The sequence below is a fragment of the Rhinoderma darwinii genome, chromosome 2 (assembly GCF_050947455.1).
Source record: "Rhinoderma darwinii isolate aRhiDar2 chromosome 2, aRhiDar2.hap1, whole genome shotgun sequence".
In the NCBI taxonomy this organism is placed as follows: Eukaryota; Metazoa; Chordata; class Amphibia; order Anura; family Rhinodermatidae; genus Rhinoderma; species Rhinoderma darwinii.
This window is the reverse complement of record NC_134688.1, coordinates 216,882,985-216,955,073: the sequence shown is the minus strand read 5'-3', so window position 1 is coordinate 216,955,073 and position 72,089 is coordinate 216,882,985. Positions and strand designations below refer to the sequence as shown.

At 42.9% G+C, this 72,089-nt stretch overlaps 1 protein-coding gene across 1 annotated transcript; it reads right to left on the bottom strand.

Moving 5' to 3' along the window:
- Nucleotides 1–18,976: 18,976 nt before the first annotated feature.
- Nucleotides 18,977–51,213, bottom strand: LOC142742747 (galectin-9B-like). Its single transcript, XM_075852834.1, has 10 exons — nucleotides 51,086–51,213; nucleotides 41,043–41,131; nucleotides 36,281–36,482; nucleotides 29,762–29,881; nucleotides 29,296–29,340; nucleotides 28,534–28,614; nucleotides 25,519–25,560; nucleotides 24,123–24,214; nucleotides 19,464–19,629; nucleotides 18,977–19,355 (listed from the first exon to the last, which is right to left on the bottom strand). The coding sequence occupies exons 1-10, from the start codon at nucleotides 51,110–51,112 to the stop codon at nucleotides 19,209–19,211; spliced, it is 1,011 nt and encodes a 336-aa protein (XP_075708949.1). The 5' UTR covers nucleotides 51,113–51,213; the 3' UTR covers nucleotides 18,977–19,208.
- Between the last annotated feature and the right edge of the window lie 20,876 nt (nucleotides 51,214–72,089).

The following is a 72,089-nucleotide window of genomic DNA, read 5'->3' as shown; positions in this document are numbered from 1 at the left end:
AGCTGTGTTCCTCAGTGAACTGGATAAGAAAATGATTTTATGATGAGTACTTAGAAAATCCTGTTTTCTTGTTCGTCACATTGGGGGACACAGACCGTGGGACGTCCTAGAGCAGAACCCAGTTCCCTAGAGCAGAACACAGGACACAGCTATTTCCCAAATGCCTGCAATACCTTGCGACCCAGGGAAGCGTCTGCAGAGGCGAAGATATGCTGGCAGAGTTTGACAAAGGTGTATCGGGAAGACCATGTGGCCGCCTTGCACAATTGAAGGGCAGAGGACTGAGGGCGCATAGCCCAGGAATCCCCAACCACTCTAGTAGAGTGGGCCGTGTGATAAGCCTCGCGGATAATCATTTTAATCCACAGAGAAATGGTGGCCTTAGAGGCCGCCACACCCTTCTTGGGACCCTCTGGGAGGATGAAGAGGGAATCTGTGATAGAAAGGTAAATCAGCAGAGCATGGACAACATCAAAGTTGGGGAGGGAACGCTCCCTCGAAGGACTGAGAAAAGAAAAAAACGGCATCAAGACTATATCCTCATTTATGTAGAAGGCCAAAACAACTTTACACAAAAAGGTAGGGCACCGCGCGAAAACCCGCATTGTCTAAGTGAAGAACCGGAAATGAAGAACAACAAGAAAGAACGGCCAGCTCTGAGACCCTCCAGATGGAGGTAACCGCAACCAGAAAAAAACACCTTCAAGGACACAAAACAAACAGAGATTTATCTCAAGGTTTCTATTTGTGTCGACTGTAAGACCAAATTCAAATCCCATTGGGGAATCGGAGGATGATAAGTGGGTACAGCATGATTCACCCCCTGCAAAAAAATCGTAATGTCAGCTTTAGACACCAACGGGCGACCAAGCAAGATGGAAAGAACAGATTCCAGCCCCTTCAGGGACCTGAGAACTATACCGTGATCGAAACCCCTCTTTAAAAAGGATAGAATCCTGGACAAGTTAAAATATGCAAGGGGGGATGCTTGCGATCCTGACACCAACCAAGGTAAGCCTTCCAAGTACGATGGAAAATGCGGACCTTAGAAGACTTTCTAGCCTTAAGCACAGCGAGGAGAATACTCTCCGAAAAGCCACGAGCATTCAGAAAGTTGACTTCAAAAGCCATGCTTAAATTCTGGTGGAAGAGAGGTCCCTGAGAGAGAAGGTCGGGACAGAGAGGTAAGGGCCACGGGATGTCTGCCAACAGAAACACAAGGTCCGTGTACCAACAGCGGCGCAGCCAATTCTGCGCTACCAGAATGGCAGGAATCTCTTCTGCTTTGAGTCACCAGAGGAGCTGCAGCATGAGAGACATAGGTGGGAAGACATACAGGAGACTGAATTCTGATCATGACGCCACAAGAGCGTCCACGGCGCAGGCCTCTGGATCCCGAGCTTGGGAGATGAAGCAGGGGACCTGTTTATTGAACCTTGAGGCCATCAAGTCCACGTCCGGACGACCCCACCTGAGACAAATTTGGTCAAAGATAACTTGGTGAAGAGACCACTCCCCTGGATCTAACATTCATGACTCTGCCGCTATGAGAGCAGGAAAGTGAGCTTCCATGCAGACCAGGATTTTGGAAGCCTCGGCCATCACTGCGGCACTGCGAGTGCTGCCCTGGTGATTTAGAGAAGTCACAGCCATGGCATTGTGCATTTGAACTCTCATGGAGTGTCCGGACAGAGACTGAGTCCAGTTAAAGAGGCACAGAAAAATGTCTCTCAATTCCAGAAGATTGATGGGAAGGAAAGACTCCTGTGAAGACCACGGTCCCTGAGCCGTGAGATTCGGAACGGTACCCCTTCATCCCTTGAGACTGATATCCATGGAGAGGATTAGCTAGTTCAGCAGGAGGAAGGAGCGTCCCCGGGGAACGTTCGGAGAACTGATCCACCACTAAAGTGAGCGACGGACTGAGGGAAAGGATGAACTTCAGATCCAGCGATTGTAAGGATCTGTCCCACTGAGAGAGGGTCGCCCGCTGTAGAGAGCACGTGTGGAACTGCACAAATGGAATAGTATTGATCGAGGCCACCATGGTCCTGAGGACCCGCATGCAGAGGCAGAGTGAGGTCCACACAGGCGTCTGTAGGGAACGGATCCCGTCCTGAAGAATGAAGACGATTCAGAGGAAGGGAAACCTTTGCCGAGCGAGTGTCGAAGGCGACCCCCAAAAACCTATCTGCTGTGAAGGAGATAGGTAAGACTTGGACTGGTTGATGATCCATCCAAACCGACTCAGAGTGTCCAGAGTGATCATGAGAGCCATCCCTGGATGGAGACTTGATTAGAATGCCATTCAGGTACAGGTTGACTGACACCCCCTGGTGCAAAGGAGTGTCATCACGACAGAGAAACCCTTTGTAAACACGCTCTGGGAAGTGGCTAGGCCGAAAGGAAGGGCCACAAATTGGTAATGAACAGACAGTACCGAAAGCGCAGGAAGCGCTGGCGGGTAGTGCAGATATGGATGTGTAAATGTGCGCTCTTGATGTCCACAGAAGAAATTTGAAAATGGCGGACCCGACCATGTCCGTTGAGGCGCTTGTGATCCAGGATGGGCTGAACCTAGCCATCCTTTTCGGGGATGACAAAAACCCAGGCATCCGACATGTGAGAGAGCCAGACGTCCTTGAAATGCAGAAGCCTGCCCCCCCACCCGAGGCAAATCAAGTGGGAATGCACCTCCAGGTGGAAGTGGCCTTGCCGGTTCCAACGTTTGCAGGTCGAGGTCGGGGAAAACCAGGAAGGCCGAGTCTTGAATGAAGGTTTGGCCTTCTGATTCTGGTGAGTCTGCGGCCTGGAGGAAGTGGTGTTGGAGAAACCACGAAAGGAACGAATACACGGACCCACCTTTTTGACTGGGGTAGCGCGCTTAGGTCTATTCTGAGGAAGATGGGTGCTTTTACCACCCGTGGCTTCCAAGATAATCTCGTCCAACCTAGGCCCAAAGAGAAGAGACCCTGAAAAAAGGAGAACAGTCAGTGAGTTCTTTGAGGCTAAATCAGCAGACCAAGCCTTGAGGAGGACCTGAGAGCAGGCCATGAAGGAGTTTGTGAGCCCATTAGCTCTGCTAACCCAGACAGATGAAAACAATTGCGTGAAGAGAATAGCCCGAGGCCTCAAAAATACTTTTAGCAAAGGAGTCCACACAGCGATCCAAGGAATCCTTGAAGGAAGTGGAATCCGCCATCAGCAAGGTAGTGGCCTTGGCTAAGTGAGAAACCGTAGGATCGACAGCCAGTTTCCGCAACCATGCTGAAGAATTGCCCTCTTTAAAGGGGTAGAATACATAAAGACGGATAGAGTGGGAAAACTTCTTGTCCGAGTGCTTCCATTCTTCATAGACAATACCCTCTAGTTCTGAGTGGGCTGGAAAAACCGCCTGAGAATGTTGGCGCTGAAGGAAAAAAATGGAGTCAGTGGAAGGTGCAGAAACAGTGACCTGACGTGTCATGGACAGCTCTAATTAGCACCTCCGCCATGGTGGTAATAGGGGTAGAACCCTTACAAATTGAATTGGAATCAGATAATTTACCATCAGACAAAATCTCTCTAGACGGCACCAGACCTGACCTTAGTACCAGAAATAACCTGCCCCCATGGGGGAGGTGAAACAGAAGAGGACGGTGAAAATTATGGCAAGCGAGGAGTTCAGGTCCACTTGAGGGGCAGACATGGACGGGTAGTCCATAAGAGGACGGGCAGAGCAAGAGTCTGGCAGGTGGGCAGACATGCTGCCTAGAATGGCCTGATTAATGTTCGCTATGTCACGATCATGGACCCACTAGGCCGAGGCCGCTCTGCCATAGCGGAGAGGCAGCTGACCTAGTCACAGTCTATACAAAAGTCTATAGCAGTTCGTAACACACTGTTACCTGATCTAGTCCAGACAGTGGCTGTGTCTTCAGCACGGATGGAGATAGGTGCAGCAGGTTGTGCCAGACATGGCGGACAGTACTAGACGTGGCAGACGACACTGGATGTGGCAGAAGACACTGGACGTGGCAGACGGCACTGGACGTGGCAGATGGCACTGGACGTGGCAAACTACACTGGACGTGGCAAACGACAGCAGGTGCAGTAGGGCACAACTCCTACACTAAGAGGCTCAGAAACGAGAACACAGCACGGGATACAGGATACGGGTAACAGGGCACAGGTAACAACTGGAATGGGAAAACACTAAGGGACCATTTGCAGGACAGACTTGGGATACACTAACAACGCTCAAGCAAGGATCAGAAGTGCAGGACCCTCCTTATAGTCCAGGAATCATGTGTAGTTGACCCTCACATTCTTGTCAGCGGACGGTAGTAGAGCACGAATTGGAAACGGGTGAAGAACAGTGACCACCTGGCTTGATGGGGATTTAGTTGTTGAGCAGACTGGAGATAGGTGAGGCTCTTGTGGTTGGTATAAATCAAGATGGGGTGAGCTGCGTCCTCTAGAATATTTCTCCACTCCTCCAGAGCCAATTTGATGGCCAGTAGTCCCCTATCCCCAATAGAGTAATTGCGCTCTGCAGAAGAAAAATGTCTAGAGTAATAGCCACATGCTACTGCCTTTCCTTTGGAGCTCCTCTGGAACAGAAGTGCACCTGCACCAACAGAAGAAGCGTCCACCCCCAATGAAAACTGCCGAGATACGTCTGGATGATGGAGAATCGAGGCTGAAGTAAAGCCTTTCTTGAGGCTAAAAAATGCGGACTCTGCCTCTGAAGTCCACACCTTGGCGTTCAGACCCTTCTTGGTAAGGGTAGAGATGGGAGCCGTCAAAGATGAGACGTTTGGAATAAACTGCCGGTAGAAATTGGCGCATCCCAGGAAACGCTGTATGGCACTCAGGCCTTGAGGACGTCGCCATTCCAGGACAGACTTTAGTTTCTCAGGATCGCAGTAGAACCTGACGGACATGCCTCCGATGGGTCATCAGATCTTGGGAGAAAATCAAAATATCATCGAGATAGACTACAACACAGATATAGAGGAGATCTCGGAAATTATCATTGATGAATTCCTGAAAGATGGCGGGAGCGTTACAAATTCCGAAGGGCATCACCAGGTATTCGTAGTGCCCGTCTCGGGTATTGAACGCCGTCTTCCACTCGTCCCCTTGACGGATTCGAATCAAATTATAAGCCCCACGCAAGTCTAATTTTGAAAAAATTCTGGCTTCACGTATATGGTCAAACAGCTCGGATATAAGTGAAATATCTTGACCGTGATCTGGTTGAGACCACGGTAGTCAATGCAGCGTCGAAGAGATCTGTCTCTCTTCTTAACAAAGAAGAACCCGTCCCCGGCTGGGGAGGAAGATTTTTTCATAAAACCCCTCTCCAAATTCTCCTTGATATAGGCTGACATGGATAAAGTCTCTTGCAAGGAGAGAGGATATACCCGTCCATGGGGAAGAGAAGCATTTGAAACCAGTTCAATGGGACAGTCAAAATTCCGATGTGGAGGCAACGTCTCAGTCCCTCGCTTGCTGAAGACATCCGCAAAACTGGCATACTGAGATGGTACTGAGAGTGACTGAGGCAGAGGGGGCATAACAGGAGGAACTTGTGACAGGCAATGGCTATGGCATCTGGGACCCCATTGAATAATTTCTCCGGAACTCCAGTCAAGAACCGGGGAGTGTAGGCGAAGCCATGGCAGACCCAGCAGGATATGATTGATAGCCTTGGGTAGCACAAGGAAGGCGATCTGCTCCGAGTGAAGAGCTCCAACCCGTTGTGTCTATGGCTCCATGATGAACACAATCGGATCGGTCAATGGTAGACCATTCACAGTTGCAACAGCCAGGGGTCTCTCCAGAAGAACTTTGGGTAGATGTAAACGATCCACTAGATCCTGCTGGATGAAATTAGCAGCTGCTCTGGGTCAAGATAGGCAGAGGAGGGATGTGACGTCTCTCCGGAGACGATGGCCACAGGAATCGATAACTTGGAAGAGGCTTTAACGTTTATAAACGTCCCACCTAGAGTTGCCTCTCCAACCAACCCTAGGTACTGGAGTTTCCCAGATTCTGTGGGCATTGGCGCACAAAATGACCCTTAAGGCCACAATACATACATAGTCCAGAGGAGCATCTGCGCTGCTTCTCTTGTTCAGACAACCGGACTCGGTCTACCTGCATGGGTTCTTCAGGTAGCGCACTAGGGAAGGCAATAGTAGTCTCTGGACTGAGGGTGCTGGTCTGTGGCCCCGGCTCTCCTGTAGAACCTCTTGAGTGCGCTCCCGGATTCTCATTTCAACCCGAGTGGCTAACAGGATGAGGGAATCCAAAGTAGAAGGAAGGTCGCGGGCCGCCAGTTTGTCCTTGATGTCAGAGGACAGTCCCTGCCAGAAGGTCGCCACCAGTGCCTCATTGTTCCATGCCAGCTCTGCTGCCAGGGTACAGAAGGAGATAGCATACTGTGGAACCCTATACTGTGGAACCCTATTGCTTGAGGGTCAACAGAGTGGCTGCGGCAGAGGATGTTCGACCCGGCTCCTCAAAAATGGCACGAAAGGACTGCAGGAACAAGGCTAGGTCCGAGGATACAGGTCCTTGTTGCTCCAAGACTGGGTTCGCCCATGTGAGGGCCTGCCAGCAAGAAAGGAGAGGACAAATGCTACTTTGGCCTCTTCGGTGGGGAAGAGATGAGCCTAAAATTAACCGTGCATTGGTTAATAAATCCTCTACATGCTCTGGGATCACCGTCATAGCGAGGAGGAAGAGGCAGAGGAGCTGTGGATCCGGAACAAACAGGAGGAGCAACGGGCAGTGGCACAGCAACAGCCTCTGGAGGAAGAACCGGAGGTGGAACAGTGAGTTGATCCAGACGGACCATGATAGAATTTACAGCCTCAAGGAGTTGATCCTGACGTGTGTGTGTGTGTGTGTGTGTGTGTGTGTGTGTGTGTGTGTGTGTGTGCATGACTCACGTCAGCCTCAAGGAGTTGATCCTGACGTGTGCGTAGGTCATGCATCTCCGTCTATATCTTCTGGACTGCGGTCTTGGGCTGGCCAGCGGGTTCCATGGCCTGAGCATACTGTCACTGTCACAGCGTATGTGGACCCGCTAGGCCGCTCCGCCGTAGCGGAGAGGCAGCTGACCAGGTCTCAGTCTATACAAATGTCTATAGCAGTTCGTAACACTCGGGTACCTGAACTAGTCCAGACAGAGGTCGGTGCAGCAGGTTGCGCCAGATGTGGCGGACAGTACAAGATGTGGCAGAAGACACTGGACGTGGCAGAAGACACTGGACGTGGCAGAAGACACTGGACGTGGCAGAAGACACTGGACGTGGCAGAAGATACTGGACGTGGCAGAAGACACTGGACGTGGCAGACGACACTGGACGTGGCAGATGACAGCAGGTGCAGTACGGCACGACTCCAACACTAAGAGGCTCAGAAATTAGAACACAGCACGTGATACGGGTAATAGGGCACGGGTAACAACTGGAACGGGAAAGCACTAAGGGACCATTTGTAAGACAGACTTGGGGTACACTAACAACGCTCAGGCAAGGATCAGAAATGCAGGGCCGTTCTTATAGTCCAGGAATCATGTGTAGTTGATAATGATGATTGTTTCAAAGCGGAAGTGAGCTCTGGCATCTCCTAGGAAGGAGATGCGAGCCAGCGCTCACTGATCCATGGCTGCGGGCGTCGGGAGGTGAGTAAACCCGACGGCCTGCGGCCATGGATGCTACACGGTAGGTTATCAACCATCCGGAAAAGGGAATTAACCCATTCCGGATCCACACCCATAATACCATTGGTGAGCAACAATGGAGGTGGAAGAGGTGCAGAGACCACAGGCAAACTTAACCTAACACTGACATAGAAGAGAAGGAAGAAACAAAAAAAAAACAAAAAAAACACTTAAACTGGGTAGCAAGGAGAACACCTATACAGGTAGTAATGGCTGCTTTACCTAAGGCTGCTAGAGAAGAGTACGGTCTGAAATCTAGCAAAGTAAGAGAAGAGTATGTTCCCTTAGGAACCCAACACGGTGCACGTAAGCTAGGGCGCCTGTAGGGGAGTAGAAGAAGCAAGGACTAATCCTACCCGCTTTCAAAATGTCAGAAATCCTTCCTGAGGCAAGAAGCAGTAGATCTGTTCAGGAGGTCCTGAGTTTCCAGCAGCATCTATTCAAATGGAGGAGATCAGAGGGGAACACTGAAGCTCCACCCATGGAGCACTGAGATTGGCGGTCATGTGAGGGGACTGGCTAATCAGGAGAGAGACATGATTCCCCATGAGGGGATCGGGAAAAAAAAGCACGCTGGAGCGCTATTGGCTCATGCTATAGCAAAGCTCCCCCGGCCTGTGCAGTGAAGCGCAAAATGGCGCCGGCAATGCTGTTGGCCCAAAAGTGCCAGGGATCGCGGAGTAGGCTAAGAAAAAGCCCCAGAGAATAGGCTAGTCCAGCGGAGCACTAGAGTGCACAAGCGAGACTGGTGGCCCCGTTTGGGGGGGAATTAGACTTCAGGGGCTCCTCCAACAGAGGAATCCCTGGCGGTGACGTCAGGGGATCCGGTCCAGAAGGATCCCCTGACGTCACTGTCCATATATGGACAGTAACTTCAGGGGCTCCTCCAGCAGAGGAATCCCCGGCAGTGATGTCAGTGGATCCAGTCCAGAAGGATCCCTTGACGACACTGTCCATATATGGATAGTGACGTCAGGGGCTCCTCCAGCAGAGGAATCCCCGGCCAGAGAGTGGGCATCTACAGAGGGCACTATGGCCTTAAACTGGATTGTTAAAATAAGCACATGGAGTAAACTCGCAAATTTCCGGTAAGTTTAAACCTAGCGGTATTATAGTAACATAGTATTGTTATAGTAGTTCAAACAACTAATTTGTGTTGTATCAAATTTTAAACTAATGCGGCCTGGCGACTTTACATTTTTTCTATGTGCGGCCCATTTACCTGGCAGAGTTTGAGACTCCTGCTGTATATCCTGTAGGAGTCACTTTTTTATTTTATAGCGTCAAGCCTCGTATTGGCAACAGCATGTACCACGGTCTGTCTCTCCCAATGTAACGAACAAGAGAAAGTGAAGTCTATAAGGGTAGGTTCACACGTGGCAGAAATTTCTGCGACTGAATATCAGTTCCTTTAATTTGTATGAAACCTGCATAAATCCAGGCACCTGCTGCAGAAACAACTCTAATTCCAGAAACTACTGCAATAAAATCTGCCACAGCGGACCTTAAGGCCGTGTACATATGGGACGGAAATGCTGCAGGGAAAAAAAACAAAAAAAAACGATACAAACCCTAATATATATATATATATATATATATATATATATATATATATATATATATATACACACACGCACACACGCACACACACACACACACACAATTATTAGGAAGGTGAGTATTTGGACCCTATCATAATTTTTATGTATATTTTCCAACTCCAAGCTGTATAAACTTGACTGCTTATTGAATTGAAGTATACCAGGTGATGTGTATTTGGGTAATGAGGGAGTGTGTGGCCTAAGGAGATTAAGATGCTATATCAAGGTGTGCATAATTATTAGGCAGCTTATTTTCCGCTGGCAAAATGGGCCAAAAAAAGAGATTTTACTGACTCTAAAAAGTAAAAATTGTTCAAAGTCTTTCAGAGGGATGCAGCACTCTTGAAATGTCTAAGATATTGGGGCGTTATCACAACATCAAACACTTTGTTGCAAATAGCCAACAGGGTGGCAAGAAACGTGTTGAGAAAAAAAAAGACCACCAAGGATTTGAGAAGAATCAGATGTGAAGCAACCAGGAACCCATTATCCTCCAGTGCTGTCATATTCCAGAACTGCAACCTCTCTGGAGTGTCCAGAAGTACAAGGTGTTCAGTGAACAGAAACACGGCCAAGATAAGGAAGCCTGAAACCCGATCACCACTGAACAAGACACAAGTTGAAACGTCAAGACTGGGCCAAGAAATATCTGAAGACAGATATTTTTTAAAGGTTTTATGGACTGATGAGGAGAATGACTCTTGAGGGACGAGATGGATGGGCCCGTGACTGGATCAGTAACGGGCACAGAGCTCCACTTTGACTCAGACGCCAGAAAGGTGGAGGTGGGGTACTGCTATGTGCTGGAATTATTAAAGATGAGCTAGTTGGACCTTTTCCCAAACCAACTCCCAAACCTAGGGGCGTAACTAGGAAAGACTGGGCCCCATAGCAAACTCTTGACCGGGGGCCCCCCAATCAAGATAAAACAGTGATTAAGACAAGATACAATATAAAACAAGCTGCACAAAGAAAAAATGCAATGTGAAGGTACAGACATTGATACCAGTGATAATATAAACATACATAATGGTGATTAAGGGACTGGTACAGAAAAAGACAGTCCTAGTCTCAAAATAGTGTTAATAACATAATGACTCACCCAGTTGTATATAATAAAATCATTCCAAATGATCATTTACAGAAACCGGAAGGGCGAATTCCTCATGGTCTCAGATGTTCATGTGTGTATACTACGCATATCACACATGTGTGATAGAACTGTAATCACTGCCTGCGATATATTGTGAAATCACGCAAGATCACAAGTTGTTATACCCGCGCATGCGCACTAGATTGCACACAGCGCGGCGGCCATATTGGCACAATCTACTATATTAGTTCCGTGCATGCGCAGTGTGTGATTCACTGTGCGGTGGCCATCTTACAACCTGGAAAGAGATCTATCTCACAGGAGAAAGATCTATAGGGGCAACTAGTCGGCAAAAATTGATCATCGGGAAGAGGAACACCTAAAAACCCCATGTAATAGCCGAGAACAATGTGTAAGGGTGGTCAACACCCTTTGTGTTCTTACCTGTCCGGAGTCGCGCAGGAACACGGGCAGTCGTTTGTAACTCGGGAGTTCGGCCCCCGAGCACAGGAGCAGGGTGTTGCCATGGCATCGGCGGCCTTGGCGGCTGTGATGCGCTCGCGCATGTGCTGGAAGAGAAGTAAAGCCTCCGGGAGCAAGGAGGAGGGGGAAGGAAGTGACGCGCGACCCGGAAGTGGTCGGAAGGGCACGAAGAGCAGCGGCAGGAAAGGAAGACAGAGCCGTGTGAGTGCGTGTGGGAGGAAAAAGGAAGATACATGCGGCATTGGAGAGGGGAAGAAAGAGGAGAGACACAGCGGGAGGAGAAGACGCGTGCAGGACGAGTTTGTCCAGGGAAGAGGCCGCATTGAGTACACAGCCCCAACCCAGCAGCAACCAGCACTAACAACCCAGCAGCCACCAGGACTAACCGCCCAGCAGCCATGCTGAGGTCCAGCCGTGCGGTGTCCAGCGGTCCAGCCATGCTGAGGTCCAGCCGTGCAGAGGCCCAGCCGTGCAGAGGCCCAGCCGTGCAGAGGCCCAGCCGTGCAGAGGTCCAGCCGTGCAGAGGTCCAGCCGTGCAGAGGTCCAGCCGTGCAGAGGTCCAGCCGTGCAGAGGTCCAGCCGTGCGAGGTCCAGCCGTGCAGATGTCCAGCCGTGCGGTGTCCAGCGGTCCATCCGTGCAGAGGTCCAGCTGTGTGGTGTCCAGCAGTCCAGCCGTGCAGAGGTCCAGCCGTGGGGTGTCCAGCGGTGCAGAGGTCCAGCGGTGCAGAGGTCCAGCGGTGCAGAGGTCCAGCCGTGCAGAGTTCCAGACGTGCAGAGGTCCAGCTGTGCCAAGGTCCAGCGGTTCTGCCGTGCCGAGGTCCGGCCGTGCAGAAGCCGGACTTTGGACGCAGCCCCAAGGACGAGGGAGGCAACGCTGAGGAACACAGGTACTGGACTTGTTTTTCACCTGATCGAGGACAAGGAAGCCTAAATCCCGTAGTCGTGCACCAGAGACCTTCACACACGGGGAAGACGAAACAGACATTGAGCCGCGCACTTCCACGTCCCAACCTCCCACCCGTGGCTACCTCATGCCCGGGTTCCGGCACCCATTTATGAAGACATTTGTTATCTGAATTTCAATGTTGTATCACAAGGAAGAGATCCGATTCTGATTGTCTACAGTAAAAAAAAGTTAACCCAACATCGGTGTCGTATCTATTGTCCATTACAACAGCACTCACCTGCAAATGTATAATAGATCTATATATATATATATATATATATATATATATATATATATACATATACATATGTAGTAATCATCCTACAATATGGATAGAAATTATATACCTGCCTAGATGTATGAACATCCAAGGCAGTGTGTCATAAATTATGCATAAATAAGACCCATTGATAATAGTGTCCCTATTCATGAAAAAATACTACAATTGATCGCCCTGTAAATAATGATGTGTCCCAGCTAATGCAAGTGCTGGCATCTTGATGAAATTAACAGATATCCCATACTGTAATGCCCCCTTTAGCCACAGGGTGTCAATGTTAGACCAAAAATTATATTGAGTAAAAGTACAAGTGAATAATTAGAACAGTTCTATAAGGACTCCAGAAACCAGAGGAAACAGATCTCTTTCCAGGTTGTAAGATGGCCGCCGCACAGTGAATCACACACTGCACATGCACGGAACTAATAGAGTAGATTGTGGCAAGATGGCCGCCGCGCTGTGTGCAAGCTAGTGCGCACGCGCAGGAATAACAACTTGCGATCTCGCGTGATTTCGCGATGTATCGCAGGCGGTGATTGCAGTTCTATCACATGTGTGATATACGTAGTATACACACATGGACATCTGAGACCATGAGGAATTCGTCCTTCCGGTTTCTGTAAATGATAATTTGGTATGATTTTATTATATACAACTGAGTCATTATGTTATTAACACTCTTTTGAGACTAGGACTGTCTTTTTCAGTACCAGTCCCTTAATCACCATTATGTATGTTTATATTATCACTGGTATCAATGTCTGTACCTTCACATTGCATTTTTTCTTTGTGCAGCTTGTTTTATATTGTATCTTGTCTTAATCACTGTTTTATCTTGATTGGGCTTTGAGAGCCTTTATATACCTATGACCTGATGTGTGTTTTTATGCTTGAAAAAAGTCCTGCTGGACTGAAACATTGCACATGTGAATAAACTGCTGATGCCTTTTGGAAGTGCTGCCTCTGTCCATTTTTTGTCAGCCTGATATTGAGGACCGTGGACCAGGTCCTATTGAGGCGTGCACCCAGTTGCAGTCCAGTGCAGTGGAAACTATTTGTTTTGTGCCCTACATGTAGCCACCCTGTTGATAGTGCCCCACAGGTAACCCAACCCTGTATATAGAGTCCCACATATAGCCCACCCCTATAGAAAGTACCCTAAAAAATAGCTCCCCTATAGATAGTGCTTTACATATAGCCCACCCCTGTATAGTGTCTCACATATAGTGCCCCACATATAGACCCCCCTGTAGATAGTGCCCCACATATAGACCCCCCCCTGTATATAGTGGCCCACATAGAGATCCCCCTGTAGATTGTGCCCCACATATAGACCCCCCCCTGTATATAGTGGCCCACATACAGACCACCCCTGTAGCTAGACCCCCCCTGTATATAGTGGCCCACATATAGACGACCCCCCTGTAGATAGAGCCCCCACTATAGATAATGCCACTCAGTTTTATAAGGAAAAAAACTTTACATACTCACATGATCCTGCTCCCACGGTGTTCACTGGCGATGCAGATCTGCTCTCTTCTGAGCAGGTCTGCTGGAGCTGAATGAGCGTCGTCCAATGACGCTGATTGGCGTGGCAGAATGACTTGCCCCGTCAAGAAGTGCCTTTCAAGCATGGAAGCGGCACGATGATGTCATCGCGCAGCTAGCCAATCAGCGTCATTGTAAGGCGCTGGATGGTCGGGCATGGCCCATACTTGTTGGAGGCTCGGCAGCGCGGGCCCCATAGTTGCAGCGCTACCGCTGTAGCAGCCATAATGGCTGCTAGCGGCGCCACCGGGCATATGGGGGGGGCGTGTCGGCTGGTGGCACGGGCCCCCTCAAGCCGTGGGCCCCGTAGCAGCCGCTATGGCTGCTACCGCGGTAGTTACGCCACTGCCCGAACCTACTACCAGTATTTAGAAGACACTTTCATCAAGTAGTGGTACAGAAAAAGTCTGCATCTTTCAAGAAAACCATGATTTTTTTTTTTTTTTATGCAGGACAATGCTCCATCGAAGTACTCAATTGCATGGCTAACCCGTAAAGGCCTTAATGATGAAAGAATAATGACATGGCCCCTTCCTCACCTGACCTAAACCCTATTGTGAACTTGTGGGCCTTTCTTCAATGGCAGATTTTGGGTATGTTCACATGTAAAATCAAAAACGGCTGACAATGGCTAAGCGGTTTTCAAGAGAACACCGCCTCTGATCTTCGGCAGTTTTTGTAGCCGAAAACATTTGGAGCGGTTTTTCAATTGACCCTATGGAAAAAAACAAACAAAAAAAAAACGCTCAAGAAGCTCCTTTTTACAGGTTTTTTTTGTTTTGTTTTTTTTAAACAGTGGCATAAAAAAACTCCCCATCTGAACTAAACGCAGTTTTTTTTTCATTGAATTTAATGGGCACACCGAAGTACGCCTGAAAACACTGCATGTGAACATACCCTCACGATGCAGGAAAACCGTACATCTCCATAAACAGTGCCTGGGAAGCTATGGTTGCTGATGCACAAAAAGTTGATAGTCAGATTACAAGAAACTGACATACTCCATGAATCGAAGGCTTATGACTAAGGCTGGGTTCACACACACTATTTACGGACGTCATTCGGGCGTTTTAGCCCCGAAATGCGTCCGAAAATGCGGCTCAAAAGCGTCGGCAAACATCTGCCCATTCATTTGAATGGGCTTTACGATGTTCTGTGCCAACGGTCATATTTTTTTTTTATGCGCCGCTGTCAAAAGGCGGCGAGTAAAAAAAAAAAAAAAAAAAAAAAAAAAAAAAAAAAGACGCCCGCGTCAAAGAAGTGCCTGTCACTTCTTCAGACGTAAATGGAGCCATTTTCCCTTGACTCCATGGAAAAACTGCTCCAATTACGTCCGTAATGGACGCAGCGAAAGACGCCTGCACATGCCATTACGGCTAAAATTACGGAGGTTTTCTCCTGAAAACAGCACCGTAATTTCAGCCGTAACGGACGCTGCCGTGTGAACATACCCTTAGGGTATGTTCACACGGAGTGTTTTCAGCAATTTTTCGGGCCATAAACGTCCCTAAAAACAGCTGAAAATCGGAAGCAGAACGCCTCCAAACATCTGCTCATTGAGTTCAATGGGAAAGCCGTTCTGTTCCGACGGGCCTTTTTTTTTTTTTGCAGCGTAAAAAAATGGCCGCGAAAAAGAAGCGCATGTCCCTTCTTCAGCCGTTTATGGAGCCGTTTTTCATAGACGCTATAGAAAACCAGCTCCAAAACCGGCCGTAGAAAATCACGAGTGTGCACATAAGGGTGGCTATATTGGTCACGGATAATTTTTTTTGCAAAGGTCATGTGTTTATTTGTAAAACTTTGTTTGTTTATTATTCTCACTTTAACCCATTTAGGACGCAGCCTGTTTTGGCCTTATGGACACAGATGATTTTTTTTAAATCTGATGTCCGCTTTATGTGGTAATAACTTTGGAATGCTTTAGCCTAGCCAAGCAATTCGGAGATTATTGTCTTGTGACATTGTACTTTGTTAGTGAAAAAACGGTCGATAGATTAAATATTTGTGAAAAACTTCACATTTTAGAGAAAATTTGCAAAAATTTGGATTTTTCTAAATGTATCTACCTTATAAAACAAATGGTAATACCACACTAAAAAGTTACTAGTTAACATTTCCCATGTCTACTATGTTTGCATAGTTGTTTTTTTTCCCTAGGACTTTAAAAGGCTTAGAACTTTAGCAGTAATTGCTCGCATTTTCAAGAAAACTTCAAAAAGGCTATTTTTTCCAGGGACCAGTTCAGTTATGAAGTGGCTTTGAGGGCCTTATATATTAGAAACCCCCCAAAATTGACCCCATTTTGGAAACTACAACCCTCAAGGCATTTTTATAGCGGTATAGGTTAACATTTTGACCCCACAGTTTGTTTTTTTGCTGAATTTAGTGGGGGTTAGACTGAAGATGAAAATCTTTTTTTTCTGCTAAAACATGGAATTTTTTAAATTTTTACAAGGAATAAAAAGGAGAATAAGCACCCCAACACTTGTAAAGCAATTTCTCCTGATTACAGCAATACCCCATATGTGGTCACAAACTGATGTTTGGACCCACAGCAGGGCTCTGAAGGGAAGGAGCGCCTTTTGGAGCGCAAATTTTGCTGGAATGGTTTTCGGGGCCATGTCGCGTTTGCAACGCCCTGGAGGGATCAAAACAGTGGAAATCCCTCACAAGTGACCCCAGTTTGGAAACTACACCGCTCAAGGAATTTTTTTTAGGGGTATCGTTAGCATTTTGACCCCACAGGTTTTTTTTGTGGAATTAGGCCGTGAAACCATTAATATCAAAATTTGTGTCCACTAAAACGTGGAATTTTCTCATTTTCACAAGGGAGACGAGAAAAAGAATACCAACATTTGAAAAGCACTTTCTCCCAAGTACAGCAACACCCCACATGTAGTAAATGTTTGTTTATTAGAAATTAACCCTTTCAGGACTGATCCTTTAATTTTCTTTTTTCACTCCCACTTTCCAAGAGCCCTAACTTTTTTTATTTTTCCGTCAATAGAGCGGTGTGAGGGCTTATTTTTTGCGGGAGGAGTCGTAGTTTTGTATTGACACCATTTAAAGTACCATATAATGTACTGAGAAACTAAAAAAAATAAAAAAAAATTGCGGGCTGAAATTGGAAAAAAACAAACGATTCTTCCATTGTTTTTGGGGTTTTGTTTTTGAGTCTCACCGTGCGGTAAAAACTACAACTTTATTTTATTCTGTGTCTCTATAGGATTACGGTGATACCAAATTTATATAGGTTTTTTTTATATATTTTACAAAGAAAAGACGATTTGTTAAAAATAATTAAAATTGTTTTCTATCACCACATAACTTTTTTATTTTTTGGTCAATTGAGGGGTGTGAGGGCTTATTTTTGGCAGGACGAGCTGTAGTTTATTGGTACCATTTTATGATACATACAACTTCACATGTTTTTTTTTTTAGAGCTAAATGGACCACAAAAAAAAAAAAAAGCCATTTTGGCGTTTTCAATTCTTAATTTATTGCGCACGGTGAACGCCGTAAGAAATAATGTTTTACTTTATTCTCTAAGTCTATACGATTACGGCAATACCATATGTATATAGTGTCCATGTTTTGCACAATAAGGCTGGGTTCACACGACCAGGTTACGTCCGTAATGGACGGAACGTATTTCGGACGGAAGTCCCGGACTGAACACCGTGCAGGGAGCGGGGCTCCTAGCATCATAGTGATGTACGATGCTAGGAGTCCCTGCCTCTCCGTGGAACTACTGTCCCGTACTGAAAACATAATTACAGTACGGGACAGTTGTCCTGCAGCGAGGCAGGGACTCCTAGCATCGTACATAGCTATGATGCTAGGAGCCCGGCTACCTGCACTGTGTTCAGTCCGGGACTTCCGGCCGAAATACGTTTCGTCCATTACGGACGTAACATGGTCGTGTGAATCCAGCCTAAAAATCAAATTTTTATAAAAATAATTGTGTTGACTTTATTTTGACCAAATTTTTGGGGACCAAAAAAAAAAAAACCATGCTGGCATAGGTTCATTTTTTATTTATTTTTTTGGCGGTGTTCACCGTGCAGGAAAAATAACGTTGTAGTTTGGGTCGTTATGAACGCGATGGATACCAAATAGGTGTACTTAACATTCATTTCTTTCCTACAAAAGACATAGGAAAAAACAAAAAACATTTTTTTGCTATTATAAACTATTTTTTTTTACTTTACACTTTTTTTTTTTTTTACCTGCAGCACTGATCGCTGCTAGAATACATTACACTACCTAGGTGGTGTAATGTATGCCAAATGTCAGTGTGACAACAGTGTCACTGACAGCAAGCCTATGATGACCAGCCAGAGGCTGGTCCTCATAGGCTTCCATACATGGCAGACCCAGAGGCCGTTGTCCGGCCTCCGGTTGCCATGGCAACCCCAATGATTGCATGGGGCTGCTGATGTGCTACAAGTCCCCTAAGTGCAGCGATCGCAATAGATTGTCGCATTTAAGGGGTTAATTGCCTTAATCAGTGGCGATGAGGCGCTAATCGGCAATACTGGAGTGTCAGCTGACCTCCCGGTTCCAGATGCACACTGTCGCTGACAGTGTGCAATCAGGAATGACAGCGACTTCCTGTCACTGACTGGAAGCCTATCAGGATCAGCAATAGGCTGGTCCTGATGGGCTTCCATCCATTGTTTAGCATGCTAACCATCGGCAAATACAGCTATTTCAGACCTGGGTCTGCCGATGTACTAGAAACCCCTAAAATGCGGCAATCACAGCAGAGGGGTTAATTGGCGAAATCAGCGGCAAAGGAACACTGGCCGGCAAGAGTGGAGTGTCAGCTGACCTCCCGGTTCCCAGTGCACTTTGTCGCCGACCGTGTGCACCAGGAACGACTCTAACTATACGTCCTCGTGCAGGAAGTAACCTCCCACGACGACTTATAGTTACTGGTTAGTGCGGGTAGGGGTTAACAGATGAAACCAAAAGTGAAAATTTGCCTTATTTAGTTACATAATAATTTTGCACACTAATATTTGCCCAATAATTATGCATATAGATATCCTAAGAAAGCCAAAACCTCACTTTACTTTCTTAAATATTCAGGTTCGAGGTTTAACTACAGTGCTGTCTGTCAATCCAAAAAGTTAATATTCAGTCAAATTAATCCTCAAAAATAAAACTTGCCTAATAATGGTGCACACATATTTGTGTAGGCCAATGAATCTCAGAGGACTACTATGATTGTCATTTGAGAATTCAGACTATATACTACTGAATAAGCCAATTTTAAATATAAAATAAGAAAAAAGGCAAACAATTTAACATTTGCAATTTAATTCAAAATTTTAGGTTCAAATTTATTTTATTTCCATGTTATAAAATATATTTACCTTTTAATTATGCATATCATATTTCATATAAAGCCATGATATACTGTAAATAATTAATTTTTCCATATTATGCAAAATGTGCTAAATAGATAGATGTAGCAAAGTGGTAACCACAGAGAACAGTTGTAATTGCGGGGAGCACAATAATCAAATTGTTGTCTAAATTTGAACGTGCTGCAGCACAACATCGCCTTCAACTTGCAGGGTGTCTATTTGCTGGAGATGTGGCACACGGTGATTGAAGTTGCACACGTGGTTCCCATTCACATTCACTCTAAAATGCTGGTGCTCACAAACTATTTCCATCTGTAAAAAAAAATAAAAAAATAAAAATATTGCATATATTGTAGATGAAATGATACTCAAATGCTACAGTGATCATTCCATTGCACAACCATTTCTGACTACACTTACCACAAAGCTCTGTCCAGGTGCAAAGCTCATTCCACAGCTGGGCATTTGCCGTTCCTCTTTTCCCCAACTGTTATTCAGAAAACTGTTTCGGACTATAGTGTGTTCATCAAATCTTGGATTGAAATGAAAGGCAATTCCTCCGGAGAATTTCAGGTTGACATGAAATCTGGCGAGAAGTTTTTAAAAAAGTACGTTAATACAATTATTCTCCATTCAAAGTAGATCTATAAACGGGTCAGAGCTGTTTTTTTTTTCCTGTAATAGAGCTTCAAATGCCCCGCTTCCCTTTACACAGCTAAAACTCTAGCTTCCTGCAGCCACCAATAGGGGAAGCTCAGGAGTTAAAGGATTCTGGATTATTGAATTCAATAAAAGCTGTAAAAATATATATGTCTATTGTAAATTCCCACAAGTAGTAGCTGCTAGAGTTAGAACCACAAATATACTATACATGCTCTGTACAAGTATACAGTACAAGCCCTGCAGACTGGCCTCCTGGAATGACGTTTCATCCCATGTGACCGATGCAGCCTGCGAGTGGCTGCAGTGGTCACATGGGATGAAAGGTCATCTCAGGAGGCCGGCCTGGACGAAGAAGCACGGAATTCTGGGTAATTATACTTTTTTCTGAGTTGCAGTTTTTCGGTGGAATTGCAGTTTAGGCCACAAAAAAAATAAAATAAAAATAAAAATAAATTGCAACATCTGCTATTTGTTGCAGGATTTACCTCCTCATTGAATTAAATGGAGAAAACTCGGAAAAAAAAACAAAAACAAAAAAAAAAAAACGCATAGACTACACAAATACAATGGACATGTACATACTGTAGGCAAGTTTTTCCACTTACCATTTACACAGCAAGTGGATGAGATTTGTTCAAATCTTATCAGCTCTGTTGCTACAGTATTATGCTGCGATTTTCCCCAACAAGATCCGTTGCGGAAAATTTGCAGTATTTACGCTACATGTGAACCAGACCTAAGATAGCTGTGACTACCAGCCTAGCTGCTGGGTTTGCTCAGTCCTTCCTGGTTTGTGATGCAGAGCCAATCCTATCTCTTTCTGCATCAAACCCTGGTTCTGGGCAGAATATTTAGCTCTGGCTTGGTCTCTGTTTTGCCTGGAATTTTCATGTGTATGCATGTATCTGTCCTAGCTCTGATTACTCCCTGAACCATACCTGCTTCATAATTCTTGGACTTGGTAAGCAGAGGGTTAAACTAGAGGAAAGACTGACTTGGACTTCCATCGTCTCTCCTTGTTACTAGACTGCTTATATGACGTCTCCCTTGGTCTGCCAGGGTTTTCTGTTCTAGTATAGCCTGCATGTGCACCTCTTGTCTAATTTCTTGCTCTGCAGCAGCAACCTGGGTCGCAAGCAGCCAAATCCAACCTGCCTTGCAGCAGGTAAAAACCTTGGGGGTGCCTTAGTCTCTGCCAACCAGAGTGGCGACAGATTCGAGGCTGCTTATTTATTTGTGCGCCTGATCCAGACAGTTTCCTGCATTAGGGAATCGTTCTTATACTAATTCCATAGGCATACGTTCTGGGGAATTGCTCAAGTAGCTATTCCTTGATAGTGAGGGACTTTACTGGCAACAGCAGAATACACCCCTGAACAAAGACGTTTAGGACCATTCTGATGTTGGGAAGGCGAGCCAGGGCCACACAGTGGTAAAAGTTCTGCCAGGCAGGAAGTATGTGCTATGCCTCGAAAAGGAGCATCTACAAGTCCTTCTCAATGAATTAGAATATCAAAAAGTTAATTTCAGTAATTCAATTCAAAAAGTAACTCATTTTATATAGATTTATTACAGAGTAATTTCCAGCATTTTTTTCTTTTAATGTTGAGTATGGCGAACAGTTAACGAAAACCCAAAATTTAGTGTCTCAGAAAATTAGATTATATAAGCCCAATTTCAAAAAGGATTTTTAATACCGAAATGTTGGCCTACTGAAAAGTATGTCCAGTATATGCCCTCAATACTTGGTCGGGGCTCCTTTTGCATGAATTACTGCATCAATGTGGCGTGGCATGGAGGAGATCAGACTGTGGCACTGCTGAGGTGTTATGGAAGCCCAGGTTGCTTTTATAGTGGCCTTCAGCTCGTCTGCATTGTTGCGTCTGGTGTCTCATCTTCCTCTTGACAATACCCTATAGATTCTCTATGGGGTTTAGGTCAGGCGAGTTTGCTGGCCAATCAAGCACGGTGATACTGTGGCTATTAAACCAGGTATTGGTACTTTTGGCAGTGTGGGCAGGTGCCAAGTCCTGCTGGAAAATGAAATCAGCATCTCCATAAAGCTTGTCAGCAGGGGGAAGCATGAAGTGCTCTAAAATTTCCTGGTAGATGGCTGTGTTGACTCTGGACTTAGAGGCTCTGTCACCACATTATAGGCGCTGTAATGTAGAGAACAGCAGTGGTTTATATTTTGAAAAACAATAATTTTTGAGCAATTTAAGACCAACTGGGCGTGTTTTTACTTCTCATTGTTCCAGCCCGGCTTCTTTCACTGCACAATCTCACTGTGCTGTGGATCATGCTGGGCTGGAACAATGAGAAGTATAGGACACTGATTAGTCACGGATTGGTCGGCCTCATACACTTCTTTACAACACCCACTTGGTCAAAAGTAAAAACAAGCCCAGTTGGGCATTAAGAAACTAAATCTAAAATGGCTCATAACTTGCTCAAAAATTATAGTTTTTCAAAATAAAAACCACTGCTGTCATCTACATTACAGCGCCGATCAGATAGGAGATAGGGCACTTATAATCTGGTGACAGAGCCTCTTTAATATAAAATACAGTGGACCAACACCAGCAGATGACACGGCTCCCCAAACCATCACTGACACTGGAAACTTCACACTGGACCGCAAGCAACTTGGATTGACGCCTCTCCACTCTTCCTCCAGACTCTGGGACCTTGATTTCCCAATGAAATGCAAAACTTACTTCATCTGAAAACAGGACTTTGGACCGCTGAGCAACAGTGTTGGTCCACTGCATTATATCATGTCCAGAGTCAATGCAGCCATCTACCAGGAAATTTCAGACCAAGTATTGAGTGCATATACTTTTCAGTAGGCCTACATTTTGGTATTAAAAGTAATTTTTGAAATTTGGCCTAGAAATTTTGGGTTTTCATTAACCATTAGCCATACTCATCAAGATTAAAATAAAAAAATAAAAGCTGGAAGTAGATCACTCTGTGTGTATATGAATCTATATAATAGAAGTTCTAAGAATCCTATGGGTAATACAATGTCATGGGATGCAAAAAGGTTATGAATATAGTCAAAAATTATGCAACCACTCATTAAAGCATTGCTTAAAGAGGCTCTGTCACCAGATTTTGCAACCCCTATCTGCTATTGCAGCAGATTGGCACTGCAATGTAGATTACAGTAACGTTTTTATTTTTAAAAACCGAGCATTTTTGGCCAAGTTATGACCATTTTTGTATTTATGCAAATGAGGCTTGCTAAAGTCCAACTGGGCGTGTTTAAAGTAAAAGTCCAACTGGGCGTGTATTATGTGCGTACATCGGGGCGTTTTTACTACATTTACTAGCTGGGCGTTCTGAAGGGAAGTATGATCCACTTCCCTACACAACGCCCAGCTTCTGGCAGAGCAGACACAGCGTGTTCTCAAGAGATCACACTGTGTCGTCACTCACTTCCGGCCCCAGATCCTGCATCGTGTCGGACGAGCGAGGACACATCGGCACCAGAGGCTACAGTTGATTCTGCAGCAGCATCGGCGTTTGCAGGTAAGTCGATGTAGCTACTTACCTGCAAACGCTGATGCTGCTGCAGAATCAACTGTAGCCTCTGGTGCCGACACGATGCAGGACGTGAGTGACGTCACAGCGTGATCTCTCGAGAACACGCTGTGTCTGCACTGCCAGAAGCTGGGTGTTAACGAACAGAAGTGGATGATGCTGATTCGTCAGCATCATACACTCCCATTCCTAACGCCCAGCTAGTAAAAGAAGTAAAAACACCCCGATTTACACAAATACACGCCCAGTTGTACTTTTGCAAGCCTCATTTGCATAAATACAAAAATGGTCATAACTTGCCCAAAAATGCTCGTTTTTTAAAAATAAAAACGTTACTGTAATCTACATTGCAATGCCTATCTGCTGCAATAGCAGATAGGGGTTGCAAAATCTGGTGACAGAGCCTCTTTAAAACAGTACTAATGGGTAGATCTAAGGAGAGACATTTAGCAACGATGATAATTTTATCTAGACCTACATACTTTGATTGCACATCTGACAATTAACTTTTGCTTGAATATCCTTCAAGAACATCCCGTCTTCCACATTTCAATGAGAATCTCCTATTACATAACCAATGTTAGCACAGTGGCTCAACGGTTAACACTTGGAGTGGTAGATTGCAATCTGACTAACAGCATCTTCATGGAGTCTGTACGTTCTCTCAGTGTTTGCGTGGGTTTCCTCTGAGTAATCCGGTTTTCTCCCAAACCCCAAAAACATACTGATCGGATTTCTAGTAAAATGACCATAGTGCATGTGCCATACTAAAATAGTTAGTGAGCCACATAGAGCACAGAGACGGATGTGAGTGATCAACTCTGTATAGCACTGATGAATAGGTTGGTGGTGTTTAAGCTAAATAAATACCTTTTAGGGTGGTGTGCACCAACAGCTCCTCTGATGACAATCACCTTGGAGGGAAACAAGCCTCCATAGATGTTAGATTTGTATGGGATTGTCTGCATGAACAACAAAGTAGGGTTAATTATTAGGTCCTATACCACATGGTAAACTCAGCTGTCCTCCATAGTCCATTATTGTATTATGCCACAACTTGTTTTTGATAAGTCATATTGAATGAACTGGCTAAGCCATAAAGAGTTGTAACAGGGATCTCGGGCAGTGAATACACAGAACACACGGCAGTCCCACCAGTGGGAGTGCTAGGTACCTCTTTTAAAGCAACAGAACATGGTTAGCTGCTCTAACTGGCTTAGATAGTATCTACCTGTGCCCTACTCTTTAACCCGAAATCCAGAACTGTAGCATGTACTCAACTCTGCAACATTGCTGTTGTTGAAGCCTGGATTGTCGGACTACCCTCTTGAACTATACAGAGAACCAGACTCTGCTACATCCCTGTTGCGGATCCCTTATTATGCAAGTCCTTCTCTCCCCTCAAAATAGTTTTGTTTTTTTACAGTTGGCTGTTCTCCTTAGCAAAAGTATCTCCAATCCAATCTACCAATCATTTGTAGTTACCATCCCGATAATGTTATGCATATAGTCAACCACTCTGCTAGCTAGGGGCACTGAAGTCTTGGGGCCAGCCAAGAACCTTCAACCCCAAATCGAAGAAGTCACGGGAAGGTGGGCACTATAGGTGAATTGTGCCCGGTTAGTACTTTCTCTAGGCATTGGAAGAAGAATAAGGTGGATGTGGCTCAATAATTAACCAATATATATTTTAAGCCTAAAATCTAGAATTCCAAGGTATGCCCACTTTTACACAAAAAAGTATTTGTCAGCGTTTTGAATCAGTATTTGAAAGCCAAAACACGGAAGAGGTGCAAATATAGTTCAATTATCATTTTTCTATTTATGTTCCCCTTCTTGTTTTGGCTTTCAAATTCGGATACCAAATACGGACCTAAGTACTAGTGCGAAAGAGGCCTATATCTTTAGGATAGGCCATCAAAGTCCTGGAGAACCCCTTGTTACATTTGTTGGAAGCATAAATGTGACTTTGTGGATTGGTACTAAAGAGAAAATTTTATTTCTACACGAAGTTCTAGTATTTGTTGTAACATTACCTGGGTTATGTCCTTTTTAGTAAAAATGTGTATTTCCCATGAAACAACGCTGGAGCATCGTTTCTTAGAACTGTACAATGTGCAATGTTCCTCTGTTATTCCATCTAAGAAAAGATGCTTCAGGATTATTATTTCATGGGGAGTACACATTTATTAAAGCGACACTTCAGGAGACGCGACACATTTATATACAGACACAGTGTACATTGTTCTCTACATTGTGTACTTACATAATTTGCTGGGGGACACATGCCAGGATTAAATGGAGCAGGCTGCAAAGGAAACACATCTGTAAATTTTCTGAAAGAAGTTAGAAAAAAAAAAAAAAAAACGACAAATCTAATTACTTATTTTATTGAAAGTAAGGCTACATTCAAACGAGCGTATAAGATTCACGCACGTGAAAACAGTGTGTAAATCTAGTCCTTGTGTGCTGCGTTATGCATCAGTGTGTTTGCGAGTGGCACGTGTTTCACGCACTTTCAAAACACATCAAAGTGCATCCGGCTTTCACGCACCCATTGACTTAAATGGGCACGTAGGCGCGTGAAGAAAAAAAATACAAAAAAAAATAAAAAAATGCACCAATATAGGACATGCAGTGAGTTTCACGCAACAGACACTCGCTGCGTGAAAACTCCTGCATGTGTGAATGGCTCCTTTGAAATCAATGGGTCAGTGTGCGGTGTGTGATTTTCATGCACAGCACAGACGAGTTTTACGCTGGTCTGAATGAGCCCTAATGTGTATTTATTTTATTTTACAAAATAAAATATATGGCCAAAAGTATGTGGAGGGCCTCCTAATTATTAGGTTCAGGTGTTTTAGCCACACCAATTGAAAACAGGTAAAGGAATCAAGCACACAGACATGCAATCTCCATAAACAAACATTGGTAGTAAACCAAAAAGACTAAAAAAAAAAGCAACGTATTATACTTTGGGGGGGGGCAACCTAGAGCTGAAGTGAATGGGACAAATACTCTGGTACTCGGAAGGGAGTGATCCAACAAACTGCTCAAACTATGCAGTTCTGATGTCTTATCGCAATGCTACTATAGACACCACCAGACTCAAAAGGTTTGCTCTCACATCACTGTAGCATCTGCATCTTGAATGCCTCAGGAGCAGAGAAGGTGAATCCCAGAGTTGGGCAGAAATGAGGCGTGTCGCATTTTATCATTATACATGCTTGTTTTATATTGGATACTTTGAGATTACAATAAAGCTGGATTTCCTTTATAAGTGGTTACAGTATCACACTACGTGCAGTCGTCTTTGCCTTATCTAGTATCCGTGAAAGGGAAGATACTTTGTCTTATCCTGGGGTGTCTTCAACTTGGAGAACTAGAGGAACCAATGGGCAGAGGAAGTGCAACACAGTAGTGTGACAGGAAACCTTTTAAGTCTACCCCGTGGTGTATTCAGTGGCATCTCGATAAGATAGCATCAGTTTTTTGTTTTTTTTTAAGAGCATTGAGCGGTGAGGTGCAATTGCATTGCATTTTATTTTTGTCTTTAACAGAATAATCCAGCACTCTATGCCTTTCCTATACCTGCTCTGAAGCTCAAAAACACAAAAGGGACCGTTGTTATCAAACATATTGTTTAGAGTACCAAACTGCCTCTAAAAGTGATATCTGCAGAAGAACGGTGCTTCATTAAATGGGTGTCCATGGTCGACAAGCTGCACACAAGCCTATGATTACCACGTGCAATGCCAAGCGTCGGCTGAAGTGGTATAAAGCATGCTGCCACTAGACTCTGGAGCATTGGTAACGTGATCTTGGGAGTGATGAATCACGTCTTACTATTTGGCAGTCTGTTGGAGGATAATGGTTTTTGTAGATGCCAGGCGAACGCTCCCTATAGTCCGGTTTAGCGGATAATGGGCTGGGGCTTTTTTTCCAGTGTTTGGGCTAGGCCACTTATTTCCAGTGAAGGGTAATATTAAGGCTAGACAATTGTATCCTGCCAACAGTTTGGGGGGGGGGGGGGGGAAGGCCTTTTCCTGTATAAACATGACTGTGCCCCTTTGCACAAAGGTGAATAAGACATTGTTTGGTGTGGAAGAACTAGTGTCCTCCATAAAGCCCTGACCTCAACCCCATCCAACACCTTGGGTTGAATTGGAATGCCTATTGCATATCGGTGTTTTGTTTGACATGGGACAACGAATAAATGTATTTGTAAAGGATATCACCTTCATTGGAGTGCTGACCCCTTCTTTGACCTTGGTTCATAAGTTTTGGCGGCTAGGAGGTTCGTTCATTTGGGCTAGATTCACACAGGACGGAAATTCTGCATATTTTCCGCAGGGTTTCACACGCACTGTTTTCAGATGTAATTTGGGCGTTTTTACGTCTCGAATTACGCCTGAAAAAAACGGCTCCATTACGCCTACAAACATCTGCCCATTGCTTTCAACGGGTTTTACGATGTTCTGTTCCTACGAGGTGTAATTTTACGAGTCACTGTCAAAAGATGCCCGCGTCAAAGAAGTGCAGGTTACTTCTTGGGATGTTTTGAGCAGTTTCATTGACTACATTGAAAAACAGCTCCAATAACGTCCGTAAAATACGACGCGAAAAACGAGAGTTGCTACAAAAACGTCTGAAAATCAGGAGCTGTTTACGCCTGAACACAGCTCCGTATTTTCAGACGTATTTTGCTAAGCCGTGTGAACATACCCTTATGTGCGTATTTTTCTAGGAATTTTACCCTTTTTACAGTCCGCAGTGAACATCCAAAACAGAATGAGCATGCTGCAGATTTTAAAATCTGCAAGTTCAAATCTCCATGTGGGTGGGAGTATAGTCTGCTGTGAATTTGCTACACAGAAAATTTGCAGCATGTTCATTCCATGTAAATTTAGCTTTAAACCGCAAGTCAATCATTGGGGAGAGTGCTGCCTCGATCACTTTTGGATCCAAATTCAGTGCCCTCCCAACAACTCTTCAGTTTTTCCCAGAACAGCAACCCACCCTATTTAATTTGGGGCTGTGCGGTAATTCCCTGGTAGGTTAAAAACAAAAAATAAAAATTAAATTCTCAGGATTTGCAGGGCTCAAGACTGTCTGATCCTATGCCGTCACTTTCTGCAATGGGGAAAACCTTTTCAATTACTTCCAGTTATTGATCTTTAGAGAATATATGACATACATACCACACTATATAAGAAAAAGACAAAGATCGTTATTGGTATTATTATTCAGAGGAAAAAATGGTCTTCTACTCAAAGCTTACATTGCATCCAGCACTGGGAGGAAACTGCTGCGGTGGGAACCCTGGTTGTGGTGGGAACCCTGGCTGTGGTGGATATGCTGGCTAAAAGGATCAGAAGATGAAAGTAAATATCATGGCTGAATTTAAATGAAATTTCTCCAAGGTCAAACCGTTAACAAGATCTGATCAATTATTCTATAGATACAGTACCCAAGTTATTGCACAGTCACTGAGCAACATGATGAACATTGATGTGGTGATTCACATTCTAAGACAGTACGTGGGGGCAGATATGGAATTATTCATGCGTGTATGGATGGGTTGTATCTCCAGAATGAGAAAGAATACAGATCATCATTTTTATTCTTCACGAATTGGGGCATTAACAACAAGTAAAGCACGTAAGCCTAGACTATAGTGAACATCATTATGCCATGCATGATCTGATTTTTCTTGGCAGTGGAGGGGGGGGGGGGGGGGAAGGGGAGGGGATAGCCATTGTCTGGACAGACTATTATAAATATGGCAGCCATTGTGCACTATAAGACACCACACTTCTCAAACACAGATCTATATGTGAACAGCCAATCAAATAGAAGAAAGGAAGGATCAGTGTTCCATTTCAGGACAGTCAAGAATCCAGAATGAACTCATGAAAACCTGGACACCTGTTAAATATGAGGTTGGATATCCAGGATGACACGTGGCCACACAGGATACAGACATTTTGTGGAAAGAATAGTAAACTATTTTAAGCTGTATCGGCTTAATGGTAAACCTTACATTTTGCATTTGTCCACCTGGAAAAGCAGGATTGAGAAATCCACTCTAGAAAAGAAACAAACAGACTATAAAGTATAGTTTCAATTTATTATTCATAAAAAAAAAAAAAATACTAAGCACACAATTTTGGCTACATTTTGTCAGAGGTTATAATGTAGTGTTAATGGGTTTTTTAGGATCCCATTCATACAATGCCACTGAAATTAACATTTTTTAGGGCATGCTTAGTTTGTTTTTTTACTGCAGCATACCACATTCTTAATGAATTCCCAAAAATTTTTTTCAATGGAGCAAAATGAAGACCTAATAACCCCCGACACTCAAGTGAATACAGAGTGCCGTCTTCTCAATACATCTGAACTTACCCTAAAGGAAAAATTCTGACGAATGAGAGAAAAAAAAAATAAAAAAAAAAAAAAAGTATACAAAATGAGAATTTAAAAAACAGCTGTACAATATTACTTACCCCTTGTGCTTGTATCTCAACACTTATTAGACTAACACAGCCCTTTACTGCTAAAGTGTTGACTCGGTGCAGAGGAATTCTGTGGTGATACTCCAAAAAGTGATGTCTATTCACAGAAACCTGGAAGAGAAGACATTTTACATTCAAGTAATTCTCACTTGGAAAATGAAGGCTGGGTTCACATGGAGTTTTTTTGCAGGAGGAAATTCTGCCTCAAAATTCCAAACGGAATTTTGAGGCAGATTTTTCGTTGTGTTTTTGCCCGCGGCCATAAAACGTCGCGAAATATGCTTTCTGCATTTGAGGTCAATGGGAGGTCAGAGGTGTAAATGTCCGAAGATAGGGCATGTCCCTTATTCCTGCTCACGGGGAAAAAAAAACGCCTCTGCCACTCATTGAAAATCAATGGGAAGCATTTTCGGACATGTTTTGCAACACAGTTTCCACGTCAAAAAAACTCAGTGAACTGCGTGGCCCTAAGTGAGAACTGAAAAGTTGCCCATACACTTTAGATGGCTGTTTAGCTAAATAGCCATCTCCCCAAACACATGCGAAACAGACACCGCTGGAGGAGTTTATTTTCAATGGAAACAAACTGGTCATGTTAGGGTATGTTCACACACAAACGTCTGAAAATACAGAGCTATTTTCAAGGGAAAACAGCTCCTGATTTTCAGACTTTTTTTAAGCCACTCGCGATTTTCAATATAGTCTATGAAAAACAGCTCCAAAAACTATCCCAAGAAGTGACATGCACTTTTTTCGCTGCCGTTTTTTTTATAACAGCCGCGTAAAAATGGCCCGTCGGAACAGAACGCAGTTTTTCCTATTGAAATCAATGGGCAGATGTTTGGAGGCGTTCTGCTTCCAATTTTTCGTCCATTTACGGCCCGACAAAAAGGCTTGAAAATAGGCAGTGTGAACATACCCTTAAAATCAAAAACACAACCATTTATTTTGGGAAAACTGTTCCTGCTACCCCTCTAATAGGCTCTGATCCCGATTTTTGCCACAGAATAGAAAGACCTCACACAGATGCAAATACAGTATGTAAGCAGCATTATAAAAATGTTAAATCCTTCTCTGCTACAACTGTAAACTATATCCAGTCACAGTTTTGGAGCTCATGCACACAAGATAACCTGTCAGGCTGGGTTCACAAGACCCATTTTCAGACGTAAACGAGGCGTATTATGCCTCGTTTTACGTCTGAAAATAGGGCTACAATACGTCGGCAAACATCTGCCAATTCATTTGAATGGGTTTGCCGACGTACTGTGCAGACAACCTGTCATTTACGCGTCGTCGTTTGACAGCAGTTACAGCCTAGTGTGTGAATTTCCACGTTGTGTTTTTTTTTCAAATATAAAATAGGTTTGAAATTCTGTGCTGATTAATTTTTAAATAGACCTGCCTAGTAGTCAGAGCTTGGTTTTCCTGGTACAGAGTTCCAAAGTCCCTACAGAGACAGATTTTAAAGAAAACACCTTTAGATAAAAAGCGTAACAAAAATAAAAAAAAGTTTAAGGGCACTAAGTTCCAATCAAATTTGGGTGTACACCTTCAAGGATCCCGATTCCAACAGTAAAGGTATGTGCACACGACAACGCCAAATACGTCTGAAATTATGGGGCTGTTTTCAGGAGAAAACAGCTCCTGAATTTCAGACGTTTTTACAAGTGCACGCGTTTTTCACAGACGTAATTGGAGCTGGTTTTCATTGGAGTCAATAAAAAAACCGGCTCCAATTACATCCCAAGAAGTGTCCTGCACTTTTGACGCGGCCGTAATTTTACGCACACCGTCTTTTGACAGCGACGCGTAAAATGACAGCTCGGCTGCACAGAACGTCGTAAGACCCATTGCAAGCAATGGGCAGATGTTTGCCGACGTATTGGAGCCGTCTTTTCAGGCGTAATTCGAGGCGTAAAACGCCTCCATTACATCTGAAAAGAGGTCGTGTGCACATACCCTCAGGCCCCAATGCCCACAACCGTGCCCATATTAACAGTCCCTGTGCCCGTATTAACAGTGATTATGGGCACGGCCGACCAGAACAGTCGTCCACTTTTCTGGGCTGGGCTCCCATTATAAAATTACGGGAGCACAGTCCGTAAAAGAAAAAGTTTAAAAAACTTAGGCCATGTCCTATTTCTTATCAAAGGTTTCTACGGCATGGACACCGCGCCATAAATATATGGGTAGAGGTCAGTCGGGTATATGAAATGAGTGGGTCCGTAATTACGGATTCTACGGTTGTGTGAATGGGGCCTAAGGCCTTGTTCACACAGTGCAGATTTGCTGAAGATTTTGCCTGCATTTTTTTAAGCCAAAACTGGATCCAGGAGAGTAGATTTATAAAGCCTTCCCTTATACATTTCTTCTGTTCCGGTCCGGTCTTAAAAAAAAAAAACAAAAAAAAAAACATTCAAATTATGAACTGTGTGAACGATGGCTTAGGGTGCAGTCACACGTGGCAGAGGTTGTTGCAAAATTTTTCTGCGACTGAAAATCAGTTCCATTCATCTGACTGGATCTTGCAGAAATATCTGCACCTGCTGCAGAAACAGCCCCGTTCAGGAATGAACGGAACAGATTTTCAGTCGCAGAAAATTCCTGCAACGGAAGCTGCTGCGTGTGAATCTACCCTTATAGCAAAACAGAGGTATGAGACAGTGCCCCAAGATGTAAAGATAAAAGTTGTTCATTCACCAATTTCAGTCATTACACGCTGCGGCTTGAGGGAGGTTAGGAGCCAACTGAATACAGTTATAGAATTACCTCAATGATAACAGTATGCAGTAAACTCCCTCTAGTGTCAAATTCTGGAAGCCAGCAAGTTAGCTTTTAACCCCTTAGTGACCACCAATACGCCTTTTCACGGCAGTCACTAAGGGGCCTTAGGCTAGGCCGCCGCCTTTTCACGGTGGCCAGTTGAAGTCCTGCATGGGTGTCTCGTGCAGGCTGGAGCTGGGTCTCAGCTGTCTGATGGCAGCCGGGCTCCTGCTCCACTGGCCACGATCAAAGTTTACTTTGATCGCGGGTGTTTAACCCGTTAAATGCCACAGTCAATACCGACCACGGCATTTAAATCATTTTCAGAGGGAGGGAGCTCTCTCTCTCACCCATCGGCGGCCCGCAAATGCAATCGCCGGTCTCCGATGGGGTGTCACGGCAGCCGGGGGCCTGATAAAGGCCCCCAGGTCTGCCCTGGGCATATGCCTACTAGGACACGCCAGAGGAACGTCCTAATAGATTGCGGGTCAGGTTTACACTAACAGGCAATGATGCTTTGGTATAGTGATTGGCTAAAGATCGCATAGTAAAGTCCCCTAGTGGGTCTAATAAAATAAGTAATGTGAAATAAAGATTAAGAAAAATGACAGTTAAAATAAAAACAAATAAAAACATTTTTTTTCTCCATAAAAAGTGGTTTTATTTAGTAAAAGTGTAAAAAAAAAATAAAAAAAAATAAAACTACACATTCGGTATCGCCGCAACTGTAATGACCCAAACAATAAAGTTAACATGTAATTTAACCCACAAGGTGAACACCGTAAAAAAAAAAAACAAAAAAAACAAAATTGCTATTTTTTTTTCCGTTACCCCCCCCCCAAAAAAAGTCATAATAAAAGTTAAACAAGTCCCACGTACCCCAAAATAGTACCAATCAAAACTACATCTTGTCCCGCAAAATACATGCCCTCATATAACTACATTGGCGGAAAAGTAAAAAAATTACAGCTCTTGGAAAGAGACGATAAAATAAATAATCTTACTTCAAAAGGGTTTTTATTGTGCAAAAGCAGTAAAACATAAAAAACCTCTACATATGTGGTATCGTCATAATCGTACGACCCATAGAATAAAAGGTAACGTGTTATTTACACCGCACAGTGAACGGTGTCAATTTAAAAACGCATAGAACAATGGCGGAATTTCAGGTTTTTTCTCTATTCTCCCCAAAAAAATGTTAATCGAAAAATGATATCTATCCCAAAACGGTGCCATTAAAAAGTACAACTAATCCCGCAAAAAACAAGTCCTCATACAGCTATGTCGACAGAAGAAAAAAAAAAAAAAAAAAAAAGTTATAGCTCTTTAAATGGGACTATAGAAAAACAAAAAAAATTGCTTGGTCATTAGGGCCTAAAATAGGCTGGTCACTAAGGGGTTAAATCTGTCTATGCAGGGGATTTGGAGCTCTATCAGAAAAACAGATCTCAACTGCTATAAAGATATATAAAGAAATAAAACCGCACAGAAGTTTTTACCTAAACACGACATAATAGAAGGTGGAGATACACTTTAAAGTCAGTTATTTACAAAAAGCTTTAACCCTAAGAGTACGTGCACACACAAACTCAAAAAAGTCTGAAAATACAGAGCTGTTTTCAAGGGAAAACAGCTCCTGATTTTTCAGACGTTCTTTAAGCCATTCGCGTTTTTTTACAGACGATTTTGGGGCAGTTTTTCTACAGCGTCTATGGAAAAACAACTCCAAAAACAGCTGAAGCAGTGACATGCGCTTTTTACATACCGTTTTCTTAAAAACGGCCACGTAAAAAATGCCCCGTCTGAACAGAACGCCGTTTTCCCATTGAAATCAATGGGCAGATGTTGAGGCGTTCTGCTTCCGATTTTTAGGCTGTTTTTCAAGCCGTTTACGGCCCGAAAATAAGGCGTGTGAACATACCCTAACTGATATACATCAGTATGCAACAGAAATGCTTTAACCCCTTAGTGACCACTAATACGCCTTTTTACGTCGGTCACTAATGGGCTTTAGGCTAGGCTGACGCCTTTTCACGTCAGCCTAGTCTAAGTCCTGCACGGGTCTCCCGTGCAGGCAGGAGCCGGGGCTCTGCTGTCGGAGCAGGAGCTCAGCTGTCATCAAACGCCCGCGATCGAAGTTTACTTAGATCGCGGCTGTTTAACCCGTTAAATGCCGCCGTCAATAGCGACCGCGGCATTTAACTTTGTTAACAGAGGGAGTGAGCTCCCTCTGTCACCCATCGGCGGCCCGCGAATGAAATCGCGGGTCTCCGATGGGGTGTCATGGCAGCCGGGGGCTTGATAAAAGCCCCCAGGTCTGCCCTGGACATATTCCTGTTAGGACGCGCCGGAGGCACGTCCTAACAGATTGCCTGTCAGATTTACACTGACAGGCAATAATGCTCTGGTATACGAAGTATACCAAAGCATTATAGCAGCGATCGGAACATCGCACAGTAAAGTCCCCTAGTGGGACTAATAAAATAAGTCAAAGTGAAATAAAGATTATTAATAAAAAGTACAGTAAAAAAAAAAATAAAACCATTTTTTTCCATAAAAAGTGGTTTTATTTAGTAAAAGTGGAAAAAAAAAAAAAAAAAAAAAAAAAAAAAAAAGTACACATATGTGGTATCGCCGCGACCGTAATGACTCCATTAATAAAGTTAATATGTAATTTAAACCGCAAAGTGAACACCGTAAAAAAAAAAAAAAAAAACGCAAAAAAAAGTGGCGAAATTGCAATTTTTTTCCATTGCCCCCCAAAAAAGTCATAATAAACAAGCCCAAAAAATCACTACATTGATGGAAAAATAAAAAAAATTACGGCTCTTGGAAAGCGATTATGCAAAAGCAAATAATTTTAGTTCAAAAGTGTTTTTATTGTGCAAAAGTCGTAAAACATAAAAAAACCTCTACATATGTGGTATCGCCGTAATCGTACCGACCCAAAGAATAAAGGTAACATGTTATTTACGTCGCATAGTGAACGGCGTCAATTTAAAAACGCATAGAACAATGGCGGAATTTCAGGTTTTTTTTATAATCCCCCCCAAAAAGGTTAATATAAAAATTATATGTACCCAAAAATGGTGCCATTAAAAAGCACAACTAATCCCGCAAAAAAACAAGTCCTCATACAGCTATGTAGATGAAAAAATAAAAACGTTATAGCTCTTTGAATGAGACTATAGAAAAACGAATAAAATAGCTTGGTCATTAGGGCCTAAAATGGGCTGGTCCCTAAGGGGTTAATGATCATTTTATATATTTTTTCCTCAAAAACAGAGTCAAGCTTAACATCTTATGACCCATCACTTTAGCAAATAATTAAAACATGCGGATGGCTAACAATAGAACAAATTCACACATCATATTTCAGCAGTGATATTCTAGGCTAAGGCCTGATGCACACAACCGTAGCCATGTGCACGCCCGTGATTTTCGGGTCGGCCGGCAGCGGACTGTCAGCCACAAGCAAATCGCGGGCAATGCACATGGCCATTATTTTCAATGAGCCCGGACCGCAGAAGACATGTCCGTTCTTTCTGCGGTGCGGGCTCCCGGGCCATGCACAGACTAAAAACTACTGTCTTGTGCATGGCCCCATATGAATGAATGGGGCTGCAATTCTCCCTTCGATTTTCGGGGGAATTGTGGCCACAAAAGCACATTTGTGTGCATGGGGCCTAACGCTTTCAAGAAAAATAAAATAAGCCACAGTTTTGCTTTTTTATGCAAACCTACTTTATATTCATGGTTTGTAACTAGGATCCGGATTTCAAAAGGTTGTCCCTTATGAAATGGCAATTCGCGCTTGTGCTCTTCCTTCCCCCAATTTTTTCGTTCCATGGTGTTGCAAACAACAAGTCCGCCATCAAGACGTGGATTGAAATGGAAGGCAATATCATCATTTTCAGCTTGACCACACTGGAAATTCACAGCAAACCTAAAAGGAAAATATATGCTCAATTTAAAAAAAAAAAAAAAAAAAACAAAAAAAAAAAAAAGAGATAACAAGCTATTGAGCAGCTGTTGGCCCATAATGCCCTAGACCGCTTTGCCTCCAGGAGAGTTTGTTGCTGTACAGAGGCACCATACAGCAGCACATTCAGTGTGTACAGCTATGCAATTCAGGCCCAACATTACAATTAAAAAAAATAAAATTTGACAAAAAAAACAAAAAACACACGATTTAAGCAAACCAGCGCCATACATTTGCACACTTTGTCTAATTTCACACCACTTTTAGAAACTTAATTGTAAAATGAAAAAAAATTGTACAAAGGTCCCTTTCACACCACATATCGTAGACTTACCCAAAGTATACAAATGCACTCCAGAAATGAACATTAAACAAAAAGGTGTACAGTGGCAATGTATAATTTTCTTTAAAGGGGTTGTCCAACAAAACACATGTATCCCCTATTTACAGGATAGGGGATACATGTGTGATAGCTGGGGGTCTGACCGCTGGGACCCCCAGCTATAAGAAGAATGGGGGACTGAAAGTCCCCTGAAGTGCTCCATGAGAAGCATGGGACTTCCGGGGTCTGTGTCTGGCAGCTCCATAGAAATTAGTGGAGCGCTGGACTCGCTTGTGCGCATGCGTGACAGGCGCCCCATTCATTTCTATGGAGCTTCCCGTCATACAAGCCGGACACAACCCTGAAGTCCCATGCTTCTCATGGTGCACTTCGAGGGACTTTCGTTCCCCATACTCCTTATGGATACATGAGTTTTGTGGGACAACCCCTTTAAGGCCACTTTCACACAGGTGTATTTTAAAGCCAAAACCAGCAGTGGAACCTAAATGGACAAAACGTAGAAACAAAAAATATGCACCTCTTCCATGTTTTGCACCCTCTCCTGGTTTAGCTAGGGGTCTAGGTCACACTTATTTGCAGTGTCCATTAGGCATCCAAATATGTATCCACATGGCTCCATTGACTTAAAGGATGCCAAAAGAATGTCTCGCTGAATACGTTTTTTTCCCCCCCAATGGAAGACTATGGGCTAAGTATGTCACTGTATGCCTAAACAGTGGCATATGTCAGGTTTTTGAGCCACTTGCGATTGACGTGGCGTTTTTAGAGCGGTTTTTCTATAGAGTATGAAAAATGGCTCCAAAAACGGCCGAAGAAGTGGTTGTTTTTTTTACGTGGCCGTTTTTCAAACTAGGCCATGTGAACATACTCTTAGGGTTTAAAAGCGAAAAAATGAATAAACTGTGTAGACAGCTGGGATACATTGGCCGGTTTTGTGTAAACGTAAAAAAAAAAAAAAAAAAAAAAAATTGCATGGTATATAACATGCAATATGTTTGCATACATCAACTCGTTAATGTAAAAAAATAAAAATAAAACTTCATGTATAGTTTTAGTGCAACCAACAGCGTAAGGCAAAAAGATAAAAATTGTATTCTTAGAGTAGGGGTCTCAATCATGTGGCCCCTGATGCGGTCATCTGCAGGCCGCAGGCCACCGAAGTTCCCAAGACATCCTCGGAACAGCAGGCCGAAGGAGGAGAACCACACACACACACACACCCCCCCTGTAGAAAGTGCCACCCCCCTGTATATAGTGCCCCACACACCCAACCCTGTCATCACTACACCCCCCCCCTTCCCTTAGATAGCTCCAATGGGGCTCCCTCTAGGAGTGGAATCCCCAGTTAGAGAGTTGCCGATGCTCTGGCACGGGATTCCTCTCCTGGAGTGGCCCCTGACGTCACTGTCTGGTCAGCGGCTTCTCCTGGACTGGAATCCCTGGCCACAGCGTTAATACTCTGGCCAGGAACTCCGCTCCTAGAGGTGGCCCCTGACGTTACTGTCTATATAGGCGAAAGGAAATAGAAAGAGGCAGCACTCCAAAGTTCGTATCAAAATGCTTGGCTTTGCTTGACAAAGGCTGCATGGAGCAGCTGAAACGTTGCGATCTTTTTGCACCGATGGTGAATAAATACCATTTTGATACGAACTTTGGAGTGCTGCCTCTTCTTTCTATTTCGTTTACATTTGGGGATTTGCAAGTCGGATCCCTGGAGGCTTGCACCCTGATACCCTAGAGGTTTATGTTCTGCTATGCTGCCCATACGCTCTTTGGACACTGTCCACATAGGGACAGTGACATCAGGGGCTGCACCAGGAGAGGTCTCTCCTGCCAGAGCGTGGGCAATGCTCTAGGAGTGGAATCCCCAGCCTGAGGGAGCTACCTATAGGGGGAGGGGTGTATGTGTATCACTATCTACAGTGGGCACTGTGGCACTATCAAAAAAGGGGCTGCTCAATCTTGACATTCTTGTGTTTGCCAAACACTGCCAACTAAGTAGCCAGACTGCCTTTAGCAACACTTAAAGAGGCTCTGTCACCAGATTCTCAAATCCCTATCTCCTATTGCAGGTGATCGGTGCTGCAATGTAGAGAACAGTAAAGTTTTTTGTTTTTTTGAAAAACGTTCATTTTTGGCCAAGTTATGAGCGAATATAAATTATATATATATATATATATATATATATATATATGCAAATGAGCTTTGAAATGGACAACTGGGCGAGTTTTTTTTTTTCGTATTTCCAACTGGGCGTGTATTGTGTTCGTAACATCTGGGCGTGTTTACTTCTTTTACTAGCTGGGCGTTGTGAATGGAAGCGTATGATGCTGACGAATCAGCATCATACACTTCTCATCGTTCCCACCCAGCTTCTGGCAGTGCACAGACGTCTATTTGACCATTTGTGAACATTTTCCTAAGAACGGCGTCATGCAGTGCTGACAGCCATGAGTAATTTCTATGAACTATGCAGTAGTTTTGTTAAACTTATGGTTTATTAGTTGCAGCACGCTGTGAGCCTGGCGTATTCATGAGCTGAGGGATAGCTGCACAACAACCACTGATTCATAGCTTTTACGGTGCATAGAAAGCCGTCAATCAGCAGCGGGGGAGCCTGAAGCTCATGGTTATGTCTGAACACAAATTCACAGGGCTTGCAGCGTACTGCAGCTGGTAGGATATTAGTTCACCAAAACGACTGCATATTTACACACAAATGACAAACTGCTGAAATCAGCATTTCTGTCACTACTTCATGCTTCTCTCCTAGAGTGCATTATTAAAGGGGTTGTCCACGACCGGACAACTGATGACCTATCAACAGCGTGTTCTCGCAAGAACACGCTGTGTCTGTGCACTGCCAGAAGCTGGTTGGGAACGATGAGAAGTGGATGATTCTGATTTGTCAGCAACATACACTTCTATTCACAACGCCCAGTTAGTAAAACAAGTAAACACACCCAGATGTAACGAACACAATACACGCCCAGTTGGAAACACAAAAAAAAAAAAAAAAAAAAAAACACGCCCAGTTGTCCATGTCAAAGCTCATTTGTGTGTGTGTATATATATATATATATATGAATAAAATAGCTCATAACTTGGCCAAAAATTATCGTTTTTAAAAAACAAAAACATTACTGTTATCTACATTGCAGCGCCGATCACATGCAATAGGGATTTGGGAATCTGGTGACAGAGCCTCTTTAAACTGGATTGTTAAAATAAGCATGTGGAGTAAACTCAAATTTCCAGTGTTTAAACCTAGCGTGATTATTATAGTAATGTAGTGTTCTAGTAGTTCAAATAACTAATTGATTAACAATAATTTTGTAATGTATCAAACTTGAAAGTAATGCGGACCGTCAACTTTTTTCTATGTGCGGCCGATTTACCTGGCTGATTTTGAGACCCCTGCCTTAAAGCATTGTTAATGGCTAGCCTCGTCCTGCAGGATGTTTATTCTAAATGAAAAAAAAAAAAACCAGGACTACTTTGTTGAATAATAATTTTTCCTTTAAGAGCATGTTCATACGCAAACTCAAAAATGTCTGAAAATAAGCAGCTGCTGATTTTCAGACGTTTTTGTAGCAACTTACGTTTTTCACAGACGTTTTTGGAGCTGTTTTTCAATGGAGTCAATGAAAAACGGCTCCGGAAACGTCCCAAGAAATGACCTGCACTTCTTTTGATGCAGCGTCTTTTTACGCACCGTATTTTGAAGACGACGCGTACAATTACACCTCATGGAAACAGAACACCGTAAATCCCATTGCAAGCAATGGGCAGATGTTTGGAGGCGTAATGGTGCCGTTTTTTTCACGCGTAATTCGATGCATAAACGGCCCGAATTACGTCTGAAGCCACTGCGTGTGAACATACCCTTATAGCTGCAGCCTGAATAGGTAATGCATGGCAATAGCAATGCTGCTACCTGCAGGTGACTGGCACAAATCTTGTGTCACCACATTGACTACAAGTGTTGGCAGCACTTATTCCCACCGCCAGTACATGCAGGTCCGCATCAGAAAGGGAGCAAGACAGCATCAGACCGCTACCATAGGCTAACAAGGTAAGTGGTTTGTCTTCCATTTAGCCTTGCTTGCTTCTTTATGTGCTGGAGAGTTCTCTTTTAAATACAAGATGTATCAATGCAACATATTAAACAAATTACAAACCTGTCACCTGAAGGTAGGACAGCGCCACTGACAATAACCATGGTGCCATCGTTGATGCCACTGTGAAAATGGGTGTGGAATGGAACAGGCTGAAAAGTAAAGATAACAATTATGAAAACATCCAAGTACATTTCTTACATGGGGCCTTATGAATCGAAAATGTCTCAGCAGAAGGGAGTAAGCGCTCATAAAAGCTATGCAAAGGTATGGTATGTTTGCAAAATCATTTTTGATTCAATTTCAGAAAATAAACACGTGGGGGGGGGGGGGGGGGGGGGGGAGAAAAAAAAATAAAATAAAAAGGGTTCCAACATATAAACATACATTTGCATAGATCACACAAATGACGACTTTTACATTTTCTTTTATTATAGATGTTGTGTATCAATGGAATAAGTCATTAACCCCTTAAGGACGCAGCCTAGTTTGGGCCTTAAGGCTCAGAGCCCATTTTTCAAATCTGACATATTTCACTTTATGTGGTAATAACGTCGGAATGCTTAAACCTATCCAAGCGATTCCGAGATTGTTTTCTCGTGACACTTTGGGCTTCATGTTCGTGGTAAAATTTGGTCGATATATTCAGTCTTTATTTGAGAAAAATTGCAAAATTTAGAGAAAATTTAGAAAAAATAGCATTTTTCAGAATTTAAATGCATCTGCTTGAAAAACAGACGGTTATACCACCCACAATAGTCACTAGTTCACATTTCCCATATGTCTACTTTAGATTGGCATCGTTTTTAGAACATTATTTTATTTTTCTAGGACGTTACAAGGCTTAGAACATAAACAGCAATTTCTCATATTTTTAAGAAAATTTCAAAAGCCTTTTTTTTAAGGTACCTGTTCAGTTCTGAAGTGGCTTTGAGGGGCCTATGTATTAGAAACCCCCATAAAACACCCCATTTTAAAAACTAGACCCCTCAAAGTATTCAAAACAGCATTTAGAAAGTTTTTTAACCCTTCAGGCATTTCACAGGAATTAAAGCAAAGTGGAGGTGAAATTTGCAAATTTCGTTTTTATTTCTGAATTTCAATTTTATTTTATTTTTTTTCTGTAACAAAGAAGGTTTTACCAGAGAAACACAACTAAATATGTATTGTCCAGATTCTTCAGTTTTTAGAAATGTCCCACATGTGGCTCTAGTGCGCTCGTGGACTAAAACACAAGCCCCAGAAGCAAAGAAGCACTTAGTGCATTTTGCTGGTGCTTTTTTATTAGCATATATTTTAGGCAGCATGCCTGGTTTGGAGAGGTGTTGAGGTGCCAAAACAGTCGGAATCCCCCAAAACTGACCCCATTTTGGAAACTGCACCCCTCCAGGAATTAATTTATGGTTATTGTTACCATTTTGACCCCGTAGTTTTTTCACAGCGCGTATTTGAATTGGGCTGTGAAATTAAAAGAATGACAATTTTTCCAATAAGATGTAATTTTTGATCAGAATTTCTTATTTTCACAGGGAACAAAATGCCCCATTTTGTTGCCCAATTTGTCCTGAGTGCGGCAATACCCCATTTGTGGTGATAAACTGCCGTTTGGGCCCATGGGAGGCCTCAGAAGGAAAGGAGCGCTATGTGTTCTTTGGAGCCCAGATTTTGCTGGATTGGTTTTCGGGTGCCATGTCGCATTTGCAGAGCCCCAAAGGTATCAAAGCAATGGAAATCCACCAGAAGTCACCCCATTTTGGAAACTACACCCCTCAAAGAATTTATTTATGGGTGTTGTGACCATTTAGACCCCACAGTTTTTTCACAGAATTTATTTGAATTGGGCTGTGAATTAAAAAAAAAATTATTTTTTCCAATAAGAAGTAGTTTTGGCTCAAAATGTCTTATTTTCACAAGGAATAAAATACCGCATTTTGTTGCCCAATTTGTCCTGAGTGTGGCAATACCCTATTTGTGGTGATAAACTGCCGTTTGGGCCCATGGGAGGGCTCAGAAGGAAAGGACCACCATGTGGCCTACTGGGAATTTTCTGGTGCTAAGTCGTGTGTGCAGAAGCCCCTGAGGTATCAGTACAGTTGAAACCCCCGAGAAGTGACCCCGTTTTAAAAACGACACCCCTTAAGGAATTCATCTAGAGGTGTAGTGAGCATTTTGACCCCACAGGTATTGTGTAAAAGATAATGCGCAGCAGATGGTGCAGAGTGAGATTTGCAATTTTCTATATATATGCCATGTCAGTGTCCGATATATTGTGCCCAGCATGTGCCACCGGAGACCTACACCCCATAAACTGTAATGTTGGCTCTCCCGGGTACGGCAATACCCTACATGTGGCTGTTATCAGCTGCCTGGGCACACAGCAGGGCTCAGAGGGCAAAGATGAGGAGGGGTAAGCTGTGCGAAGTGGATCAGAGCGAGTAAAACTGGGGTAAATTAAAAATAAAGGGATGGATGATAAATTTGAAAACACTCTTTCATACAGAGCTCTGGTTTTTCGGGACACGCGTCACATTGATATATTGTGTCCTTCCTTATCTCCCTCTTATAGCAGACTCTGCACCTCTTTTGACTTTTTCCCTTCTTGCCAGTTTGGGGAACTTCTCCTAAAAAGTGTTGCCCTGGTACGATGCCTGTGGCCCCGCTTCCAGAAGTACTGTAAGGCTTCAGGACTTGATCTGACAAGTCCACCCCTCCCATGTACCTATTGTAGTCCAGGATGCAGTCTAGTTTGGGGGTCCCTGTACTGGTACATGGGTACTGGTGTGGCATCTCCTGGTCTTGTACTTGACACACAATATGTTGCTGCTAGATTGTGCCCTGCTCTCACCCCTTCTGAGTGTTTGCCCAAGCAGAGTCGTAGGGAGGCCTCTCAGGTTTCTTCTAGCAGTGCCGCATGCCGCAGGACTTCTGGAAGCGAGGCAGTTGAAGAGTGGGACGCTGGTATAAAAATTATCCAGGTAGAGGTGGTAACCCTGGTCCAGCAGTGGGTGCACCAAATCCCACACAATTTTTGTATTAACTCCCAGTAAGGGGGGGCATTCTGGGGGCTGAGAACTGGTGTCCTTCCCTTCATATATCCTAAATTTGTAGGTATACCCGGATGCACTCTCGCACAGCTTATACATCTTCACGCCATACCTTGCCCTCTTACCCGGCAGGTACTCGCGGAATTGAAGCCTCCCTTTCAAATGTACCAGGGATTCATCAATAGAAATACACTTCTCGGGGGTGAATGCTGGGAAAACCGGGCACTGAAACGGTCTAATAGGGGTCTCCGTTTATACAAACGGTCAAAACTGGGGTCATCTCGGGGTGGGCACGGCTCATTATGAGTATAATGTAAGAAGCGAAGTATTGCCTCATTTTTATTTAATTTTTAGTTTCCAGTTCAGTTCTGAAGTTGCTTTGAGGGGCCCATATATTAGACACCCTTATCAAACACCCCATTTCAGAAACTAAACCCCTCAAAGTATTCACAACAGCATTTAAAAAGTTTATTAACCCTTTAGGCGTTTCACAGGAATTTAGAGCAAAGTAGAGGTGACATTTAATTAATTTAATTTATTAGGCACCATGTCCGGTTTGAAGAGGTCTTGTGGTGCTAAAACAGTGGAAATGCCCCAAAAGTGACCCCTTTTTGGAAACTAGAGACCTTGAGGAGTCCATTGTAGTTTTCTTGGGGTGCATGCGGCTTTTTGATCAGTTTTTATTCTATTTTTAGGTGGCGTGGTGACTAAAAAAACAGCAATTGTACTATTGTTTTTTATTCAATTTTTTTTACAGCGTTCACCGTGCGCTATAAATGACATATTCACTTTATTCTGCGGGGCGATACGATTACGGCGATACCAGATGTTTATAGTTTTTTTTTATGTCTTATGGCGTTTGCACAATAAAATACATTTTGTAAAATATAATTTATTTTTTGTGTTACCTTATTCTAAGAGCCATAACTGTTTTATTTTTCCATCAGGAAAGCCGTGCGAGGACTTATTTTTTGCGTAACGAACTGTAGTTTTGATCAGGACCATTTTTAGGTACATGCGACTTTTTGATCTCTTTTTATTCCATTTTTTGGGAGGTGAAGTGACCAAACAATTGTGATTGTGGTACGGTTTATTATTATTTTCTCTTACGGCGTTCACCGCACGGGATAAATAACGACATCGTTTTGTAGTTCAGGACGTTACGGACGCGGCGATACCAATTATGTATAGTTTGTTTATTTTTATTAATAATAAAGAACTGATAAGGGAAAAAGGGGGACTTTTACTTTTATTACTTTTAAATCTTTTATTTTCTTATTTTTACACAACTTTTTTACACTTTTTTTTACTTTGTCCCACTAGGGGACTTGAGGGCAGGAGGCTCTGATCGCTATTCTAATACACTGCACTACATGCGTAGTGCAGTGTATTAGAGCTGTCAGCTGTTCGCTGACAGCAAGCATAGTGGGTCCTGATTTTGTCGGGACCCACTAGGCTTCCGTCGATGGCGTAGCCAGAGTCCATTGTTAGGATTCTGGTTGCCATAGTAGCCATCACGGCCCGCTATCGTGTAGCAGGCCGGCGATGGCAGCTTAACCCCTAAGAAGCCGCGATCGCTATTGAACGCGGCTTCTAAGGGGTTAATCGGCGGGGACCACCGCGATCGGTCCCTGCACACTAAGCTGTGATAGCCTGCTGTCGGAAACAGCAGGTATCACAGCTCAGACACGCGCCGGGGAAAGATGGCGCCGTGTTTACTCAGGTCAGTAATAGTACTGACCTGAGCGCGAACGTTCTACTTAGGGTATGTTCACACGCTGAGAGGCAGTTACGTGTGAAAAGACAGACTGTTAACAGCTGCCTCGTTTCACACGTAAAAGCTCCTCCTCGTAATTTACGAGGCGTCTGAGACGCTCGTAAACCTTGAGCCGTGCTTCATTGATTTCAATGAAGAACGGCTCAAATTACGTGGCAAAGAAGTGCCCTGCACTTCTTTGCCGAGGCAGTAAATTTACGGGTCGTCGTTTGACAGCTGTCAAACGACGACTCGTAAATAACAGGTCGTCTGCACAGTACGTCGGCAAACCCATTCAAATGAATGGGCAGATGTTTGCCGACGTATTGTAGCCATATTTTCAGACGTAAAACGAGGCATAATACGCCTCGTATACGTCTGAAATTTGGCCGTGTGAACATACCCTTAGCAGGACGTACTATTACTGACCTGAGCGCGAAGGGGTTAACATCATTCCCTTAGAATAACTTCACAGCTGCATTGTATAATCCATTACTCTGATCCATTTTTATCCTTATTCTGATGTAAAAACAGATCGTGAAAAATTCCATTGAAATAAAAATAATGGATTACAATCTGTTTTACATTCTCTGTGAATGTTTTGATACATGAAGGTCACAATGTACATAACACTAATAAACAAATGCAGTCACTTTATTGAAAATGTTGGAAACTGAACACGGTATAAAAAGTGATGCACTAACGGCGCATACACCATCGGCATAAAGTTGCACAAATCACGCAATGATTTGTAAAGACATAATATACATTTTTTTTTTTACAATTTCTATTTGTATTGAAAAGCATAATAGACTATAATTTGATAGTTACTCTTTTGGCATACCTAGGAATATAGAAGTCTAAGGCTATGTCTGGTGTATATATCGGGAACATTTGCCAGCATATAAGCCAGACGTACAACATAAACTTGTTGTGAACAGAAGACGCTATGCATACACATTTAACAAGTCACTTTTTTGTGCATGGCTTGTGATATAAGAACATATTGCCACATAAGTAGTGAAATAAAATAACACATTGAGAAATGACTGGACATAAGGAGCCAGCTAGGGTATGTGCACATGTGGCAAATTTGTTGCATACATTTCTTCAACTAAAAATCTATTCCATTCACCTGAAGTGGTTGTTTCTGCAGAAGATACATGGAACCACATTAGGATGTAAGGAACATTTGCAGCCGCCCCAGTGTTGGAACCATCCAAAATGCCCAACCCTTTTTTTTTTTCTTACCCCCCCCGCCCCGACACTAGCCGTCGGGGTGTGGGGGAAAGAGTTAGGTGGCCCCATGTGATTGAGATAGTCTGCCGATCCTATGAAATTCAACAGGTTCAACTGAGTTTTCTCTAATGTGTTAGGGTACCTTTAGGCTCTGTTCACACTGGGGTGCTTGGCTTTAATTTTTATAGGATCTATGAGTGATATGACATAATACATAATGATCTATTAGAAGAGTCTTATTCCCTCATTGACCTGTAGTGGGTTTGACAGGTTGCCTTTTTGTTGTTAGCGGATATAATAGTGTAGCATGCAACTGTATTCTAAAAAACTAAAGGAAATCTGATGGAAAAAACTGAACGCAAAACTGGTGGAAAGCAGTTTTTTTTTCCGTCCGTCACTCACTCATTTAAACCACACACACTTTTTCATAGAAAAGAATAGGATCTGTAGTCGGATTCATCACAATTAATTTTTTTTCAGCAACAAACACGTGAACCAACGAAAAACGATAAAATTATCTTTTTCATTGATAATCATTATTGAGGTCGAAATCTGTAAACGCCGCTCGCCACAACATTTACAATAGGCATTGCTGCTATGATCATTTTAGTGACATTTATTTATAGGCAGATAGCGGCATCAATGTTTAAATAATTTCCGAGCAAGAAGACAACACTCTTTCCAGAAAAGTCACAATGAACATTCCATACACTTGGGTTTAGGGCCTGTTCACAATCAGCGTTGCTTTCCGTTGGAGGAACCCCTCAACAAAAAGGCAAACGGAAACCTTAATGGTGACGGAAACTTAGCTATTGGTTTCCGTTTGTCACCATTGACAGGGTTCCGTTGTTTTTGACTAAAATCAAAAGCGCAGTCGACTGCGCTATTGATTCAGTCAAAACAACAGATTCTCCCAAGGGAGAATAACTGTAAGGCTGGATTCACAGAAGGTCATTACGTCCGGACCGAACACAGTGCAGGGAGCCGGGCTCCTAGTATCATAGTTATGTATTTTTTTTTATATGTAATATGTCTCAGGTCATGAGAATATTTGAAGACAAAAAGTATTTCCAGCTGTAATACATGTGGCTGATCACCTAATATGCAGGTCCTTCTCAATGAATTAGAAGATCAAAAAGTTAATCTATTTCAGGAATTCAAATAAAAAAGTGAAACTCATATGGATTCATTACACACAGTGATCTATTGCCAGCATTTTTTTCTTTTAATGTTGATTATGGAACAGTAAATAAAAACTAAAAATTTAGTGTCTCAAAAATGAGAATATTATTTCAAATATGATTTTTAATACTCAAATGTCGTCCTACTGAAAAGTATGTCCAGTATATGCACTCAATACTTGGTGAGGGCTCCTTTTGCATGAATTACTGCATCCATTTTAGATCAAGTCCAGAGTCAACTCAGCCATCTACCAGGAAATTTTAGAGCACTTCATGCTTCCCTCTGCTGACAAGCTTTATGGAGATGCTGATTTCATTTTCCAACAGGACTTGGCACCTGCCCAGACTGCCAAAAGTACCAATACCTGGTTTAATAACCACAGTATCACTGTGCTTGATTGGCCAGCAAACTCGTCTGACCTAAATCCCATAGAGAATCTATGGGGTATTGTCAAGAGAAAGATGAGACACCAGACCCAACAATGCAGACGAGCTGAAGGCCGCTATCAAAGCAACCTTCCATAATACCACAGCAGTACCACAAGCTAATCGCCTCCATGCCACGCCGCATTGATGCTGTAATTCATGCAAAAGGAGCCCCGACCAAGTATTGAGGGCATATACTGTACATGCTTTTCAGTAGGACGACATTTCAGTATTAAACACTATCTTTGAAATTGGGCTTATATAATATTCTAATTTTCTTGCGACACTAAATTTTGGGTTTTCAATCAACTGTGAGGGTATGTCTACATGGCCTATTTTCGGGCTGTAAACGCCCCCCCCCCCCCAAAATAAAATAGGGAGCAGAACGCCTCCAGACATCTGCCCATTGATTTCAAATGGTATAAACTGAGTTCTGTTTGATGGCCTGTTTTACGTGGTAGTTTTGAAAAACAGGCGCGTAAAAAAAAAAAAAAAAAAGCCGCGTAAAAGTACAGGTCACTTCTTGGGCCGTTTATCATTGACGCTATAGAAAACAGCTGTAAAAAAATGCAGTGGAAAACGCCGCAAAAATCGTGAGTGGCTTAAAAAAACATCTGAAAATCAGGAGCCATTTTCCCTTGAAACCAGCTCCGTATTTTAAGACGTTTGAGTTTGCGTGTGAACATACCCTTAGCCATAATCATCAACATTAAAAGAAAAACAATTGCTGGAAATAGATCACTCTGTGTGTAATGAATCTATAGAAATATAGGAGTTTCACTTTTTAAATTGAATTATTGAAATTGATGATATTCTAAAAGTTAATTTAATTGATTAAGAAGGACTAGTATATAGCAAATAGTGGGAGGAAACCTGAAGATTTTTTTCTATTGAATATGACAATTACAGTATAGATATTGCAGTGAATAATTTTTGTATATGCACTTACAGTAGAAAATTTATAAAAAGTGTGTAAGTTATATTTAAAAAAACAAAAAACTCCAGTGATTCATGTCATAGTGACATTCCAGAAGTTTCCATTGGTGGGGATCTGAGCACTGAGACCCCCACCAATCCCTAAAACAAAGCCGCAGTCGTGTGAGCATTTTCCAGAAATCAATGTAGCGGTGTACGGACTCAATAGAATGTCTAAGCCCGTACTCCAATTTCGACAAAAAGCCGAACAGAAACTAGGCGGCTCACACGAGCGCTTCTGCCGCTTCATTTTAGCGATTGGTGTGGGGGGGGGGGGGGGGGGGGGTCTCAGACCCCCACCAATCAAAACTTGACATGTCACTACGACATGTCTGAAGTTTGTTAAACGTTTAGTTACACTTTGATTATGATAAACAAGGTGTCCAGTTAACCCTGCACAAATTTTTTCCAAAGGCCTTGTTCATACAGTGCTCATTTGCAAGCATTTTTTCTTTTTTAAGCCAAAACCAGAATTGGATCTAGGAGAGCAGACCTATCCTTTTGTTTAGGTTCCATTTTGGATTTTAAAAATAAATAAATGAAAAATCTGCAGCAATCTACATTGTGTGAACAAGGCCTGGCTAGCATTTGGTAGACTTTTTTTTAAATATATATATATATATATATATATATATACACACAAAAAAAAAAAAAAAAAAAAAGGGAATCATTTTGATCGATTTGACTGGTCTCTCTCGTAAAAAAAAATAAAAAAAAGTTGCACTACATGTACACTATTCAGTTACCTGCATTACAGTAGATTTTATATATATATATATATATATATATATATACACACACAGATTTACAGATGTATTATGTCAAGTGTATGACCCTTAGGGTATGTTCACACGGCCTATTTACGGACGTAATTCGGGCGTTTTTGCCCCGAATTACGTCTGAAAATAGCGCCTCAATAGCGCTGACAAACATCTGCCCATTGAAAGCAATGGGCAGACGTTTGTCTGTTCACACGAGGCGTATATTTACGCGCCGCTGTCAAATGACGGCGCGCAAATAGACGCCCGCGTCAAAGAAGTGACCTGTCACTTCTTTGGCCGTAATTGGAGCCGCTATTCATTGACTCCAATGAATAGCAGCGCTAATTACGGCCGTAATTGACGCGGCGTTCAAGCGCCTGCACATGCCGTTACGGCTGAAATTACGGGGATGTTTTCAGGCTGAAACATCCCCGTAATTTCAGCCGTTACGGACCCCCGCCGTGTGAACATACCCTTACAGTTCGTGTACAACAAACCAGTCACAAGCTCACGTGACCTTAACCAGATTGTGCACAACCGCGCTCCCTATTCTATTAATGCATTAACGATTATATGTATATAATATGCGTCGGACAGCGACACCGTTCATAACATTGGCAGGAGATGCGTTATATATAAGAAGTAAAAGCCACGACTTGTACTCTGCACTAGTTTCCCTTACTACCGTCAGCACAATGCCTAAGCGACGGGTTACTGTACTCACAGGATTGTAGATGGGTCCGCACGCCATGGCGGCTGATAAACTGACCGGGTATGTGACGAGTTCCTGAGATGCTCCTGACAGGGAGTGAGGAGAACGCTATTTATTAACGGACTTGAGAACAATGCCGCCCAAAGCTCCGCCTAGTGGGCAGGTCAGGAAGTTGTTCAATGGAAGATGTGATAGAACTATTTTACCTCACTTTACTTGTGACACGACCCTTGTTGAAGTCATTCTGCTGTGTTTCTGAAGGTTTTTTTCAAATGACAAACAATACCATAATGCCAGGTCGATTGTACGTGCCTGGGCATGGTGTCTGCTTTCCTGAGCTGAACAAAGTTGTATGACACTTTCTGGTGACTGGTTTTCTACTCTACAGATGAGGCTTTCCTATTTTATATCCTTTTATTTGGAAGCCTCATATAAAATAATTAGAAATAGTGAAAAGTGCAATTATCCTGGTTGACTACATTGTTTTCTGGCAAAGTCAGTTCTATCACGGATTTCAGTCATAAAATTCCCTTTTATTTTCTGTACAGCAAAACCAGATATTTATACTTCATCAAAAGTTTGTCGAAACTATAAGGTCTGAGCCTTAGGCCTCATTCAGACATAATACAAGCGCATTTTAGCGTCCATATTAATGCTACAAGTCCTGGTCTGACCGGGTGTCTAATGACATAAACTAACAGCATCTTAGGGCCTGTTCACATCACCGTTCATTTCCGTTCCGGGGTTCCGTCGGAGGTTTCCGTCGGGTGAACCCTGCAACGGAAAGTCAAAGCACAGCTTCCATTTCAGTCACCATTGATCTCAATGGTGACGGAACCATCGTTAATGGTTTCCATTCGTCACCATTCCGGCAGGTTTCCGGTTTTCTGACGGAATCAATAGCGCAGTTGACTATTAGCAATGTTTCCGTCACCATTGATCTCAATGGTGACTGAAACGAAAGCTGTGGTTTCACTTTCCGTTGCGGGGTTCACCCGACGGAAACCTCTGACGGAATCCCGGAACGGAAAGCGAACGGTGATGTGAACAGGCCCTTAGGGATATATGATGCTAGATCGGGTCATTAGAATCACAGTCTGTCAGTTGTATAAAACATGCTTACGGATTAAGCCTCACCCTCGAATAATTTGACACATAATAAGTACATGTAACATATCTCTAAATATAAATAATACTGCCGTGACAAAGTGGGACCCGCATCTATCTGACATTTATGAAATATCCTTTGGATATATCATAAATGTCCCTCGTGGGAAAACCCCCTTAAAGGGGTTTTCCAATAATCAATATATATCACCTATCCACAGCAGTAGATCATAAAATACATGTAGCAAAAATAATAAATAGTAGGGAGTGTTTTCAACAAAGTATCATACAAAGTGACGCTGGCATAATAATAAGTGCGGAGAGAACAAAGCAGGGCGTACATACAATTGTGGCAACCAGTAGGTAAGGGGATTAATAGCCACCTTAAATGCAGCTAGCAGCTTCCTACTGTATAGCTCACAATTACTGGTGGATTGTAAGGGGGATGCTCTACGATGAGCTATAGGCCTCACTCGCTATAGCAGCAATCCCTATAAATGAAAAAAGCCAACCACGTATGACGCATTAGAAAGTGTGTCCAGTATATCAGCAGGTTCGCAGGACTGATACAGAACCATGGTGACGGCAAAACAGTAGCCTGGTTAACGGGACGAGACGCTCCGTCGGTCCAACCAGGAGGCTGTAGAGAGCAAAGTGTACAAAGAGCAAGCTATTCAGTGGGTTGCAATAGATATGGGCACTTCTGTAATGACAAAGATGATGACGGTGCTGGAGTAGCGTGGAGCAACAATGGGTGGTATATTGGTGGACTGTATTAAAAATACTATAAAGTAAAAGATGGTCAGAAGAACGATGTTGAGGTAAATTGTTACATATAAATATCTGCTTGATTCAGAAAATAAATAAATAAACAGAGAAATTCATAAGTAAAGGCCTGTTCACATCTGCATTGGAGGCTCCATTAAGGGCCTCCGTCGCAGATTCGTCAGAGATTACCAGAAACAGTAACGCAGCATGCTGCACTATTGTTTCCGTTAAAACCACGGACACTCCGACAGAAAGTCAATGGGTTTTGTCGGTCGCCGGTGGTGTCCGTCGTGCAACAGAACCGTTGCTTCTGGTATTCCCTTGTTCTGCTCCTCAGACGGAGCAGAACAACGAAATCACCTAACGCAAATGTCAACAGGGCCTAAGTATTCTCATATTAATGCAGCCAAAGAAAGTAAAATAACTATAATAAAAGGCAATATGTAAAAGAGGGTGTAAAGCTAAAAGGGAATAAATAACAATGATGATAGGTAATTATTGCATACACTATTATATGATCCAGTTCTATGAGCATAATAGTGAGGTAACATTCTGATTATTACAGCAAAATCGTCTAGCTGGAAAAGGTAATGGGGAAGATATATCAAAACTGCTGCAAAGGAAAAGCGGAGTAGTTGCCCATGACAGCCAATCAGGTTGATCATTTTCCAAGGGGCCTCTTAAAAATGAGAGGTGGAATTTGATTTGTTACCATGGGCAACTATTCCATTTTTGCTTTGCACCAATTTTTATATATCTTCTCCATTGTGTGTACTATATACACCCATTTAGTCATAATGTATGAATAGGCCTGTTCAAAAAAATTTGTAATTTAGATCTACATTTTGATCACTTCATTAAAAAAAACAAATTTACTACATATTGGAAATGTATATTCAACTTACCTGCTGCCTCTCTCCTGAATAATCTGTCCTATATTTCTGTGTTGCGGTCCCTCCTTTTCCGTTGTCTAAGGCCACCGCAGTGGTAGACTTTGCTATGGAATCGGACAGTCATAAGGACGATGGGGAGAAAGGACCACAGCCTCTTTCTTGCTGAACACATCTGCCTAACAGGCATACTGTGGAGGCATACTGGAGAGTGAATGAGGTACCGGGGACTGGACAGGACGAACCTGAGGCAGGCACAGAGTAGACATTGGGATCCCCACTGGAGAACCACTCCGGAATTCCAGTCGAGTACAGAAGCAAAGCCATGGTAGTTAATAGGTTTAGGCAGAACATAAAAGGCTATTTGTTCAGAGTAATGAACACTCACTTGCAACTTCAAAGGTTCTGTGATGGAAGGAATTCGGTCTGACAGAGGTTGACCACAGAAGCAATTGCTAGAGGTTTCTCCAGAGGAGTTGTGGGCACGTGTAGATGGTCTATTAAGGCCTGATGGATGAAGTTCGTATCTGCTCCCAAATCCAGATAAGCGGAAACTGAGTATGATACTTCACCAGAGGAGATTGTCACAAGAATCGATAATTTGGTAGAGAATTTTTGGAGAAGGCGTCGTCCACCAAGGGTAGTCTCTCCTATCAACCCTAGGTACTGGAGTTTCCCGGCTTCTGGGGACATTGACACACAAAATGACCCTTGTGGCCACAGTACAAACATAGGCCAGCTGAATTTCTGCCCTGCTGCTCCTGGTCAGACAGTCTGACTCTTCAGGGACAACAACTGAAGGAGGTAGCCGAGATCTCTGGAACTTAGGTGCCAGTCTGTAGGACCTTGTAACGTCCGAGGTTGTAGACTGCAGACTCCTATTATTCTGCAGACATCTTCCCACCCAGAGATGCCAGCACATACGGCTGTCCTGTCCTGCAGTGACCACTAGGGTGCACGCTCGAGCTCATTCCCGGCCTTAAAGGGCCAGAGCACACACATGTTTTAGATTTGACTGATTGCTCCCAGATCACCCTGGACTATAGGATGGGCCCTCCCCTTCACTCATTGCCTGAGCGTTGTTGTGTTTACCCGTGTTAGTCTTTGCAAATGGTCCCTTAGTGTTTTCCAGTTCCCAGTGTTCCCGTTCCTGCTACCTGTATCCTGTATCCAATGCTACCTTGTCCCTGTGCCATAGAGAGTTGGAATCGCATTGTGTCGTATACTATGCCTGCTGTATGTTACCGAGCCTGGTGTCTGCCTGCTGCCAAGGTCTCATCTGAGCCTGACATCGCTACTGTCTGTATTGCCACAGATACCCTTATTCTAACTATTGACTTTGCCTTGGTATCCTGTTTGGTCAGCTGCTATCCCGCTACGGTGGTAAGGCCCAGTGGTTCCACACACCCATCGTGACAGACGTTTTTTCTTGACAAACATCCTGGGCGCATTCTTAGAACCTCATGTCTATCCGTGTAGCCCGAAGAATCAGAGCATCCAAGGTAGACGGGAGATCATGACCCGCCAGCACATCTTTGACTTGAGTGGCTAATCCCTGCCAGAAGGTTGCCATCATGGCCTCGTTGTTACAGGCAAGCTCCGCTGCCAAAGTGCGAAACTGGATGGTGTACTCTCCTACCGTCAATTCCCCTTGGCGGAGATTCAGAAGCAAAGCAGCGGCAGAAGACTTTCGGCCCGGTTCCTCAAACACAGTGCGAAAAGTCTCTAAGAACAACTGTAGGTTAGAAGACTCCGGCCCCTCATGTTCCCAGATAGAGTTTGCCCATGCCAGAGCTTTGCCATTGAGTAGGGAGACAATAAAGGTAACTATAGTCAGATCAGAAGAGAATAGATGTGCATGCAGCTGGAAATTAATCTTGCACTGGTTGTGGAAGCCTCGACAGGTTCTTGCATCTCCATCGTAACGAGGTGGAAGTGGCAACAAAATTCCGGCCCCAGAACTGACTAAAGTGATGGCGGGAGTGGAGGTGGAACAGCAACTGAGGCAACATCCAAGCGTGTGACCATTGAATTGACCGCTTGCAGAAGCTGATCCTGGCATGCTCTGGGATTACTCTCTTGTCCGTTTGCATTACTTGGACCGGCGTCTTGGATTGAACAGAGGGATCCATGGCCTGAGCAAACTGTCACGGCTGTGGGGAATGTGGACCAACTGAGCCACTCCTCCGTAACTGAGTAGCAGCTGGTCAAAACAAAATGTCAATTACATTCGCCAAGGCGAGAGTACCTGGATAGCTGGCTTGTGCTGAATAATCAGAAGCTGGCTTGTGTCGGACTATCGGAAGCTGGCTTGTACTAGATAATCGAAAACTGGCATGTGCCGAACTGTCGGTAGCTGGCTTGTGCTGGATAATCGGAAGCTGGCTTGTGCTGTAAAATTGGACTTTAGTCGTCACGGACACTAGAGTTGAAACGGACACTGGACACGGATATTGAAGTCAACTCGGACACTGGACTTGGCACGGACACCGGACATGGATACTGAAGTCGTCATCGACACTGGATTTGACACGGACACCGGACACTGAACTTGACACCGAACATAAATACTGGATACAGGGTACAGGATACAGAATAAGGCTAGGGAACCTTTGCAGACTAACACAGGGTTAGAAAACACATTGCTCAGGCAATGAGGAAGTGAGAAGAGTTATTTTTAATGTGTTGGGATTGGTTAGGCATGATGTTCCTACGGGCATTGGCTGGACAAGAGAGCAGTGTGCGCCGGCGTCTCTGAGGAAGGAAACGACGGCAGGGTTTCAGAGTCCTGTGGTTGCGGCTGCCGGTAAGTGGGGGATGCCGAGGCTCAGCGACCGCGGGCATCACACAAGTTGACCAAAAATGGGATTTGGGATTTGTTTTATTATCCTTGGCCACCTGTCTTTCATTTTGTATTTTTGCTAATTTTATTACATTTTTACAGATTTTATTACGCTCTTTATAATTTAAAAAGGTTACAGATGTACCCTCAGATTTGTATTTTTTAAATGCAATTTTTTTGTCATGTATTGCCCTTTTTACAGAAGGTGTAAGCCATGTGGGATTTAATTTTAGTCGTTTATACTTACAGGAATACATTTTGCACATATTCCTTCTGAAGAATCACCTGTAGCGAAACGCGTATTGGGGTTCATGAGGAGGAGCGAGCACTGACAATTACTTTCCCTTTTTGCTGCTATGGGTAAGACTACTTGCATTAATATTATGTTGTAGCACTGTCACTTTATTCCATTTCCCCCCTTCCTTATGGTCACTGAACATGGTGATAAGGTATATTGATTAAGATTGGGATAATTCCCCTTGGGGTCAAAATGTTGTAATGCAGCCTATATACCCATATAGTACATCCAGCATCTGGGATTTTCAGCTCCGCTGTTCATACTAGGGTCTTGTCTTCATAGATTTTAAACATTGTTTGTTATATGTGTTCAATAAAATCATACTTTTTATATATAAATTGGCTTAAAAGCTCTTTTTTCTTCTGTGTATAATTACTCAAAGTGGATTTGAAAATCTCCCATTTATCATTTGTACCATTATTTAACATTAGTTCTTCCCAGTCTATATCCTGAATTGCAGCCCTCATCCTGGGGAAATTGGTCTTCTTAAAATTAAGTGTTTTTGCCCTCCTAACCTGTGTTTGTTTTTTACAGTATAGGTAAAATCCAACAGAGCTTCACCTCTAGTCGGGTCTTCCATAACTGGCCGATAAAATTTTCCTGCAACAGGTTGAGGAAATGTCTCCCCTTTGCAGTTGAAGCCGAACCATGACGATAAATAAATATCCAGGTAATTACAATCTCCCATTATCACTACAGAAGCCGCCTATGCAGCCTGCTCCATCTGTTTATATAGCTAACCTTCCATCTCCTCAGTTATATTGGGGGGCCTATAGATTACACCAAAAGTAATTTTTTCAGTGTTTACCTTCCTTTCTAGTGCCACCCACAAGGTTTCAACCTCCTAACAATCTTCACCCTCTAATGTCTCTTTCACACTCGCCTTCATACCACTTCTCACATACAGACATACACCACCGCCTTTCGTATTTGTCCCGTCTTTCCGAAAAAGTGTAAAACCCTGTAGATTTACTGCCAGTCGTGTGAAGAGTCTAGCCATGTTTCAGCAACACCAACTATATCTATATATAGAGTTTGTACACCAATGAAAAGTCAGCCCAGTGCTCTAGGAACCCAAAGCCTTCTCCTCTACACCAAGACTTAAGCCATGCATTTAACTCCCTGAGCTCCCGCTGTCTTCCCTGTGATGCGCATGGCACAGGCAGTATTCCTGAGAATACAACCTTGGAGGTCCTTCCTTTCAGCTTGTAGCCTAGTTCTTTAAAATTATTATTAAGGCTCCTCCACCTACCATTTATTCTGTCATTGGTACCTACATGGACCACGACAGCTGGATCATCACCAGCCCCTCCCAGTAATTTATCCACCCGTTCCACCACAAGCAGAACCCTAGCACCAGGGAAACAAATTGTTCTATCCATCTTCCTGATAATATAATCCCCTACAACTACCAATTGTCTTGCCTTACCTGTATTTCCATCCCTCCGACTACTAGCTGGGCTGTTCTCCCGGCTGTTAGGGAGATCAGTATCCACTAGGGCTGCCATTTCTGAAACCGACACCCTCGCATCATCACTCAACTTGGCAATTTTGCTTGGAATATCAGAAACAGGATTGGCTTTTCTTTGACCCCTTTCTACTGCCCCTAACTACATTAACCCAGCTAATTGCCTGATCCTGCTGACCCATGTCTTCACCCTCCAGATCTACTCCACTAACTACTTGTTCAGTCAGCAGCATGCTACGCTCAAGATCGTCTATCGCCCTCAGTGTTGCATTTTGCTCCTTCAGATCTCTAATGCGAGCTTCCAGGCGAACAACATGCTCACATCTGCCACACAGAGGTATTCACTCTGGAACTACGGTTCCAGTCGTGCATACATATGGCAAACTGTGCACTGAATAAAACCTCCAATCTTGCTGTCCATTATCCCAGTGACAAAAAAAAAACCAGTGAACAATTGTTAAAGTAAAAGAAAAGAAGAGTACTTACAGGGACTGTAACTCCTCTTTTTAACTCCGGTTTTGTAACTCCACTTGATATACAAACCACTTGTTTAGCAAGCCAAAACATATATGTGATATAATTTTATCTGGCTTTCAAGTATGCGTCAGAAAGTCCTCAAGGCATGTAGGGAGAATGGATGAAGTAATAGATAATAGGGAGTTGGGTACTGGACATGTCCAACATCTGCACAAAGTCCTTCATGCAAAAAATTCTAATTTATCGTCAAAGAGTTGGGTTATCGGTATAGTTAGCTGTCTTATGGGGACACGGTCCCTTAGTGAGTGAGGAGCGCTCTGCATTAGATCTCTCACTTGCAATAGATTTTTAGGAGAAATCAGAGCATGACCCATCACGTGAAACCATTTCCAGACTGAAAGAGTTGCTCTGGATATTGGGCTGATTAATTTGTTAGGTGGTTAGAGGGCATCTTTATTAAGAAGTATTGAGCAAAGCAGTTTTTGGGCCATCTCGTTCTTAATGTGGAGCTAAGACTTCAGTTAAGGATACCTAAACCAATCCACCAACCTGGACAATTATATGAATTTCATGTGAAGTTTAGCGTCAGGTAGACGAATCCCACCTGTCAATTTAGGTCTATGGAGGATGCGCACAGCTACCCTGAGTCTTTTTCCTTTCCAAATAAATTTTGATGGCCCTTTGTAGTGACCGAAAAATGAATGTAGGAACATGTATCGGTAATAGGTGAGTCTTGGTAATATGAAAGACATGATTATGTTCTTTGCGCCAAACCAGGAATGTACTGGAATGCCTAGTTTTTCTATAGAGGTCAATAAGTAGTCTAAAAGGGGAGGGTAGTTGAGACTAAATAAGTAATCTATGTTAGGACCACTGTTTATTCCCAACTAGGTAATGCATTGAGAGGACCAGTTTAAGGGGGAAGAGCTAGCAAGAGTGTTTCAGGTAGAGAGGGACAGGCCATAGCACAAGACCTGGGACTTTTTCAAATTAACATTAAAGTTTGAGAGTACCCCAAAGTAATGCAGTAAGGCTTATCATTTGGGAAGGGCCACTGTCGGGTTCAATATCATAATAATCAGGGCATCAGCATATGCTGCCAACTAATGCTGGCGACAACCCAAGTAAAATCCTTTGATTAAAGAAGTTTTCCAGCAGGATAGGCCATCAATAGCTGATTGGTCAGGGTCCACTTTTGAGCAGCTGTTTTGAAGGTGCCACAGTGCTTGTACGAGCGTTGTGGCCCCTTCAAAACAGCTGTTCGGCAGGGATCCCGGATGTCAGACCCCGACCCATCACCTATTGATGGTCTATCGTGAGGATAGGCCATGAATTTTTAGTGGCTGGAAAACCCCTTTACAGCTCTTGACGTAATGCCTGCATGAGAGATTCCAGGACCAGAAACAAGAGCATTGGAGACAGTGGGTAGCCCTGACGAGTCTGGTTTTGTAATATCAAAAGGGTCTGAGAGTACCCCATTAACAGCGTTAGAGGCTGAAGAATAAGCATACGTGGACATTGTAGCTTCAATAAAGGGAGGGGGGAAATAAATTTGAGTAGGACTTGTCTCGAACAAATTTAAAAATGAATGCAAACCATTTGGCTGAGCAGTGGGACAAAAATAGAGAGGCTATTAGACCATAAATTGATTTCATGGATACCCAAGACACGATTAGATAGATTAAAAAGTCTCACTGTTTTACCCTTCTTCATGCAGCCTCTAGACGTCCAGCACATCGTTGAGGTAGGAGATTAAACAGATTGCAAGCCGCAGGTGCATGTCCTCTTTCCCCACTAGCCCTGGTTTCTCCCCTCTCCCACCCGCCTCTCAAGTATTTAATTTCAGTCAATCACATAACCACAAGAGGCAGTCAATTTTACACTGTTCTAGCCCCTTGTGGTCATTCGATCGATGACAAGCCGACACCAACCGGAGGGAGAGACATCCCACGACCACGTGATGCTGTGTCAGTGCGTCACAGCAGAGGAAGAAATTACAGTAATTCCTGTACCATGTGACTGTAAATAAGAACGGGGGATCGGCGCATATTTCATTAAAGAAATTATTTAGTAAGTAGTCCATATTTTAGGTATAAATACAATGCAGAATAATTTTATACCACTGGATAACCCCTTTAATAATAAATAAATGACAAATCCTAAGTAAATAAAACAAACAAACAAACAAACAAACAAACACCTTTTCCCCTTACAAAATGCTTTATTATAAAAAATTAAATAAAAAAAAGCTTCACATAATTGGTAACACCGCATCAACCCAAACGATAAAAGTATTACATTATTTTACCTGCATGGTGAACACCGTAAGGCTGGGTTCACACGACCTATTTTCAGGCGTAATGGAGGCGTTTTACGCCTCGAATTACGCCTGAAAACACGGCTCCAATACGTCGGCAAACATGTGCCCATTCATTTCAATGGGTTTGCCGATGTACTGTGCCGAAGACCTGTAATTTTACGCGTCGCTGTCAAAAGGCGGCGCGTAAAATAACAGCCTCGTCAAAGAAGTGCAGGACACTTCTTGGGACGTAATTGGAGCCGTTTTTCATTGAATCCAATGAAGAACAGCTCCAAATTACGTCCGTAATGGATGCCCCGCAAAACTCGAGTACGAGCAATTACGTCAAATTCAGGAGCTGTTTTCTCCTGAAAACAGCTCCGTGATTTAAGACGTAAATGCAGTTATCGCGTGCACATACCCTTAGGGTATGTTCATATGCAGTGTTTTCAGGCGTATTTTGGGGCATTTACGCCTCGAAAAACGCCTGAAAAAACGGAAGCTGAATGCCTACAAACATCTGCCCATTGAAATCAATGGGAAAAACAACATTTAGTTCAACTTCTATTTACGCCTCTGTTTTAAAAAACGGAGCGTAAAAGGATGCTCTGTAAAAAGAAGTAGCATGTCACTTCTTGAGGCATTTTTTGGAGCTGATTTTCCATTGAACACTATGAAAAATGGCTCAAAAAACGCCTCAAAAAATGCCTGAAAAGAAGCCTCAAAAGCAGCTCCAAATTTAAAGAAGCTTCATTTTCAGCTTCAAAAACGCCTGAAAATCAGAGGCTGTTTTCTCTGAAACCAGCTCCATATTTTCAGACGTTTTTTGCTAAGCGTGTGAACATACCCTAAGAAGATAAAAAAAAAATAAAAAATGGCAGAATTTCTATTTTCTGTTCATTCTGCTTTCCTAAAAAAAATCCTATAATAAGTGATCAAAAAGTCAAATATACCACAAAATTATACTAATAGCCCTTCTGCAGAAAATAATATCACTGAAAAATCCAAACTTACTCACAATGGCAGATATACACATGAATGTCCACGCTGATTAACCCCTTAGAAGCCGCGTTCAATAACGATTGCGGGTTCTTAGGAGTTAAACCACCATCGACGGCCCGCAACATGATAGTGGGCGGCGATGGTGGCTATGTCAATTGGAGGCCTAATAATGGCCTCCGGCTATGCCATCTACGGAAGCCTAGTCACTATGCTAGCTGTCAGCGAGTAGCTGACAGCTCTATTACACTGCATTACGCATGTAATGCAGTGTATTAGAATTGCGATCAAGGCCTCCTGCCCTCAATTCCCCTAGTGGGACAAAGTAAAAAAGTAAAAAAAAAGTTGTGTAAAAATGAAAAAAAAAGGTTTAAAAGCAATAAAAAGTAAAATCACCATTGCCGTGTCCGCAACGGCCTGAACTACAAAAGTATTTTGTTATCTATCCTGCGTGGTGAATGCCATAAAAGAAAATAATAATAAACCATAACAGAATCACAATTTTTGGGTCACTTCACCCCCCTAAAAAATGGAATAAAAAGAGATCAAGAAGTCGCATGTACCTAAAAATGGTACTGATCGAAACTACAATTTGTTACGCAAAAAACATTCTACATGCCAAATAACATTCCTGCCTTTCTGAGCCCTGCCGTTTGTCCAACCAACAGTTTATGACCACATATGGGGTATTGCCGTAATCGGGAGAAATTGCTTCACAAATGTTGGGGTGCTTTTTGTCCTTTATTCTTATGTCAAAATTAAAAATTTGTACATTTTACCCGAAAAATTTGATTTTCAATTGCACAGCCTAATTCCACAAAATGCAGCAAAAAAACCAGTGTGATATAACTGCCCACTATACCCCTCGATAAGTTCCTTGAGGGGTGTAGTTTGCCAAATAGGGTCACTTTTGGGGGGTTTCCACTGTTTTGGCACCACAAGACCGCTTTAAACCGGACATGGTGCCTAATAAAAGGAGGCCTCAAAATATACTAGGTGCTCCTTTGCTTCGGAGGCCGGTGCTTCAGTGCATTACCACACTAGGTTCACATGTGGGATATTTCTCAAAACTGAAGAATCTGGGCAATAAGTATTAGGTTGCGTTTCTCTGATAAAACCTTCTGTTTTACAGAAAAAAATGGGATAAAAAGGATTTTCTTTCAAAAAAATGAAATTTGTAAATTTCACCTCTACTTTGCTTTAAATTTCTGTGGAACACCTAAAAGGTTAATAAACTTTCTAAATGCTGTTTTGAATACTTTGAGGGGTCTAGTTTCTAAAATGGGGTGTTTTATGGGGGTTTCTAATATATAGGCCCCTCAAAGTCACTTTAGAACTGAACTGGTACCTAAAAAAAAGAGGCTTTTGAAATTTTATTAAAAATATGAGAAATTGCTGCTTATGTTCTAAGCCTTGTAACATCCTAGAAAAAAAAAGAATGTTCAAAAAATTATGCCAACATATAGTAGACATATGGTAAATGTGAACTAGTAACTATTTTGGGTGGTATAACCATCTGTCTTACAAGCAGATGCATTTAAATTCTGAAAAATGCTATTTTTTTTTCTTTCACATTTTCTATACATTTTGCTATTTTTCACAAATAAACACTTAATATATCGACCAAATTTTACCACTAACATAAAGCTCAATGTCTCATGATCAAACCGTCTCATAATCTCTTGGATAGGGTTAAGCATTCCGAATTTATTACCACATAAAGTGAAATATGTCAGATTTGAAAAATGGGCTCTGAGCCTTAAGGCCAAAACGAGGCTGCGTCCTTAAGGGGTTAAAGGGGTTTTCTCATCAAGGACATTTATGGCTGTTTCTATAACTGCCATTCACTTCTATGGGAGTTACGTAAACAGCGTAACCTGCTGAGCTACTCTGTTTTCTACATACATGGTCGGAATTTACAAGTTGCAGCGGGAACAGAGAAAGATAGAACTGGGTTTAGGGGGCCCCGTTCTACAGATAGGTCCTCTGGGACCCGCATATCTGACATTTATGGCATATCCTGTGAATATGCCATAAATGTCCCTGATGAGAAAACCTATTTAATGTAGTGAATCAAATGTTCTAAATGAATTTTTTTTTGTATGGACCTCTTTAAATATTGTACCTAAGTGGGTGTATCCTTTACAGATAAATGATTTTGTTGTAATGTCACCTCATTATTATGCTCATGGAGATGAATCATAGAACAGCGTATACAATAACTACCTACCATCGTTTTTGTATGTCGCCTTTTATATTTACACCCCCTTTTACATATTTGCATGATTCTTTTCGTTTGTTTGGCAGCATTAATATATGGATAGTTACCTATGAATTCTTTTATTTATATATTTATTTATATATTCTAGTATAGTGACATCAAAAGTGTGACTCAAGATGAGCTATAGCTAGATTTAAAGAGGCTCTGTCACCACATTATCTCCTACATAATCTGATCTGCGCTTTAATGTATTTCGCAAAAATGTTTTTTATTTTGAAAAACGATCAGTTTTGAGCAAATTATGAGCAATTTTAGATTTAAGCTAATTAGTTTCTTAATAGACAACTGGGCATTTTTTAACTTTTGACTAAGTGGGCGTTGTGAAGAGAAGTGTATCACCCACATTAACTTTACTGAAGTGTCTTGAGAGTGAATAGACATCACCTCCAGCGAGGACACGATGTCTATTCACATTCCCGACACTTCGGTAAAGTTTGTGTGGGACTTAATCAAAGCATAGCGTGATGTCGCGAGATCACGCTGTGAATGACAGCACAGCGGGATCACGCTGTGCTTTGGGAGTAAGTCCCACAAAAACTTAACCGAAGTGTCGGGAGTTTGAATAGACATCGCGTCCTGGCTGGAGGCAATGTCTATTCACTCTCAAGACACTTCAGTAAAGTTAATGTGGGTGTATGTGACAGCACAGCGTGATCTCGCGAGATAACGCTGTGCTGAGTACAAATGGACATGAATGGAGAGAAGTGTATGACGCTGATTGGTCAGTGTCATACACTTCTCTTTACAACGCCCACTTGGTCAAAAATACAATTGACACGCTGCGGAATTAAAATTTTGCACCGCAGGTCAATTTCTGAGTGTTTTTTTCCGCTCTGTATTTATGCAGAGTGTGGATGAGATTTGTTTTATCTCATCCACTATGCTGCTACTGTATTTTCTGCAGGCTTCCCGTAACTAATTCTGCTGCGGAAAATCCGCAGTATTTACGCAACATGTGAACTGACCCTAATTGTATCCAACATTATGGTATAGTAATTCACCCAACAGCACAGAACTTATAAACAACAGCCAACCTCCACAAGTTACATGGTTCTTTTCTCTGTTCGTACTTGCACATGCCGTTACATTTGTGGCGGCCGTGCAAGTTATTGCACCACTGTTCCATTCACTTGAACGTAGACACTTGAATGCCCGTAGACCTGTCCGGACCAATCTGTGATAGCGGGCCCGTCACAGACACACCCATAAAGTTACGGCAGCAGCTCGGGACCAGGGATCAAACCAAAGAAAAAGCGCACCTGCAGAGGACAAGCAAAGGTAGTCTAGTGAAAATGTGTCATAGACTGTGTATATATAAATATCAATAGTGTAAGTGGTTCTACTGAATGTAATAGTGCATAAGGACCAATAAGGAAAGAGATCGTGACATAAAAGACAATTGAATCAGACAAATACATGACTATAGTGACATGAAAAATGAAAAAATTTAAATCCAAAGGAAAAGTGATACAAAAAAATTAAACTGATGCCAAAAATTATATATAATCTCCGTATGCATCAGGACTGTGAGAACACAAAAAACGACAGCATTTTAACCCCTTGTTAGAGTTAGGGTATGTTCACACGGTAGCCTCCGTTACGACTGAAATCACGGAGCTGTTTTCAGGACAAAACAGCTCCGCGATTTCAGACGTAATGGCATGTTGCCGGCGTTTTTCGCTGCGTCCATTACGGACGTAATTGGAGCTGTTTTTCTATGGTGTCAATGGAAAATGGCTCCATTTACGTCTCAAGAAGTGACAGGCACTTCTTTGACGCGGGCGTCTTTTTTACGCGCCGTCTTTCAAATGAATGGGCAGATGTTTGCCGACGCTTTTGTGCCGTATTTTCGGACGTAATTCGAGGTTAAAACGCCCGAATTACGTCCGTAAATAGGGTGTGTGAACATACCCTCACAATGTCAAAACATAGATCGTGAAGGTACTATGTGCCAAAATTAATTGGCCACTACTTGGTTAAAACAAGAATACTAATACAATGCATATGTCATAATCAAACCGCCTCCAGTCTTACAACCATAAAATAAGGAACTTGCGTGCCATAGATTCCAAATTTTTCTTTAATACCGAAATAATATAGTCGTCAAAATATGGGCCAAGGTGTCCCTTTGGGACATAATGAAAGCTTTGGGTTCAATGCCTTTCTGTAATGTCTTCTTTTTATGGCTTAAGGTTAATATTACGTATTCTCATTTTAATTTTATTTTCTTTAATTTCGTTTATAGATGTTTCCTCTTTCCAATTATGGGGTGTGGATATCCATTGGAATGTCGAGATTCAGAAGAATCCATAAATCGTGATCCGTACATTCGGGAGCTGCTTTTGGATCATGCCAATATATTTACATTATCTGATTCTATTCCTAATAAAATAGTCGTCAACATAGAGATTGAATAGAGATTGAATAGAATCAGATAATGTAAATATATTGGCATGATCCAAAAGCAGCTGCCGAATTCACGGATCACGATTTATGGATTCTTCTGAAAATCAGAATACGTAATATTAACCTTAAGCCATAAAAAGAAGACATTACGGAAAGGCATTGAACCCAAAGCTTTCATTATGGGACACCTTGGCCCATATTTTGACGACTATATTTTGTTTGGGTATTAATGAAAAATTTGGATTCTATGACACATAAGCCCCTTATTTTATGGTTGTAAGATTGGAGGCCATTTGATTATGACACATGCATTGTATTAGTATTCTTGTTTTAACCAAGTAGTGTCCAATTCATTTTGGCACATAATACCGTCACAATCTATGTTTTGACATTGTAACTCTAACAAGGGGTTAAAATTCTGTAGTTTTTTTTTAACCTTCTTTTATTTTTATTTTCATCTGAATCATTATACAGCAAAAACATAAAGTATTCGCAGAAAGCATACATGTATAGCAATACAAAATAATAAAAAGTTATTATGCATGCAAAGTTCCAAAACACAATGCACAGCAGTCCTCTGATCCAGCAGAAGAGAAAGTAATATTGGAAACAGAAAACATGAATATTAGAAATACATGTCAATACAGAATGAGCAATACTAGCAGTACCGTGGGCGCCACGGCGACCAGAACCAAAACCAATACGCATCTCAGAACACCTATAGATATAACCTGTGTCAGAGAGAGGATAAAAAATGAAAGCAGACCAAGAGAACCCAGAGCACTTCTGATGGATCCAACAGATCACCCCTCCAAAGCACAGCAATGTCCCCATCAGTATATGGCATGCACTCCCTCTGAGCCCAGCTAACGGACTCTGAACTAAAACTGCAGGGAAACCCACCCACCCCTACCTATGGAACCTATGCATACAGCAAATAATCATCCGACTCACAGAACTCTCTCCACTCCTGCCAAACCAACCTCACATTCCCTGAAGTCATAAGATGAGCCTGTGTTGCCTCCTCCATTCTCTGCAGATGTAGTATCTCCTGAAACCAGTCAGTAATCGTAGGCATGCTACTGGTTTTCCAAAGACGTGGGATAACAGTGCGAGCTGCGATCAGCAGAAAACTAATCAGAGGTTTCGTATATCTTTTGACCGCACCAGGGAGCATTGAGAGAAGCAACACCTCCGGAGTATTGGGAAGCACCTGACCTGTGATCTTATGAATCACGTCCACTACTGTAGACCAGAATGTGTGTATTAATGGGCACCCCCACCAAATGTGCAACATAGTACCACCTGCTCTGTTGCACCGCCAACATTCATCTGGTACCGCTGGATAAAAGGAGTGGAGCCTATACCACCTAGATAATATCTTGTAGTTAGTTTCCTGGGCCTTACAAGAGATAGAGAATTTATGACACAAGGCAAATGCTTTCGACCAGTCCACTATCGACGGAGGCGTAGCCAACTCCGTCTCCCACCCCTTCACAAAGGATGGAGGTGTATCATTACTTAAGTCCTGCAAAAAATTGTAAATGATAGAGATAGTTTTAGCTGGAGGAGTAGAAGCAACACACAACTGCTCCAGCGGTGTCAGGTCTCTATGCAGACACAGCTTCGTCTTATTATCATTATAGAAGTGTTGTATCCGCATAAAATTCCAACGTCTAACGAATGATCTTTACATTTCCGGGACCAATACTTCAAAAGACCTAAGACCCTGAGTCGTTAAAACATGATGAAAAGTCAGAGGCGAAGGTCTAGAGGAGTAGGCGAGAAAATTGGGATATAGCCCAGGGGGAAAATCAACATTGTGGGATATCGACACCATCGGACCATCTGAAGGTATCACTACCACTAAGCCCCGGAACCGTTTATATGTGAGAACTACTTGTCCTGCTACAAAAGGGAGGAGAGCGTTGCATCTAGCTGTGTAGTACCTCAACCTAAGTCACGGAAGTGCAGTGAGGGGAACTGGAACCAAAAAGTCCTCCAACCTCACCCATAACCTTAGAGTTTGCATGATGGAACCAGTCCAATATTCGATCACTTACCGTCGCAAAGCAATAGGCCGGTCAGGGAGCCCCAATCCCCCACACCGTTTTCTCTTAATAAGAGTCGCTTTCGCAATCCTAGGTGGTCTACATCGCCAAATTAACCTGTTGAAAGCTTTATTTAACAGAAGAAAAAACTGTCTAGGGAGTGTACACGGAACCGTCTGAAATAGATACATCAACCGAGGCAGGACATTCATTTTTACAGCACTTATTCTTCCCAACCAAGAAAAATCCTTGGCATCCCATTTGGCCAAATCAGTTCTAAGAGCTTGGAGAATAGGCAGAAAATTGAGAGAATAGGAATCCGCAAGATCCACCGGTATCTTCACCCCAAATACTTTGGAGAGCCAGCCTTCCATGAGAAAGAATAATTACTACGCAACTGACCAGCTTCAGAAGCCGGTAAAGAGATGTTCATGGCCTCACTCTTAGATATATTCATCTTATAATTACTAAAATAACTATAGGTTCTTATGGATTTCATTAGAGACGGTAAAGATAAGTGTGGTTGTGTAGTATAGAACAATAAATCATCCACTTGATACGTGTGAACCAGCGAGCCCAAGAATCCGCCCAGTCTATTTGCTATTAGCTTAGCATACATCTTAGCATCAGTGTTAATGAGAGATCGATCTATAATTAGCACAGCGTTGCGGATCCCTACCCTCCTTTGGTATGACCGTGATATGTGCCTGTAAAAACGAATCTGGAAATTTAGTATGGTCCGATATCGAATTAAACGACTCCAGCAACGACGGTACCAATTTCTACGCCAATGACTTGTAGAAACCCGCCGTATACCCATCCGGCCCCGGACTCTTCCCAGCTTGTAAAGCTTTAATAACCTGCATTATCGCCTCCTTAGTGAACGGCAAATCCAGACTCAGAGCCTCATCTCGGGTCAACATAGGCAGCGCCGTATCCCTAATATACTCCGACAGAGATAGCAATGGCTCGGGAGGAATATTACCAGAAGTTGGAGAGGGCAAATTATAAAGCGAGGAATAGTATGCACAAAAGGACGATGCTATATCCTCCGTCTTGTATGCCAACTCACCCGACTCAGTTCTTATAGAGGGTATAAAAGAAAGAGCCTCACGATCACGCATCGCTCTAGCCAATGCCTTCCCCGCCTTATTACCCCACTCATAGTAAAAACGAGAGCATACCTGACGAAGCAGAGCGCTGTTCTTATCCAAGAGAAGCTGAATGTCATGGTGTGTTCTAGTAAGCTCCCTAAGTGTACGCTCTTGCAAAGTCTGTTTATGCTGAGATTCGAGGGACTGCAACTGTGCTAAAAGCGTGTTAAGCTGCGCACCCTGCTCCCTCTTGAGACGAGAACCATGTTTGAAAAGGACCCCCCTAAGAACACATTTGAGGGCCTCCCATTTCACTGCAGGAGCAGTTGTATCCCGAGCATGATCCTCATGAATATTCACCACTCTCTTTTTATACTCCAACATACACAAGGAATCCTTCAATAAAGATTTGTTGAGACGCCAGGTAAATTATCTACGCCGCTGAGGTGAAAAGCGTAATGCACAAGACACCGGAGCATGATCAGAGAGAAACACACTGCCTATGGAGGTATCCACCACTAAGGATAGTAAGCTATGATGAACCAGGATATAATCTATTCTGCTATATGAGTTATGTGCAAAAGAAAAAAAAGAGAAATCCCTATCATCCGGATGAGCTAATCGCCACGCATTACAAAGTTGCATATCTCTCAGCCTCTTCCTCAATTTATTTAAGTTATTATATGCTAATGAAGTCCGCCCGGATGATTTATCAATTAAAGGGTTACTAGCCAAATTAAAATCCCCACACAAGATAGGAGTGCCTGACGAAAAAGATCCCAAATCATCCAATATTTTAAGGAAAAAAGGAACTTGGTTAATATTAGGAGCATAAACATTGGCCACCATGACTGTGCAATCACCCAATTCACATTTCAGGAAATTAAACTGTGCCTCGGAATCCAGGAAGGAATCCACCCCCCTCCCTTGAAAGGATTTATGCAGGAATATAGAAACCCCTCTAGTTTTACGATTGGGGTTACTACAATGATAGCCTATCGGGTAATATTTATTTTTAATTATTGGAACATGGTCCGTCTGAAAATGGGTTTCTTGTAAACAAAAAACCTGGGTCCTCTGTTTATGCGAGGAATACAAGATCTGCAATCTCTTCTCTGGAACATTAAATCGCTTCACGTTCAGGGATGGAATCGTAAAATCAGCCATTATCCAAGAACGCGAGGACACCCATGATGCCACTAGCTGTAAAACAAAATAAATTCACAGCTGTCGCCACGGTGCCCACAAACATATCAACGACATAAATTATATCCCGAACACTCCATGTATGCATTGCATTTCTATAGAACAGCATAATAAAATGAAATAATAAAAAAAAACATAAAGACAAGCAAAACATCCTGTCGAGAAAAAACTACTATGTCGTGCCACTAAGCACCTGTATCACTAAAGAGAACCGACTAATTTTCAGTGAGATTCCTATGTGGGGGACAAGGAAGACTACTGTCAAACAGAAAAACTCTACCAATTACAGTAAGAAACGTGTATAAATCGACACTCCACAGCCTATGTAATCACCTCACTCTGAAAAAGAGATATACAAAACTATTTTAGGGACAGACCTACATTACCCTGGGATTAACTATCTATGGGGAACATATGTGCCTAGCAAAAGCCCTCATCAGACCTTCACGTTCTATCAAAGAATAGTCCAGCAGTGAGTACGAACAGTATACATACTCAAACCCGAGATGGATCAGCAAGTGACCCTACTACAAACTCTCGGGTCTGAAAACACAGAAAGTCCCCTTCTTGACTAGTACCTGCAACAGAAAAGGATTAAGAGGGAAGCATAGGTAATCAACGCTCCCAATGCCCTGATCGGGAAGCTCTTTGTCTCCACCGCGGTCTCTGCGGCAACGGTGATCTGGATCTCTCCCTCCTTCCAGATCTGGGCAACCCGAGGGGTGCAGTGCCCGGCACCCGTAGACTGTCCACTTGGAAGGCTTCCCAGTCCGGCAAGGAAATGACAGGCAAACCCAGTACCCGCAGAAACCCTGGGAGATCAGCATGCT

Excerpts from the sequence above, each read along its gene's own strand:
- LOC142742747 (XM_075852834.1), bottom strand. The coding sequence starts at position 51,112 with ATGGCGTGCGGACCCATCTACAATCCT. Across the intron at positions 29,882-36,280 it reads TTACAAACCATGAATATAAA|GTTTCTGTGAATAGACATCA; the intron begins GTAGGTTTGCAT and ends CTTCTCTTCCAG. Across the intron at positions 19,630-24,122 it reads GGTGCACACCACCCTAAAAG|ATTTCATGTCAACCTGAAAT; the intron begins GTATTTATTTAG and ends ACTTCTCGCCAG.